Here is a 72,089-nt window from a genome sequence, read left to right as displayed (position 1 = left end):
TCAAATCCCTCCAAATCCATGCTTCCAAACATAGGGTTTGAGATCGGGCAACCTCAAGTGTCGATTTTTCTTTTCAGAAACCCGATTATGTTGAGGTGTGTAAACACATGAGCTTTGGTGTGCAATACACTGATTTTGCAAATAAACCCCATTATTGAATTGAAGTAATCACGTGCACTGTCAGTTCTTAAAACTTGAATCTTGCTGGAAAATTGTGTTTGGATCATGGTGTGGAATCGTTTAGATATCTGGAAAGTTTCGATTTTATGTTTCATTAGGAGAAACCATGACAATCGTGTATGATCATCGACAAATAGTAAAAACCAGCGGGTTCCACTTATATTTTTGACGTCAGAGAGTCCCAGGTATCACTATGCATGAGAGAAAAAAGGTGCAGATGGCTTGTAACGACGTGATGCGAAAGTGGTGCGAGTGTGCTTTGCCAATTGGCAAATATCACATTGTATAGAAGCCGAACTTTTATTGTTGAATAACGAATGAAATAGTCTTGCAAGATACAAGAAATTTCGGTGTCCTAATCAATAATGCCATAACAAAATTTCACTATCTGGATTAGAATTCAAAGGCGAGGCAGATCATAATAAAAGACTGAGGGGAACTACTGGTGGTTTGGCTTCTCTGGGGAGCATCCATTTTCAGGAGATATGGCCCCGCACACAACTCAACGCTGCCAATCGTCTTCCCCGATGCCAAATCCTGGAAAATACATGAACCCCAACCCGGAATTTAGCAAATATTTGAGGTCAATTGTTAGTTTACTCACTGAAAAAGGTTACAACTAAGGTCAGGTACGAATAAAATAGTTGAATGCAAATTTCTGGAGTTGCACATATCAATCCATCACCGGCTACCTTGGAGCAAGATCCATTGGCAATTCCGACGACATGAGAATCAATACATGGTGTGAACGATTGAAATAAAGTCAAGTTTTCAGTCATGTAGTCCGAGGCACCCGAGTCAACCATCCATGAGGTAGATAAAGCACGCTGTGAAAGCAAAGCATGAGGGATAGTACCTTGATGCGCCACATTACCATAATTATAAGTGAAGGATTGGGGGACGGGCTGGTTTATCCAAACAGCTTTTTAAGGATCTCAAGTTGCTCTTTATTGAAAGGTTGCTGGTCCTTAGAGTGATTTTCTGTTGATGCAGTGTTGGCTCTCCTTTCATGGGCTAATTTCTGGGTTTCCCATGGATTTTCCAACAGGTGTCAAGCGAGTGATTGGGTCTTTTGCACTTTTTGCTCGATGGACGACCATTTTTCATTTTTCCATGGAAGGCTGTCGGCTGAAAATTATTCAGCATCCTGGGATCAGTGTTCGTTGATAAATGAGTAGCGAGAGCCGATCCCTTAGTAGATGAAATAGCAGACGAACCCAACATCTCTCTTTTGCGGCTCTCCTCATGGTGAACTTATGAAAAATCTGTGCACAGACTCGTCAATCATTTTGTGCCCAATATACGATCCCGTTCTTCATCTAGTGTGTTGTTGAGGCTTGATAAAAATTTGAAGTTGCTATGTTTTTCAACAATTGCCCGATAGTGACGATCGTCGTCTAGGCATTTCCATTCGTGAACCTCGAAAGGTCCAATCATTGCCAGTGTCGTGTAAGTGTAGTGAAATACACAGTGACAGTGGACTTCCCCTGGTAAATGTCCTTAAGAATGCTTTCTGTCGAAAAAGAATAAGAAAACATGTAGAGGAAACTATTGTTTCGTTCAGTTATTGATAAAAGATGGGCAATAAAAACAAGAAGTAATTGATGGAATAATTTTCTCCCTAATAATTGTAATCGATTCTAATTAAATCTATTTTAAGATAAAGTACTATTTTACAAAGATAAAAGGATCATTAAAATATTGACATTCTCTCTCAAGTTGGTGCGAAGATATCAATCATGCTCAACTTGTTGACTTGATTCTCGAATGACTGTCTCATCAGGCTTTTGGAGACCGCTTGACTTTTTACAATTTTTTTGATCCTTTCAAATCAAGCTCTTGGAGACTGCATGAGGCCATAAAGTGATCGTTTTAATCGACATGCGTTAGATCCAATTTTCCCTAAAAGCCTGGTGATGCCTTCATATAAATTTCTTCGTCAAGTTCCCTATTAAGGAAAACATTCTTCACGTCCAACTGATTCAAGGGTCAATCAAGATTTTTTGCATTAAACAATCAAGATTTTTTGCAATAAACTAGAGAACATGGACATTATTTAATTTGGCTACTGGAGAAAAAGTCTTGGAGTAATCTACCCTATATGTCTGGGTATAGTTTTTTGCTACCAGACGAGCTTTGTATTTGTCCAAAGATCCATCAGAGTTGCATTTCACAGTAAACACCCATTTACAACCAACCATATTTTTTTCTTTGGGCAATTCAGTCACTTCCTAGGTAGCATCCTATCCAAGAGCCCTCATCTCCTCAGCAATAGCTTCTCTCCACTCAGGTACATTTAAAACTTCTTGTACATTTTTTGGAATAACCACACTCGAGATTTGTGAGATGAAAGCTTGAAAGGATGTTTAGTGCGGGACCTCATGCTTTCTGAGAGCAATGTTAAGATCATGTGGATTAGAGTCGGAATTACCTTAAGTAGGATTTTTTCTGCGACACCGATCTCATGATTTATCCTCTGGGTAGGCTCTTGGTCATGCTGGAAGATAGTGTTCTCTTTCCTCCTGTTTTTAAGGTGTTCCTTTGAATAGACAAATCCTTTATACCGTTCTCCACATGTGTAAGGTTTCAGCAATTCGATTTTTAGATGACATTGACATAGGTCCTAAATTAATGTTCTCATTTTCTTTAAATTCAATGATAAAGTCAGTCTTCTCTAAGATCTCTTCGCCCCCTGAAGACGAGAATTGTGATAGTATGATTGACCTTCAAAGAAAGTAACATCCTATACACAAATAATTTTTTAAGAACTGGAACAAAACATTTACAGCCATTTTGATTGATTTGTAGGATAACCAACAAAATACTTTCGTTTGCTCTTGGATCAAAATTTTTTTTCCAGGGTATTTTGCACTAAAATAGTGCTGCCAAAAATTTTCAAAGGAACATTAGCGATTAATCATGATGTTGGGAAATATTCTTTGAAAAGTTATAATGGTGCCTTAAATCCCAAATTCATGTGGGCAACCTATTGATTAAAAATGTTTTTTCAAAACTTATCCCCAAAGATATTTTTTAATTTTGGTTGTAAAGCTTAAAGCCCTAGCAACTTGAAGGAGATGCTTGTTTTTCGTTCAGCCATCCCATTTTGTTGGTGTGTATTAACACAAGAACTTTGATGGATTATGCCTTTAGCCTTTGTCACCAAAAATTTTCCTAGCACATGATCAAAGTATTATTTACCATTATCACTTCTAAAAACTTTAATATTGATTGTCCTTGTATCATACTATAATTTTTTATACCATACCTTCAACCTTATATATATTTTGAGTAAAAAGACCCAAGTGACCCTAGTATGATCATCAATAACTGTGTAATGATTCAGCGATTTCCAGAAAAAGTTTTTATTTTCGAGGGACCCCATATGTCATTGTGAATCATGGTAACTGTATCTTAGTATGGTTGAGCTGAGAACACACGAGTACAATTTTTAGCCATTTCACAAAATTCACAATGAAAATTAGAAACACTTTTATTCATTAATAAATTTTGCAACAACTCTTCAAATATTGAAATTCGGATGGCCTAACCGAAAATGCCATATCATTATTTCACTGTTGGTAGAAGTTGAGAGAGAGTAGAAACAGGTTTGCTGGTTTTGTACTTTCAAGGTATGACCCATCAAAGAGATGGAGACCTCCATCTTGCCTAGCAAGTCCAATCGTCTTCCCTGAGGTTAATCCTGAAATTTGCAGTGGGAAGACCAAAAATTAATTTGATAATGATGATCATGAGTTAATCTACCAACCCATAAAAGATTATATGATAAGTTAAGAACATGCAAACATCGTTTAGAGTGTGAATGGGTGATATAATGATTTTCCTTTTTCCAGCAGCCATTGCTAATGAATCGTCATGCAATTTTTACTTTTTGACTACCTGCGCAAGGTGTATAAGAGGAAATAACTGCGAGGATCCGGTCATATGGTTAGTTGCTTCGGAATCTATAACCCAGGTAGCGTTTGGTAGAACACCAGAGAGAGCTTCGGTAAAAAAATTACCTGACTGAACTAGGGAATAAGGACTAGATTTTTCAAAGAATTGGGAGTGAAACATTTTGTACAGTTGCTCCATCTGTTCCTTAGTGAATGGAGATGATTCCGAGGATGTTTGTTGCTCCGGATTAGTTGCTTTGGCATGGAAAGCACGAGAATCCCCTGCTGGTCGAGATTCATGCCTTTTCTTCCAATTCGTAGGCTTCCCATGGATATTCCAACATGTTTCTCGAGTGTGGTTTGGTTTCTTGCTCACATCACAGTCTGTTTTTTGTTTGCTCCCTCTTCGATCTCCTCGGTATCCATTCCCACGAGTTACAAGGGCTGAACTCTCAAAGTCAACTTTCTGATCTGTTGTTTCCTAGCATCACTGATCGGCGTGCCTCTTCTCTCCTAACTTCAGAAAAAAACTTCACGAATGGAGTGGAGCGGCTTGCGGCCCAAAATCCGGCCTCTAACCTTGTTGAGTTCTTTATTTAGGTCTACCAAGAAGGCAAACTCTATTTCTTTCAACCTTCTTGTACCGGATGCTGTCGTTAGGATTTTCCCATTTCTCTTTTTCAAACAAGTTCAATTCCTGCCACAAAATCATCATGTCATTATAATATGTGGTTACATTTCTATTACCTTGTTGCATCCTCCACATCTTTGTATTCAATTCAAACAAGTGGGAATGATTTTTGAGATCCGAATACGTCTCTTTTACGGCCTCCCATACATCGATTACAGACAGTGGGAAAAAATAAGAATGGATTTCCGGCAGTCGGTTCCATGAAATTAATAATCATACAGTCATCGTGGAATTTTCTGAGCGCCACTGGGAATATTTTGGATCATTAATGGCTGTAGACTTTGTTTCCCCCGTCAAGCAGCCCAAGTTTCCCTTGCCATCAATCACTAGCCTGACTGGTTGAGCATATTCTAGGTAGTTGCTGCCATTCAATTTGTGAATGGTAATCTGCAGAGATGTCTCGGAAACTAGCATTGTGTGATTAGTGTTGGAGGAGGTGGCATCGTTGTAGGACGTCCGCGAATTTGAACCCACCATCGCAGCTTTGTAATCCACTTTTTTGAATCCGGGCTTTGAGAAGTTGAGATGTTGGGTTTATTGCTTTTTGGGCTTATGATTTTAAACAGGAGGCAGCGCTCTTTGCAGGATATTAACACCACCGTCACTTCAACAATGAAATCGGTAGCGCAACAACACAGAAGAAGTAGGACAACAACAGGTCCAGGAAGGTTCTGCGGCTACTTTACAAGAAGCGCGAAGATCGATGAAAAATTCTGCTAGTATTCTGCAACTTAGCAATACCCTAATTTTTTTATTATGAATGATTTTGAGCCGTGGCTTGGATACCATGTCGAAAAAGAATAAGAAAACATGGAGAGGAAACTATTGTTTCTTTCATCATTCATTGGTAAAAGACAGGTACAATAAATAGTAGAAAACAAGGAGTAATCGATGGAATAATTCTAGTCCTAATTTCTAAACTCCTAATAGTTGTAATTGGTTCTAATTTATTCCATTTTAAGATAAACTACTTCTTTTCAAAGATAAGAGGATCCTTAAATATTGACACTTTCGAGTAGGTGTTGCGGGCCGCTTCCCAAATATCATTGAAATGAAGATTTCTCGCCAGTTTATGGAGTCAAGGAGTTGATGAGCCATGACATGACCATGTTATTTTCTGAATTCAAAGGTTTGAACTTTGAATAGGTAGTTTCTAGACGTGATGATGTGCCAGAGATGAGATCGTTCTTTCCTTTGTCATAGATAGACAGTTTACGGATTGCAACCATCGAAGGAAGCTTTTTTCCATTGAGTTTGTGGCAAGTGATTGGGATGGGTGAATGGTCTGTGACCATTAATGCGATGGACACAAACTGGTAATCTGATTTTGAGGGTTTGGATGGAGAAGTCATGCCGTATTTGGTCATGGATTAATAGCTCTCTTATACCATGTAGTTTTTTGGAAGGGAAAGACATGAGGAATTCGTTCCTATCTACCCTAACTACTGGATAATAATCCTGTTATTTCAATTTCATCACTATCTTAACATCATTCAGTAATATCGACCTCACCACTTTTTTCACATGCTTCAGCATTTCCTGACCACTGAGCGAATCAACTGCTTGAAGTTATGATGTAATAAAATTCAAGGCGACAAGTTTGTTTTTTTCTTTGTTTTTCGCCTTTCTTATTCTCCTTGGTGAAATTTTCTTCGAGGAGAAAGAATCTTGTCCCGGAACCAGCCTTCGTTTAATCAATTTTATATGAATACTTATTTTTGATATTAAAATGAGGTACTTGAATTTGGAAATGGTGTCTTCTCCTCATACAAAATTTTGTTCCGTTTTACACACTTGCAAATGGTGACTAATTTAGAGGACCAACATGTAGTTGGTTGAATGGCTTGCATTAAGTATTAAATTATCTACGGAGCATTCATCAACTTGTTCTAAGTCTAGAACAGAAACACTGTACTCATTTTCAGCATTGTCTCATTGTGTCACTTGCATTTTCTTGATTTATGTCAGTAGTGAGTACTCATTTACTTTTGCTTTCTGTAACTCACAAATAAATGACTGTTTGCAGGAGAGAAAAAACTGGTGTTGATAGATTCTCGCTTAGGCAAGCTGTCATATTCATATGTGCTACTAATAGACCTGATGAACTAGACCTAGAATTTGTTCGCCCTGGACGCATTGACAGGCGTGTATATATTGGATTACCTGATGCAAAGCAAAGAGTACAAATCTTTGGTGTTCATAGTACTGGGAAGGAACTTGCTGAGGATGTTGACTTTGAAAAGGTTCATTGGTTTCACGCAGTCTTTTATTTTTCACATTTTAAATATGTTGGTGAGTTTAGGTTTTGGATTGTGAGTGAAAACTTTTACCGAATTACTGGTTTCTTAGAAGGATTCTTACCAAGCCTACTTCTCTCTGGTAGGTTGGAGAAGCCCTTCTGGTGATGCTATAACTTAACACTTGGCATTTTGTTGTTCTTTCCCCCACCCCTATAGGTAGTCTTCCGTACTGTTGGATATTCTGGTGCAGATATTAGAAATCTTGTCAATGAAGCAGGAATAATGTCTGTAAGTTCTACTTAATATATAACTTTTTTATGACAATATCCACTGGCTCACAGCATGTTTGTCTGTTTTTTTTTTTTAATTTCCTGAGGCATAGGAGCTTGTAGAAGGAAATTCCAGTAATGAACTGCTGCACTTTATTATTATTAGTTTTTGTCTCTTGGGAGAACATCATCCATCTGATAAAAAGCATCATGGAGTCCCTGCCTTTGCGTTATAGTTGGCCATGATATCCCAAGTTTTAGAAAGACGACACACCTATTATTTTATTGGAAGAAATTTTCCCAAGAGTCATCCCTAAAACCAACTTACAGCTTCTGTTCTAATCCTTATCCCGTGGAAAAAGTTACCATCTTTAGTCCATAAAGTTTTTGTTCGACCTTCCCTGTATCCAAGTTTTTGCTTCGATTCACTTAGTGTTTCTGTTTGTTCATCCTAGCTCTGTTCAGGTCTCTCCTTCATGTTGGAATTTCTCTTGTTTTATATAGTAGCTCCCCTCTTTCTTTTTGATAATTTTCTTTCTATTCCTTCCAGCCAATAGATGGCGCGCATAGTGACTTTTACTGCCTATCGACTTCTATTTTGGTGAACTTGTTAAAATTTGCGATTTTGAAGAGTCCTAGATTCCCTCTTTAGTAAAAATTTCATCTCATACTCAAATCTTCAATGTTAGAAGGAAGCGAACTTTGATATGCCATACTGTTTAACAAAAGGTTTGTTAAAAACGCTTGGTCCCAAAATCTTGTGCTTGTGGGGGTCGGCCGAACACCCCTCACATGTAAGCTGGGTATCAAAGAATATTGGAGGAATTAATAGACAAGATGTATATGTGCAATTTTATCGGACATTAAGCAACGAAGATCTTAATCGACTCTTGAGCAAACTTAATGAAATATACGTCGTTTAGTGCATTTGCGGTTTTGAACATATACTTTTGACTTTGGTAACATGTTGAATCCAATTTATCACAAAAACTTGAGCTTGTGGTAGGTGGCACATCAATAGTTTTATAATTTCACAAGGATGTCATAACTTTTGACCCTTGCTGGAAGCTTCTGTTTTGGACTTCCACACCTGGTATGCTCTTCGTCGTTCTTGCCGGTCTACTCTTTGATAATAAATGGTGGCTGAACAGGTCAGAAAAGGGCATTCTAAAATCTACCAGCAAGATATTATAGATGTGTTGGACAAGCAACTTCTCGAGGGGATGGGTGTGCTTCTCACTGAGGAAGAGCAGCAGAAATGTGAACGAAGTGTATGGTTTCTTTTGTGGCACTTACTAAGGTTGTGGATAGCATGTAAGTTATCATACTCGTGATGTTTTTCTCAACATTTTCATAGGTTTCTTTAGAGAAGAAAAGGCTTTTGGCGGTGCATGAAGCTGGTCACATAGTCTTAGCGCACTTGTTCCCAAGTTTTGATTGGCACGCATTTTCTCAGCTTTTGCCTGGTGGCAAGGTATAGCATAGTGTCAATAAAGATTTTGTTCCGTTGAATGAATCCTGAATGGCCTTCATCTGTTGTCTAATTGAGCAGGAAACTGCTGTGTCTGTTTTTTATCCTCGAGAAGACGTGGTAGATCAAGGTTATACAACCTTTGGTTACTTGCAAATGCAAATGGTGGTTGCTCATGGAGGGCGTTGTGCCGAGCGCATTGCATTTGGTGATGACATTACTGATGGAGGAAGGGATGATCTGGAGAAAATTACGAAGGTAACATAAAGTCATAAACACATGTAGTCTCACATTTAATTTGGACATGGATGCCGGCTCCCTGAGAGTAAATCTGACCAAGTGTACAATTGTTGAGAATTCTTCTGACTTAATTCTGTGGCAGATTGCTAGAGAAATGGTAATAAGCCCCAGAAATCCTAGGTTGGGGCTCACTGCTTTGACGAAAAGAATTGGGATGGTTGATCTACCAGATAACCCAGATGGTGAGATAATAAGATACAAGGTAACTTTACATGATTATAGTTTAAAACATAAGATATGGTTTGCAACTGTTTTGTTTCAACTTCTGCACTCAAACAAATAATCTCTCTTTTGTTTGCTTTCGATGCCAGTGGGATGATCCTCATGTTATTCCTGCAAATATGACACTTGAAGTTTCTGAACTTTTTACACGGGAGTTGGCTAGGGTAAATTTAATTTACCATGCTATTGCCTTTTCTGCTAAATGTATAATCTTGTTGCTTGGCATGTATGTCATACTAATTTCCTTATGAAGCCATGCTTTCCAAGTTAATCACAAAATGATTCAAATAAGTATGGGCATGAAGTTAGGCGACTACTAAATGCCAGTTAGGCAATGGGAGACCGTGGCAAATATGAAATTCACCGAGGAAGAGGGAGACCGAAAGGATTTGGTTAACAACGATAAAATTCATTTACATATAAATGATGATAAAGTAGGAGATAGCACAATGGTGTAGGAGGCTCCGTATATCTGACCCCATCTGGTGGGATAAAAGTTTGATTTTGTACTGAATTTCACTTTCATCGCTAAAAAATCAATATTTACTACCAACCATAAGCTAGTGATATGAAAAGAACAATATGCTAATGAATTTAAAAGATGATTTGGTATGAAAAAATTATGTGAATTACCTAGAATCAATAATTAAGACTGATACCAGAAAAATCAGTATGGACAATAATGGTAAAATTGAAAGATTAATTATATGATCCAATGTTAAACATAAACCAAACAGAATGAGATTAAAGGCTTTTTTTTGTAGTTCTCTTGTTTCTTCTTGTTGATTTTTTTTCCTTATGTAGCTTTATTGACGTTATGAATTTTATTACTGAAAATAGTACATTGACGAGACTGAAGAACTTGCTATGAAGGGACTGAGAGATAACAAGCACATCTTAGACGTGATTTCAGAGGAACTATTAGAACATTCAAGGATAACTGGATTGGTACTGTACATTTTTCATATTCTCATTGTGCACGATACTCACAAAAATAAACAATCAAACACAATCAGTTCCATCTAGGCTGTTACCTAGCAAAATTATAAATTGTAAATATTTCTGACAAATGGGCAAAAATATTGACTCAAAATTCAAACATATACCATTGCTTAAACCATAATTCCCCTATGTTGTTGAGTTAGCTGTCATCTGGTAATTTTTTAATGGGAAATTGCTTTCCAGGAAGTAGAAGAACTAATGAGAGGTTTATCGCCAATTATGTTCGAAGATTTTGTTAAACCTTACCAGATTGACTTGGGAGAGGTATTGTGGTTCTGTTATTATTTCTTTATATTGTAAGGTTCTTAAAACGTTAATACTTCTATAAATGGTCTTCAATACAACCATTGCTTTGCATGTATGGAGAAAACAGGTTTCCTCGAATTTCTTTCTAGCTTCAAGATCTTGTTCTTGACTTGATGAGGTGTGGCTTATGAAATTACCTTATAATTAGTCTGTTTCTGTTGGGAAGTGAGTAATCTGTTAGTAATGTTAGTTTGCTGGGAGTAACACGGGTTTTTGTTGTTTTGAATGTGGCTATCTATATGACATATGGCCTATGGGCTGCTTATTGTTTGAGTTATTGGAGTTGGGCAATTACTATAACCTATATATACGACCTTTTAATCCTACAATCCGTTTCGAAGTGTCCTATGTTCGATTTTCATTAATTGCAAGTTAGTTTAGATGGTGATTGCTGAGGTAAGAATCGTCACCACTATCTTGTATATGTGACAAAAAGATAAAACGAATCATTCAAGCTACTCTGCAATTTAAAATATTTGATAGCTACTGTCACCAATACTTAAAAACTTTTGGTATAGAAACTAGCTTACCAAAATCTCTAGCTTTCACAGGACACATAAAACACAAAAGCTTCAACTAGGTTGTCTTGCTAGTTCCGTCAAATGCGTTTTTCTCTTGCATATGGTTTCTTGTGATAAATTATATTCCTTATTTCAGAAATCGTTATCCTTTACTCAACAGGATGGGCCAATTTCTCACAATGATCGCCTCCGTTATCAACCTCTTGATATCTATCCTGCACCAATGCACAGATGTTGAACTTTGTTGGGGAACGGAAAACAATTTTTGGGTGGAGTCAGATCTGCTTTTTTTTTGAATCCCAGATCTGCGTTTTGGTGAAAAGCTAATCAAGGACCAATTAGTCCCGGTAGCTGCAAGAAATTGACAATGGCACGGGCTGCGCGGCATGGCAGAAACTTAAGGTTACCTGGCAGACGGATCACAGAATTTAACCGCAGTTTGACATTTTCTTGTGCACTAATTGATTATTTTATTTGGATCTTCCCGTCTGACCATGGGTGAATAATCCAAGTCTCAGTAAAATTATTTCTTCATTATTTCAATAAAATTTCATTGAGATCCAGACGGTCTCACGAATCTTTATCTGTGAGACGGGTCAATCCTACCGATATTCACAATAAAAAATAATACTCTTAGTATAAAAAGTAATATTTTTTCATGGATGATCAAAATAAGATATCCGTATCACAAAATACGATCCGTCAGATCGTTTCACACAAGTATTTGTCAATACATAGTTACACGCATCTGAAAGCATGTCAAACAAGATCAATTTTCTTGATGACAAGATGAGTATTGTGACACATTTGCTTATTGGGGAAGTTATAATGTGATGCTTATTTCATTGAATACAGATGGGACTTGTGAGAATAATTTATGGAGTTTATTGATTAGCTCGTCTAAAGTTTGCTAGTAGGAAGCCCGGTGGGTGGGTAGCACGACTTCTTTTCTTCACAGCTCGAGAAAGCTGTTTAACAGCATCTTTTGAGAGATCGTGTGGTTTGCTCAACCAGTCTTCCATCAATGGGCACCGTCGTTCCATTGAAGTGCTTGCTTGTGCATTTGTTAAAAAGTCAGTAGATAAATACATGTGTACAATGCCATTTTGATATTTATGAGTAAAGTATCGATCCAACTAGAAGTGAAATATATAAAAATATTGTAATTAAAATAATCTTAATTTTATTTAAAAATTAAAAGATGAGAATTTATAATGTAAAGTAAAATTGCAACAATTGAATGAATGATTAACAAGATTATTAATGGGGGAAATCATTTATAGGAAAATTTTACAGGTTCGTTTTTATTTGAATATACATTATGTTTAATTTCTGTCAGTCTATGTCCCAAATTTTCTCAGCTTATTGGCCAAGAATTTTCAATATTTCCTGCTTAATTTTCGAAGTGACAATTGATTCCTTATTATTTAATATCGATTCTAATATTCCTATTAAAAATCAAATATCAAACAAAATAAACAACACAATAATTATGTCGATTTTAAACAAATATAACAATTCTATTTGTGACCAGTTAATTGAATGTAATCATTTAAGAAAAACACGAATAAACTGAACAAAAAACACAAATATGTTAATAAAATATCCAAAAAATATAGTTTCAAGTAAAGTTATGTAGTTTCTATCGACAACGAATTTAGTTCATAACAGGAAAAAAGAAAAAAAAAAGGCATGTTCTTGAACATCGTTCAAAGATCAGAATGATGTTCAAGAGAAAGATATAAATAAAAACGAAGGTAGATGATTCTTCTCTATCCACGGATATCTCTTGGTCTCTCTTCGTACCAAGTTGCTCGATCTTCAATCTTTGTCTCATGTCTCTCAACTGTCTTCTCTTCGTTGCTCTATAAATCTGCCAAAGTCTTCCAAAAACTGTTAGGTTTAGTCTTTTAAACTTTTAAAATTTGAAGTCTCCTTGTCATATACGTCTTTATGTGCTGTTGACGCCGCTACCAGATGCTTACGCGCCTAATTAAACTTTCCGGGAATAATTTATGCGAGGCTTAGGCACTGAGGTGCCTCATCTCTTGAAGCACGAGCGCTAAGGCGCTCAGGTACCTGTCTCTCACATTTTCATCTTCTAACTGCATCAGGCGCTGTGAGGCGCCTATCTCTCTATTTTTTATTCCCTCTCTGATGGCTCTCATTCCGCTCTTGTTCAATTCCACCTCTATTTGTACCTACAAATTTCATGTCACTTAGATTCCTTTATGTTACAATAACAAATATGAAACACACAATTATGCTATAAAAACTAGCGTAAATATAACTTAAAAGTATAAAAAATCTAAATGCAAAATTACACTTATTAAATCCTAAAAACATAAACTTTTGATAGTCTCGAGCAAAAAAAAAAAAAAAAAAACAAAATTAAAAACAAAAAATAATATAGAAAGAGGGAAGAAAAATATTGACTAAACAAACTTAAATCGTGGAATAGTTTAATCATTACCGATTTCGAAGATAAAATATCCAATTTTTTCAAATCAAGTTATGCCGCAACAAACTCAAAAGCTCATGTGTGTGATTTTCCATCTAACCGACCCAATACTAAGATTTCACACAACTTGCTCACTTCATAGATTCGTGAACCTCTCAACTCAAATTTCAAACCATAACCTTCCAAAATAAATATCTACTCACACATATTGATAAAAGTATTTTCGTGGTGAACATTTGGTTCAATAGATATGCAGGAAAAGTGTCTCGAAGTGCAATTCAAAGTCATGAGATGTGTGTGTCAATGTTTAAAATCCATACTTATGGACGGTGCTTCTCGAGTGTCCATAGGCTTAATTCTTGCAATCCTTATCTGCTAGTATATTGGATAAATGTGACTTGGTCAGTAGGTCTTTTAAGCTTGTAACATTAGATTTTGACTTTTGGATACAAATAACGGATATGAATGCAAAGCAATGAAATAAAATTATTTTTTTGCACTCTCTTTTTTTTAGATTTCTACTCCCTGGGAATTTGTACTTTATCAACCTTTTTTTTCAAACTCCTTGAAGGTTCTCGAATATTTCGTACATAAGTGCTTCCTCCCTAGCTTGAGGGTATGAAATAATATATAAGCTATTCATTTGATAGTCGACGTGAGATTTTGAAATGATTCAAATGGGGTCAACCACACGTGCTTGTGCTTCTGCACGTGCAATTCGTTTTCCATGAACTCAAATGAGGTGACTAAGGGTAAATTGAAGTTATTTGTGGCTTCAAAGGCTCAAACAATTAAAAAAAATTGCATAAATCATTCTTAAGTCACATAATATTCGTATTTTACCTAAAATGATGGTAAAGCAAGTCTTAGACCACTATCAATTCACAAATCAACTCATATAGACTGATCAAAGGTATCTCAACAAGTGAATGATTTTCTAGAAACATTAAGGGTGTTTTTGGTTGAGTGAATTAAATAAAGATAGATTAATGGTCAAATATTTATCGTTAAAATTTTAAGATGTTTTAATAATCATTTTGACCCGGTTTAAGATCCAATTTTGTGGATAACTATTTGATTAATAAAATTGGATCTTAAACCGGGTCAAATCATTATTAAAACATCTTAAAATTTTAACGATAAATATTTGACTATTAATCCATCCTTATTTAATCCATTCAACCAATCAATAATTTAAACGCATCCCATTCTTTTTTCCATATAGGTTAATGAGGGCTGCAAAAGATGTAATAAAAGAAATAAAATAGGCCTAAACAATTTCAATAATCGCCTAAATTATTTTTGTACTTGCAAACATACATCTCAGTGTCAAGTTAAAATCAAAAGAGTTTTAGCATTCAATCATCTATTCTATATCACAAAGTTTACGTAAATGTTCTCTCAGTATAATGAGTATCAATGACCATGGAAATAGTGTGTGAAGTCGGTTTAACCTCAAAAACTTTTGTAAACACACATAGACTCAAGTACTTGGTATAAACGATTTTCTCACGACACTTTCTATTTCTATTAACGACCAAACAATTAATTCTCTCACAACTTTGACACAACTAGAAAATTAAAAAATAATAATAATATTATTAATTTAACCAAACCCATTGAACGAAATAACGGATATTATTTTAACTAAACACTAGTTTGCCGCAACGCCAAGGATCAAGTGCTGTAGTGCTAAGACTTCAAGGGCCAGAACAAGTGCCTAGGCAGCGCTGTGGCGCCATACCCTCGAAACACAGGCGCCTATGCAGCGCCTGCAAAAGAAAATAAATTGGCTTTCATTTACGTCCCGGGTGGTATAATTCATGTGAGAGACGAGAGGACACACGAGAAGAAGATCTAGAGCGCAAAGATTGATCGCAACGACGAATCTGGGGACAGAGACGACACATCTGATTTGTTATCTAATAAATATTTCTCTGTTTTTTTATCTTTCGTGTTGATATGTCTAAACTTTCAAACATGCGTTTTTTTTAGATTTCATTATGCACTAACTTTTTCATTCTAGAGGATGATGTAGATTCGTTGATACGATAATTTTGACTCGATTGTTTATATGATTGAATTCCTTTGGGTTTAGTTGTGTCTCCTTGTTTTTAATCGCATCCAATTTACTGGCCATAAATTGTTTGTTATCTGATTAATTCTACAACTCGGGAGATGGACTAGAATTATAGATAATTAAAGACACATAATTAAATGTTTTTATCGTTCTGAAAGCATATAACTTAAGCGAGGCCTAGGTAAGATCATCATTTGTATTTATCATTGAAACTTAGATTCTTATTAGGGATGTTTGAATCAAAGTTTGAATGATACAATTTATTCGTCACTTGGAAAATGAGAAATAAAATAATTAAGCATTCTTGGCTGTTAAACGAGTGGAATTCATGAATATAAATTCAACCGGGAATATTTATCGTGGAAATTAAGTGAAATCATCGCTCTAGATATTTTCTCTCATTGATATTTTCTCAATTGGCGATTCGATTCATATTTATTTCCAATTAGTTCGTTTTAATTAGACCAACACTTTTATTGATTCTTCTAAACAAATTCGTGACTATTTTAATTACAAGCACCGATATACATTTATTTATACACTCCTCGTGGGAACAATAATTGTGGGGACCCGGAAGCTAATCACGTTCTAAATCATAATGATGGCAAATAAATCAATTAGTATAAACAGGGTCTAAATTTTTTTTTTAAAAATGCAAAGCGGAAACGTAATGTAATTAAATTCAAATTACATATTAAACATAACATACAATTATTGTATGATCTACAATAATCCAACTAGGTTCCACTATAAGTCAGTGCTGAATCCTAAGTTGCTTCAAAACCCGGATCTCCACGCTATCTAGTCTAGCCTCGTTCTCTTCTTGACCCTGATCCTAGCCCACCTGTTGCCATGCACACATACAAACAAGACAATAGCCGGATAACTCCGGTGAGATATAAATATCCCAGTATAAATCATGTATACATGCCATCATATAGACAATATAAAAGCATAAGACAGCAAATCATATCCTGTAAAATTAATTTCAGAACAATGGCTATACCACATCCGTATATACCAATCAACAACTCATAACAATCAATATCCCGATCAGAGATCTACTCAATCTTCGGTTTCAAATACCAACAGTCATCGTCCGACATTGCTTACTAATCTATGTATTTTGAGCTAACCTCATTTCTTCTGAATCAGTTTCATTTTTTTTCTTATCAGATTTCTGTTTCCATTATTTCCAATATCAGGCATTACTGCAATATCATCCTCATTCAAAGGAAATCCGCAGTTCTCATTGTACAATACCTTGACTAATGCTATTTCGATACTCATCTAATAGCTATTATTGTACAATAATTCAAAAGTGACAATGAATCATGTCAACTATTGCTATAATCTAGCACTACATTTACTGAATATCCTCCAGTATCAGGATAGTTCACTCCGACTATCCGTCAATCTATAAATCATAGATGAAAAATCATGTTATACACTCAGCCAAAAGTATAAAATCAAACGAAAATCACAGTCTGATAAAATCAACTTTGGCATTTAATACAATCTGATCCCCGTTTCTGACATACCTCTCAGTCGTCTGGTCCTATTTGTACGTCATCCTGTACAATATAACTTATACAGATTTGAATAATCATTCAATCATAACCACTATCTGGGCAAGATTGCAGTAGTGTCATCACACAATCCATAGAAATGTACTCTCATTTCTATTTAGAAATCAGTTATGTCAGAATTTGTATTGAAATGTCTAAATCGCTGACAGATGAAGACAGAAAGATAGAAATTGTAGATTAATGATCTCCTGTTGTGGGGACCCGGACGCTAATCACGTTCTAAATCATAATGATGGCAAATAAATCAATTAGTATAAACATGGTCTAAATTTTTATTTTTTTTAAATGCAAAGCGGAAACGTAATGTAATTAAATTCAAATTACATATTAAACATAACATACAATTATTGTATGATCTACAATAATCCAACTAGGTTCCACTACAAGTCCGTGCTGAATCCTAAGTTGCTTCAAAGCCCGGATCTCCACGCTATCTAGTTCAGCCTCGTTCTCTTCTTGACCCTGATCCTAGCCCACCTGTTGCCATGCACACATACAAACAAGACAACAGCCGGATAACTCCGGTGAGATATAAATATCCCAGTATAAATCATGTATACATGCCATCATATAGACAATATAAAAGCATAAGACAGCAAATCATATCCTGTATCAAAATCATGATATGAATCAATAACAAGAATAAGTCATATTCTACACATGTACCAATATCAGGAACATAATTCAACATCCATCAATATCAATCGATATAACTGTCACTCAAATTCGTGACTCTACGTTTTAGACTAGATTCAATCATAGCCTAGGGATCCCGGTTTCCAAATGTGGTGTTCCTATATCGAATTCCGTAATAGAAGGAACTCGGTTCCTATTACTCGATATAACCAAATATGGTGTTCCTATATCGAATTCCGATATAACCAATTATGGTGTTCCTATATCGATTTCCGTAATAGAGAGATTCCAATTCTATTTACTCGATATAACCAAACATCCGGAGTCCTGACCTATCCGTCATAGACTGTGACCTATCCGTCATAGACTGTAGCTTTATCGCTAATATCGTTATCTTGAGACATCGTGCAATGTTCCCGTGGCGATTCCACCACTATCAGGAACTTCTGTCACAAGATTAATCATCTGATACCTGCTATCTATAATCAAGAAAACAAGTACATCAATCAACTCAATGCAAATATCAATGCAATAAGTAAAGTATGTGATTTAGGGAAACTCGAGTCAAACCTCACTCGAGTTGTGCAATCCCAACTCAACATTAATTTATACCTTTATCTTCTTGCTCAGAAGAAGAAGAATTCCCGACTCTATCTCGGTCCATTCTCAATCTGGTAATAACAATACCGAACAGATATAATATCAATAACAACTCAATTCAGAACCTGTTCTGATCAATTCAAATCAAAACACATAATCTGATCAATGTCGAATCAAGACACAATCCAATTCATATCGACAATATCACGATATAATCGAAGTCCCTACTGAATCTGATTAATATCAATTAACTGATGTTTCGACGGTATAACAATACAGTCTCGATAACTCCGTCAGTCCGAACATCACAGATATAATACCAGAATTCCTAATCAATGTCAATACCAGTCATAATTTCAATAACCCTACATATCTAATATGAATTCTCAGTCAAATCGAATCCAAAAATCATAACAATTACATACTCAATCTGTTTCTCAATTTGACTTCGATTCTATGATGTCTAATATGTCAAGAACAACATATATGAGTTCCATTCAATTCTGACAATATCATAATTCCAAAACATGTCAAAACGTAGTAAAACTTACGTCCAGTTGTAGCCTATGTTGCTAGGAACTCAATACCGAAGTCGGATTCAAAATCAGACGGGCGGATTCCTCGTAAATCAAATTCTAAAATCAGATGGTGAAGTTGTCCTCGGTTTTTCTTCTTTTCCTTCTGATTTACCATTACCTTCGTGTATATATATATATATATATATATATATATATATATATATATATATACACACACACAATTCACGCATGCAACAAACAAGTGGCTCACCCTTTGTGATACACGTCTCGCGCATATGCGCGACATCTATCGGCGCATATGCGCGAGACACTAAGTCTCGGCGCGTGACTGGCACCTCGCCTCGTGCATATGCGCGCCCCTGATCGGCGCATATGCGCGAGTGATTCTTCACAACTCTCGGGTTGTGTCGCGCATGTGCGCGAATCCAAGTCGCGCATGTGCGCCAACCTTTCTGGATTGCTCGCGCATATGCGCGCATAAAGTCGCGCATGTGCGCCGATGCTACTGTCTTGCATCATGGGCTACTGGCTTACTCGCGCATATGCACGCCTACTCTCCGCGCATATGCGCGAGACCTTCGGCTCTCGCACATACATTATCACACGTATTCTTATTTCGTGTCCCGATTAATCCTCTCATAATCATATCAAATTATAATTCAATAATTACCGATTATTAGGATTAAATTTCCGGGCATTACAATAATTTACTCTCATATATTAAAACTTGACAACCGTGCTTTTGCCAGCAGAAAATATGCAACAGGTTTTTGGAGTTGTTGCCTGAGAGTGTCAAATTAAAATTTATACTAGTATTTTTACCAATTAATCTAGATTTTAATTTAGATTTGTTTTTTTAATTTTATTTTATAATTACGGATTTGTTCATTTTCTCTGTTTGATAATGCATGCGAAGATTGCAAAGTCCTGACTTGATTATCTTTGATCCGAAGATCAAAAGAACTGCATGGAGATTAAGAAAAGCGAGGAGCGAAGAGATCCAATCAATGATTGAAAACAGAGAGGACGACCGACGCAACCCACCAGAAGTTATACCGACCAGAGATCACTTCACACCAGTGATCAACGCACATTATTTTGGCATTGCTCGGGGGACTATAAACGCCAACAATTTCGAGCTGAAGCCTGAACTGATAAATATGGTTCAACGGAACCAATTTTTGGGAACCACCAATTCAGATCCTTACGTTCATTTGAGAACTTTCCTGGAGGTCACAGACACTGTAAAGATTAATAATGTACCTGATGAAATTATTAGACTGCGTTTGTTTCCATTTTCTATCATTGACCAAGCAAGATGATGACTCCAATCTCTTCCCTTGGGGAGCATCAAGACATGGCAGGATTTGGCAACAAAGTTCCTTGCTAAGTATTTTCCTCCTGTGAAGTCTGTACAGTTGAAGATCGAGATCATCACTTTTAGGCAGACTGACTTTGAGCAGTTGTATGAGGCATGGGAACTGTATAAGGAGTTGTTGAGGACGTGTCTGAATCATGGTTTTGAAAACTGTGTACAAATTGAATTATTCTACAATGTTCTAAATGGGCAAACACGAGGAACAGTGGATGCAGCGGCTGGAGGCATGATCTTTGCCAAATCGCCTGATCAAGCTTATGACTTGCTTGAACAGATGACTATTAGTGGTCGTCTGAGAGGTCAGGAGTAAAAAGGACAATGGGAGTTTATATTGTGGATCCCATTACACCACTCACTGATCAAGTTTCAGCATTGACTACGTAGATTGCAGCTATGAATAGGGTGAGCACAACAGAGGGTGAAGGTGCACCGATTGTTGTTGAAGAATCACATCTTCATGACAAATCTCAATACATCAACAACAAGAATTTTGGTGGCTATGGAAGATACCAAGGTAACCCTCCCTCTAATATTTATCATCCTGGTTTGAGAAACCATGAGAATTTTTCATATGCAAATAATAAAAAAGTGTTGAATCCTCCACCAGGGTTCAATGCATCAAATGGGGAAGGGAAGCCATCATTTGACGATTTAGTTGGGACATTTGTTGTTGAATCTGGTAAGAGAATGACTAGGACTGAGTTTAGGCTTGACAACCTAGAGACACACATGGCGAATATCTTTGAAAATCCTTGGGGAATAACGAGGCAACTCACATCTCAACCGTCATATGCAGTACCAAAGACTGCAGACCCAAAACCATCGTCTATCAAAAGCCGCCTATCAAAAACCATGTAACACCCGCTAGGTGGCATAATTCACAGCGGCAACATCATCCCAAAACCATCGTCTATCAAAACCATGTAACACCCGTTGGGATGATAGTGAACAGTGTTGCACACAAAATGCGATATCTTACTGATTGGGAAGCTCTCTAGGGATAAGAGAAGGGGACATATTACTAGAAGTCTGGGAGAGGCTTTAGGAAGTTGAGCACAACCACAGCCCGCCCCACAGGCACCACTCACACGACAGGCAGGTACCAGGAGGGGACAGACAGCGCATTAGCGTCTCGATGATCTAGAGCCTGTGATGAGGAGACAGTGGCAGATCACATGCGAGCACATGGATTACATGCATAATTTTACTCGTGTGCTTGCACAGCGCTTACCTGCGACCAGTGCCTTTGACGAGCCATTCCCGCCACCGCCAGCATTTTCACACCGATCCATCAAGGATGATGCCGAGTATGATAAGAATGAGGAGGTAGAGCTGTCAGGTGAGGATAACGTGTCCTGATGCTCGTGTATGAGTTACGTGATCCTATGTTTTTATTGGTTTATTACTGTACATTAGGAACGATGCACGTACTTAAGTTTGAGGGGGTTGTGAATTTTCTTTTCTTTTTTGAGTTAGTTAGTTGATTAATTTGTTTTGAGTACTGCATGATTAGTTATTTCCTAGACAGTAGTTAAATTATTTTAATTCCATAGGGAGTCTAGTCGATTGGTTTAAAAAAAATCATTTTATTCATTGCATGCTAGAGTCGTGGTTAAGTCATTGTGTGGCCGATGATGAAAATGAAGTTGTGGTTCTGAAGCATAGACGTGTTTATGATAACTTGGTAGTCACATCTTTTGCACAGTCATGTTTTTCGATACTATCGATGCTTAGAGACAATTTACACACATGTGATGTTAAATAGACAATGGAGATCTTGATTTTAGTGATTTTTGTATAATATTGACTGACACTTTTGCAAACACAGATATGATCTATGCAATTGTTTTTAATACCTTTGGGCCTGTTTTCATTGTTTATTATCGATTGTTAGCCCATTGAGCCTCGAGTTGATTGAGATGCTTGAATTTTTTGTGTGCCTACCTCAAATATCATTTTGGTTGGACAGTGTAGGTGATTAGTTTGTATGAGATAACTAATGGATTGAGGGTAATCTAAAACTTGTTTGAACACTTTTCAAGGCGAATTATGGATAATATGTGCATATGAATGATCTAGGCAATCTTTGGAACTGTTTGAGTCTTTCGAGCCTACAAAATGAAACTGAAATATCCCTATTGTTCTATTTTGAGCTTATTAAAAATCAATTGGAGTGTGTCAATGACATACAATTAGTCCCCGCTTGTATCTGTTCTATATCCACAACAACTACCAAATGAAGCTTATACACTTACTATCCAACCTAACTTTGAGAGAAATAAGTTCGTTAGTGTTAAAATGATTCAACCCCACTCATTGAGAAGAAAAAGGAAAACAAGTGTATAAAGGAGTTTAAAAAGAAACAAAAAGAAGAAAAACAATGAAAATAATGAATAAAAAATGGTGCAGAGATAAAAATTGGGAAAACGAGGATGTTAAAGATGAGAAAACAATAAGTGGATGGTGAATGAAAGAAGAATGAAAATGAGTGAAAATGATGAAATCCAAATATTTCTCTCAAATTTTGATTTTCATACCCTTTATTATAGCCATGAGCCGCAGCCTAATGTTATAAGCCTAGAGGACCTATTAACCTTGTCACATTTATCAAATCAAGCTTATAGACACCTGAGAAACATAGTTAACAAGTATGAACTTTAATCATTTTCATGTAAGCATCTCATTGTGTGAAATCATTTTTTGTATACTTGTGTTGAATATCTTATGAGCCAAATAATCACCAAAGTCCTTTGTGATCTGTCTAAGTGAATTTGTACTCTAATGAAGTGTGGGTTAAACTGAGCTGAGGAATATTTCTTGAGTTTATAAGGCAAATAGATGCTGTGAATTTATTTGAGCATTCGATTGGGTAAATGAACATTGACATACCACACACGCATGTGACTCTTGAGTAATTGTGAATTACATGAAAGTGGATAAGTCGGAGGCCAATGTCAATGTCTGCATATCTGTGCCTTATAGTTGTTAGCATTGTTTTTTTTTATTTAGTTCTTATTTTTATTTTGCTCAGGACTAGCAAAAATTCAATTTTGGGAGGTTTGATAAGTGCAAGATTTGCACTTAATTTATATGAGAATCCATTTGAATTATGTTAGTTTCAGGCATAATTACGCTTGGTATTTGTTGTTTTTGTGTCGTGCAGGAGATGAACAACTATCGGATTGTTTATGACAATTAGAGGTGTTTTTTATCGTAAAATGTTGATGAACAAGAGCCGTAGCGCCAAAGATCAAGCGTTGTAGAGCTAAGACTTCAAGGGCCAGAACAAGCGCCTAGGCGCTGACCATCAAGCGCCACAATGCTATAATGCTGAGATACAAGCGCCCAGGCAGCGCCGCGGCACCACACCATTGAAACACGGGCGGCTCTAGCGCCTACAAAGGAAAATAAATGGCTTTTGTTTACGGCCTGGACGAAGGATAAAAAGAGAGAAGAGGGTTACAGAAAAGGGGGCGGCCGTTTTTAGAGCAAAATTAACGTGAGAGACGAGAGGACACACGTGAAGAATATGCGAAGCACAAAGATTGATCGCAACAACGAAGAACGACGAATCTGGGGACAGAGACGTCATTTCTGATTTGTTATCTAAATCTTTCGTCTTTTTTATCTTTCGTGTTGAGATGTCTAAACTTTCAAAAATGCGTTGATTTTGTCTAGATTTCATCATGCACTAACTTTTCCATTCCAAAGATGATGTAGCTTCATTGATACGATAATTTTGACTCAGTTGTTTATATGATGGAATCCTTTTTGCTTTAATTGTGTTTCCTTGTTTCTAATCGTTTCCAATTTACTGGCCATAAATTGGTTGTTATCTGATTAATTCTACAACTCGAGAGAGGGACTAGATTTATAGATCATTAGAGACACATCGTTTAATGTTTATATTGTTCGGTAGACATATAACTTTAGCAAGGCCTATGTAAGATCATCATTTGCATTTATCATGGAAACTTAGATTCTTATTAGGGATGTTTGAATCAAAGTTTGAATGATATAGTTTATTTGTCACTTGAGAAAGGGAGAATAAAATAATTAAGTGTTCTTGGTTGTTAAAAGAGTGGAATTCATGAATATAAATTCAACCGGAATATTTATCATGGAAATTAAGTGAAATCATTCTTATAGATATTTTCTCTCATTGATATTTTCTCAATTCGGTGATTCGATTCATATTTATTTCCAATTAGTTCGTTTTAATTAGACCAACAATTTTATTGACTCTTCTAAATAAAGTCGTGGCTATTTTAATTACAAGAACTGTTATACATTTAATACGCACCTCGTGAGAACGATACTTTACTCTCATATATTAAAACTTGACAATTGTGCGCTTGCGAGGGAAAAATACGCAACAACTAGAAGAAATCAATGATGCTTTGATTTATTCCCCCAAACTTATAAATATGCATTTTCATTGATGTATAAACTAAAATAACAACACATACCTCACACAACGAGCGTCGGAACTCATTGCTTAGATCCTCTTAATCGGCATCTTTAGCATCCTCGTCCATGTGCTAGGGTGGTGGGACATCTTATTGTGGGTATTGGGGCGACCAAGATGGTGATGGTGCCATGAGGTTGCACGGACAATGAGCGGCTCCTGGCAGGCTTCTAGGTGGAGGGAACATGAATGAAATGATCCCACACCGGAATAAGAGGGATTCCGAGACCGTTCAATGTAATGGACCGTACAGTTGAAGAGGGCTTAAAAGATTTGATTGGTACTACTCATATCACGAAGGTGCATTTTTTTTTAGGTAGATCATCACATAAGAACTCCAAAGTTAAGCGTGCTTGACTTGGGGCAATTTTGGGATGGGTGACCTCCTGGGAAGTTTCCCAGGGTGCGTGTGGGTGAGGACATAAGCACGCTGGAAAGACCCGTATTGATACAGTGAGAACATTCGTCGAATCTGGGACGTTACAAGTGGTATCAGAGCCGAACTCTCTTAGTACGGTGTGGTTCGGGGACGAACCAAGCGGAAGCTGGTGGGCATGTGAGGCCCGGGGCCGAAGAGGGCGGGGGGTGATCGCCGGTGCTATGAGGTTGCACGGACAATGAGCGGCTCCTGGCAGGCTTCTAGGTGGAGGGAACAAGAATGAACTGATCCCACACCGGAATGAGAGGGATTCCGAGACTGTTCAATGTAATGGACTGTACAGTTGAAGAGGGCTTAAAAGATTTGATTGGTACTACTCATATCACGAAGCTGAATCTTCTTTTCGGTAGCTCATCACATAAGAACTCCAAAGTTAAGCGTGCAGGGTGCGTGTGAGTGAGGACATAAGCACGCTGGAAAGACCCGTCTTGATACAGTGAGGACAGTCGTCGAATCTGAGACGTTACATTATGTGAATCAGAAAGTGAGGAAAAAAATTAGATAGTGGATCCAGTTTTTGTTATTTTGTGAGATATCCAAATAATTATGTTGGATATTACTTCTACGATCCAAAAGAAACAAAAATATTTGTTTCTAGGAATAACATCTTCTCGGAGAATGAATTTCTATTAGATAAAAAATGCAGGATGATAGAACTTGATGAAGTTCGAGAAACACCCACATCAGATAGAGGAACCCACACTAAAACAGCCAATCGAAGAAGTACACAATTCTAGAGATCTGAAAGGGTCTCAAGGTCACATAAGAGCATGATCCTACTTCTCGAAGAGGGTAATGATTATAAGCTCATTTCTGGATGTGATCCAAAAAACTTCAAAGAAGCATTATTTGATGCCAAATCATCAAAGCAACTTGAAACCATATCGTCCAAGATGGACTTCATGTATTCCAATCAAGTATGTTTCTTGGTATATACACGTGATGGAATAGTTATCATATGATGCAAATGAATTTACAAAAAGCTTGGGTTGGATGAGAAAGTGGTGACCTTCAGGGATAGATTGATATCAAACAAAAATACTCAAAGACAAGGTTTGACTGTGGAGAAACATTTTCTCAAGTAGCAATGTTCAACACAAGAAGAATTCTGATAGTCATAGCAGCATGACATAAATATGAAATATGATAAATGAATATGAAGGCAACGTTCCTTAATGTGGTCTCAAACAGATACCTAGAAGTTGGAACATTAGATTTGATAACACTATCGAAGAGTTTGATTTTGTTTAAAATCATGAGAAACCTAGTGTGTACAAAAAGGTTAGTGAGAGAGCAGTGAAATTTCTAATACTTTATGTTGATGACATTCTACTCATTGGGAGTGATGTAGAAATGTTTGAATAAAGTGAAGTTTGGCCAGCAAGTAAATTATACATGAAGGATATGGATGAAGTATTATATGTATTAGGAACATAGATATATAGGGATAGATCAAAGAGGATGATAGGCTCACTCAATCCACTTATATCGACATCATATTAAAGAGATTTTTTATGGAAGATTCCAAAAAGGATATCTATCAATGCATTATAGTGTGATGATATCCATGTCTATGTGCCCTAAGACTAACGAGGAGAGAAAAACATTGACTTCCATTCCTTATGTATCTGCAATTGGTAGAATTATGTGTGGCATGATATCTACTTAGGGATGTAAATGAGCCGAGCTGAGCCGAACAGTAGCTGGCTCGGGCTCGGCTCGTTTAACTATTTTTTCGGCTCGGGCTCGTTACGAGCCTTAGGTTTGAAGCTCGGGCTCGGCTCGTTCGGAAATTATGACGCTCGGGGTCGGCTCGTTAATGGCGGTTCGCTAATAGCGACGGATTTTGAGTAAAAGCGTCGCTAATAGCGACAGGTATTGACAAAAACGTAACGTCGCCGATCTAGATCGGCGACGTTTCACCGTCGATATTTTAGCGACGGTATGTTAAACCCGTCGCCATTAGCGATGGGTTTTATAAAACGTCGCTAATATCGCGACGATTTGAACAAAAAACCGTCGCTAATTGTTTTTTTTAAATGTTATAATTATTTAAATCTGAAATAAAAATATATTGTACTGTATAATCGAAAAAAAATTAGCAAAATTTGAGAAATGTAATCATATTATTAATCTGCAAATAATAATACAAGTGTTTCATACAAAATGAATCAGCCATGTAGCGCTCCATCTCCTCCTGTGATGTTGATTTAAAATGAATCAAATTGAATTTTCTTAATGTAACGTTGATGAGAATAACAAAATTTACTAAACTTACGTGGAGCAGGCGGGATCGCGTGTCAACGAAAGATCCATCTGCATGTCGATGTGTGTGAACGTATAGCTCCCATGACGTTGGATCTCTGTCATGTCGTGCTCGCTAAAATAAATTCAATAATTGTAAAACATTAACATTTATAATTAATGAAATATATATTTTTTCCAAAGTACAATTCAATAAATGTCACGAACATCGTCGCTTGAATATTGAACCTCTTCTGTTTCACTTTCAATTCAAATCAATTTCGCTGTCGTACATAACATTAATATCGACTAGATTTTGAGACGATAAAAGAAATTGAGTTGAGATGTCATGAGGTCCACTTTCGTTGTTTTGAAATGCATCGTTCGCATCAATTTGATTATGCTTAGTATTTGGCTCAACATCAGTGACATAAGCTCGCCTACGTAGAGTACTCACATGCATCCAATCTGATTCTGCTCTCTTCGTTGTTGGATAAGTCAAATACACAACTTGCGAGGCTTGCGTAGGAAACACAAATGGTTCGTGGTATCCAAGACTCTTTTTTCGACTGACATCAACAATTTTGTACTTTTTATTAGGAAACACAAATGGTTTGTAATTTCGTCTAAATATGGTTTGTTCTGACATTTTTTTCGATTGTAAGGACAACGGATATATCTATTTAATTAACACTAAGGATGACTAGGTGCAAATGTGACAAACGACTCTAAACGCGACAATTTATAGACAGTTTGCTAAAACCCTGAACCCTAAACCCCAAAACTGTTGCCATCAGCGACGGTTTTAGAAAACCGTCGCTTATATTAATCGGCGACGGTTTATTCATAACAGTCGCTATTATAGCGACGGTTTGATGTAAACCGTCCCTATAATAGCGACGTGTTTTAATAAACCGTCGCTTAATTTAATATGCGACGGTTTTAATGCAGACCGTCGCTATATAGCGACGGTTTAGTAAAAACCGTCGCTGATATTTCCGTTTTTTTCGCCCATCAACCACTTAAACGAGCCGAGCTCGAGCTCGAGCTCACCAACCTATTATCGAACATGTTCACGAGCTAACGAGCCGAACATCATTAATCTCAAGCTCGGCTCAACAAAATTGTCGAGCCCAAAATAAGGCTCGGGCTCGGCTTGATGAGCTTAACGAACGAGCCCGAATGAGATTTTTAACGAGCCGAGATCCGAAAAGCTCGCGAACAGTTCGGTTCATTTACATCCCTATATCTACTCAACTTGATATTACTTTTGAAATGAGTTTTACAATTAAATATCAGCCGTACCCCGGTCCATTGCATTGAAGAATAGTTGAAAATATTTTCAAAAAATATTTGAGAAGAATGATAAACTTTTGTCGCAATACACCTGTCGCAAGCAAAGGAACCAAGCTCTCATCAGGTATCCAACCATATACTTAGGAAGTTCTGCATAATTTGAGAGATTGTGGGAAGATGAGACATATCAGTAAAGAGATTTGCCTATGCAGATAATGTTGTTGATCCATTTACGAATTAATCTTATGTCAGGACCATTGTTTGAGAAGCATCATGAAACAATTAGTTTGAGATCTATGAGTATTTGGTTATAGAACAAGTGAGAGATGTTTAGAGTAGGTGCCCAACAAGATAACTTGTGGCTTAGGTTTTATTAACTATAATGTAGAAATGATATTTATTTCAATAATATTTTATGAATTTTATCCAATAATGGCATTTGATTTATCTGCATACCCATGCAAGCTGTATAGATAAAGATCTTCGATATACTTTAGTACCATGAGGTCAATTTTGCAAGGTTTATCATGAAATTCATCATGCATGTACTGTATATTCTAATTGCGCTCCTAGTCTATTCAGCCGCCTGAAATATTGATAAAAGTCTCTTGATTTCTAGACTAGCATATGTGATATAAATGCCATGTTTTATTGATAAGGCAATGTAGATGTGCATTCATACCAATGAGCGATAATGAGATGGATCACTGAACAACCATTGCTTAAACATTTTAAGTAGTTATCATTTATCGAGTGGAATAGTCCATGGTTATGGTTATGCACCATTGATTCTTAGACCCAAGACAACACGGAGGCTCTAGGTACTAGCGCTGCACTTTGACTCATTTACCGACTTCAAGAGGGTCACAAGGTGGCGATTTGGGTGTAGTCCCAAAATGCGTAGGGTCCAATGCATTATAATCGAGAATTCACAGCTCACATGCGGGTTTAGATATCCTATTTAATCTTATGAGTTAATAGTGCAAGGAATCATCGGCCGAGATAAGATATTGCTTTAGAGAAGGTGGTTCTATAGTTTCGCATCCGATGCCACTGTTATTGTTCAAAGATATATCTATCGTTGTCTATTTCATTTGCAACTCTCGATATACCAATGATTTCAAATTCGATAAGGATCTATGAGTGGAGGGATCATACTATACGCTAACCATAATCTATTGGTTTTTGTAGGCCCTAGAGGATTATGGGGCAATGATATTAGATTGTCTTACCATGATTGATTGGTGCCACCAGACTTGAGTTATTACTTTATTGTGTTCAATTGTTTGATATACAGAATGGGGCAAACAAGGGTAAGTCCAATTAAAAAACAAATGTTGTTTTGAATCATCTGAGTTGAGTAAACCCACAGTTAGCTGTATTTCTGAACCATTGAGCTCAGAGAAGTATTGGATTATGTTTTCCAATTGAGCTAGTCAAATTTCAGAAGTTGAATTTGATGATTATAGTTTGATGAAGATGAAACGTTTGCTTATAAAGGATTTTATGAGTAAATTCGATTATTGAAAGTTGTGAAAGTGGGCTTGACCGTCAATTAAGTCAGAAGAACGAAACTGCCAAATTTGAAAGATATCACGAAATAGACAGCTGCCAAAATTGAATCAGTGAAAAATTGTCTTTAGAAATTTTCGTTTTCCATTATAAGAACGGGATTTATAGTCTCGATACATCAGCACTACCCGATCATCAGTCAGGGATATAATGAGTTTACAATTATTTAATTAGAACATTTGGAATATGCTTATTAAATAATAATGACTAGAGTGAGTCTCATGTGAGACCGTCTCACGGATCTTAATTTGTGAGACGGGCCAACCCTAACCATATTCACAATAAAAAGTAATACTCTTAGCATAAAAAGTAATACTTTTTCATGGATAACCCAAATAAGAGATCCGTCTCACAAATACGACCCGTGAAACCGTCTCACACAAATTTTTGATTAATGACTATTGTAGCAGATTCTCATGGAATATTTTAGAAGAATATAAAATAAATTAAGTAATCAAATAATGATTATCTAATTATTCTATATCATGTGTTAGCAAGATATGATAATTATTTAATTATACATGTTATTTTCAAGAATAGAAGATACAGCATGATAATTTTAAATAATTAAAATTATAATTCTGATTCAAGTAGAATCATAATTCAAGAAGAATCCAGATATGATTGAGATAGAGTTTTTTAATATTAAAAAACATGTTATCAAATAACACACAATGCGCCACAATACAATATAATATTGATTTTCTTGTCTCTCTTTTCTTCCAAAAACCGTCCAACCCCTGGGAGAACAACAACAATCGGCCGATCACCTTCCACCATCACGTCGTCGCGCTCGTCGCCCCAAGCCGTCGCACCACCACCGTTCTTCCAGTAATCATCTCAACGCAAATCTCGTTTAGTTTTCTAGTAAAAATTAAACGAGGAACATCATGATCTTCCAATCATGGACCTAATTCGGAGAATTGAAGAAGGCGTTTAATCCAGTTGATTGTTCGTAGGGATATACAAGAAGAGTTATTACTACCTATACGTCGAGATAGCTGGAGCCAACGTGTAAAACGCGAAGGTAAATTAAACTAATAAAACGAGAGAGTAATACTAAATATGATTATCGTTCATTTAATTAATATCTCAAAAGCAGGATCGGTTTCTTGCTTTACTAATATTATGCGAGACGTGTCATCCGCATTATAAGTCCAGTGCACATTTTTAGCTTTTGATCACTTTCATTTCTCGTAGTTATTACATTTACAATAAAAACCAATATAATCATTCTTTTTTAGTAAAAATACTTTTCCAAAAGAGAAGCACTGTTATTAAAAAAACATTATTTTTTCGAATGCGCTCCATGTCATGATATGGGGTTTTTAACTTTTTTTTCACAAAAAAAATAACAAAAGCAGGGATTTGGCTTACGAGGGAACTAATCATCTAAGTGGGAGTTGGGAGATGGGTATTCTAGATGATAACGTGTTGGGTTGCATGCATTTTCTGGGACATCTGTCGCAAAATTGCCCAAATGCCATTATAAATATGTAAAGGGAGAACCACTATATATATGATGCGATACATTAATGTCACTGCACCCGAATTATCATGGATGTTAAATGGTTTTCTTTCTTTACGGTTCTTGTGCTGTTACTCTTCGCATCTCGTAAGTCACACTGTATATATATATATATATATGTATATTCGATTCTTAATTGAGCCAATGGTGGAAGAAATGATACTCTGATACATTTAAATATAATAATCAGTACTTTTGTCTTAATTTCAGTGTATATATAATATTAAATTAGAATGACTGATGTGTGCAGAAGAGTCGGCAGTACTGGTGGGAGCGAGGACGTGTGAGTCTCAGAGCCATGGGTTCAGAGGGCGATGCTTAAGCGACCACAATTGCGGACTGGTGTGCAGAAACGAGGGCTTTTCTAATGGCTGGTGCCGAGGCTTCCGCCAGCGCTGCTTCTGCACAAGGCCCTGTTGAGCATGGAAAATCGATATTGATCACCTCCGATCCTCTCGACTTTGTTTGTTTGTACGCTTTATATATATATATATATGTCTGTGTTGAGGCCACATCTAGTGGTCTGACTTGTCAGTTATATGTGTCGAAGAATAAGCCTGGTGTACTTGAACCCTGCATGTCTTCTTTAATGATATACTTTTATCATATTTTGTGTTTACTATGGATTGATTTAGTTCATTATATCGTATAATATATTATAGAGTAGGTTTTTTGTGATGCGGTTTCACGAATTTTTATCTATGAGACGGGTCAACTTTACTGTTTTTTACATAAAAAGTATACTCTAAGTATAAAAAGTAATATTTTTTCATGAATGATCAAAATAAAATATTCGTCTAACAAAATACGATCTATGAGATTGTCACACACAAGTTTTAACCTGTATTATATTCTTAAGTTTCTTCCTAAGAGATAATATGTGGGGATCCGAACGTTAATCAAGTTCTTAATCATAATTGGGACTAATTAATCAATTAAAAACAGGGTCTAAATTTTTTTTTTTTAAAATGTGGAACGTAGTGAAATCAAACTAATATACATATCAGTATATAATACAATACAAGTCCTGTACTGCATGCATTCAAACTAAACTAAGGTTTAACAACTAATGTCAAGTGTTCAAACCCTATTATACATCATAATCAAAGTCCGTAGTCTTCACTCTAATCACGATCTCTCTCTTCATCTCCTGGACCCTGATCCTGCCCCACCTGTTGTCATGTACACATACAAACAAGACAACAGCCGGATAACTCCGGTGAGAATAAATCCCAGTATAAATCAACGAAACATGCAATCATATAAACAAATATAAAGCATGTAATCAGGTAATATATATATGTATCACAATCTGAAACATAATCAATCATAAAACTGTCTAACATATACGTGACTCCACGTCTCAGACTAGACTCAATCCTACTCTAGGGATCCCCGTTTGCAAATGTGTTGTTCCTATATCGAATTCCGTAATGGAAGGAACCCTGATCCTATTACTCGATATAACCAAATATGGTGTTCCTATATCGAATTCCGTAATAGAAGAATTCCAATTCTATTTACTCGATATAACCAACATCCGGTGTCCTGACCTAACCGTCATGGACTGTAGCTCTATCGCTAATATCCCATCTTGAGACATCGTGCAATGTGCCCGTGGCGATCCCGCCACTATCAGGCACTTCCGTCCCAAGATTTCTATACTATCTTGTGACATCGTGTAATGTTCCCGTGGCGATCCCACCACTATCAGGAACTTCTGTCACAAGATTACTCATCTATTACCTGTTATCTATAATTCAAGAGAACAAGTACATCAATCAAATCAATGCAAATATCAATGCAAATATCAATGCAATAAAGTAAAGTATGTGATTTAGGGAAACTCAAGTCTAAACCGACTCAAGTCGATCTCCCAATACCACATTGACTTATACCTTTCTTTCGTCGGTTTCTGGCTCAGTCGAAGTCCTGAATTCACAGTCTGTCTGGCAATGACAATATCAATAATCTCATGTCAATATACCTTTCAAGTCAATAACAATCTGATCAATCTGAATTTAATTCAAATCATCGGCATAACGGTACAAACTCAGTATCCCCGGCAATACAATATCCTCATATCCAATACAATTCGTGATCCAATCACAATTTAAATCTGTCTGGTATAAATCAATATACCCTAAAAATTCATAACAATTCCATAATCAATCTGTTTCTTAATCTGACTTCGATTATATGATGTCTAATATGTCAAGAACAACATATATGAGTTCCATTCAATTCTGACAATATCATAATTCCAAAACATGTCAAAACGTAGTAAAACTTACGTCCACTTGTAGCCTACGTCGATAGGAACTCAATACCGAAGTCGGATTCAAAATCAGACGGACGGATTTCTCACAAAAGGCGTAAGGATTTTTCACAACTTTCCTCTGAACCTTCTCTCGATTTCTGACTGAATTTTCGAAGGAATCCTACTATATATATATCCATGCATGCATACGTCGAGGTGGCCTCATCTTTGCAAAACACGTCGCACTGCGGGTGCGCTGCATTCCGGTCCGCGGGTGCGCTCAGCGTACTGATCTACATCCATTTTCCAGAAACTATGACCGCGGGTGCGGTCTTGTTTCTTACCGCGGGTGCGGTCTCAGTTTTTCAAAAATTGCTACCCTACTGGACATGCACCGCGGGTGCGGTGTCTTCCTGAGCGCGGGTGCGGTGTTGCTTCGGCAACACATTCTGAAATTCAAAATAAATGACCGCACATTCTCTTAAATCGTGTCTCCGTTGGCCCTTCAATAATCACATTAAATTATAAGTCAATAATCCTTGATTAACAGTGATTAATTCTCGGGCATTACATAATATATTTGGTGTTTTGTCTCTTTTTTTATTTTTAAAAAGAAATCATTATTTCAAATTTACGGTTTAATTTCTCACAAATTTTTCACAGCTTTGGTATGAAATTTGTTCAAAATTGTAGCTTAGTTTTTCATTAATTTGAATATTATTAATTATTATAATAAAATAATATTAATATGTTATTATTATAGTTATAATTTTTTTTGGAATAATAATAATTTTAGCTACAGATATAAATATTTATTATTTTCATAATTTTTTTTAATTATTATTAGTTTTATTACTTGCCTAGTATATTATCTATTTTTTAGATATGGTAAAATTAATAAAGATAATTTTTTATTTAAAGATGTTCAAATAAAATCTTAGAAAATAAATTGGGATAAGTTTATCTATTTTTCAAAAAAGCCTATGACAGCTTATCGAACAAATTTTTGGAGTTCGTAATCTTTCAAATTTGGTTTGAACAACTCATAATTTAAGTCAAAACATTTTATTAATCAGAAAATTTTCTTGATCAGAAAGTTCACATTAGTTAATTAGAATGGTCGATTAAAAATAATTAAAATTATTATAAATTGAAAGATACATCAATATAATTAATAAAATCGGAAAAAATATCAAAATTGTGAAAAAACAAAATATTACCAAAATTAAAAATACCACTTCTATTATGGTATTTGAGTGCAGTGTATTTTTAAAAGCATAAATATTATACATGCATCGATTTTCAAAATATATTCATGTCGAATTATAAAAGTACTAATATTATTATGCATCGAGTGTAGAAAACCATCGATGTATTTGCATTTCGATAGCACCGAAGGTTTAGATTTTTATTAAAGAAATTATGGAATGTCTCTGATAATAAATAATACATACATTAGAAAATGAAATATACGAATTTATGAATATGATGATGTTTATCAAAATATTTGTAATTAGAGATTAATTTTAAATACTTCTGGACAAAAAAATTATTAGATTACATGTGTTCTGATTTTGAAAATTTTAGGATTTTGTGAAACTATATTTATTTTTAATCTTTCGTAATAAAAAAAACACTAGATTTTGATGAAAATTAAAAAAATAAATTGATGTTTCGTTTCTGTAATGTTAGAAATTTGAAATTGTGGTGGTAATAGTGGAGTTTTGGGAAAATTTGTAATAGTAAATAGGCATATACTAAAGACTAGGAAAATGAACCTGGTCAATCATTTTTTTAAAAGCAATTGACATCTCTAAGGGTACGTTTGGTACGTGTGATGAGATAAGTAAATAATTATTTTTTAGAGTGATTAAAAAATGAGATATAAGGATTAATAGTATGTTGGGATTAATAACATTGTGTTTGGTACGAATTTAAAATGCTGGATTAATTTGTTAAATTTTATTCTCTTGACAAAAATACCCCTACTAACTGAGACAATTTTTCTTCTTGTTTGGTACAATTTTTTGGAGATGGATAAGTTTAATATTTTTCACGTGGAAATCTGATGTACAAATTTGACCCGCGACATTTGCTTCGTCAAACCAGCTTCTCACCTTCACGTCCGGTGTTGGTGGAACACTCTCTTCCCCATATCTGATTTCATCACCGTGGGTTCGCCTAAATCTATGGACTGAGAAGGTGACTTTCTTGCAGACGAAGTGCTAAACTTTTTTGTGCATACCTAACTTTCATTTTTATTCCCCCAATTACAGTTGTCAATTATTCCCGATTATTTTTTCTTCTTTCACGGATTCTTTGTTGTGCATCGTTTTGTTTAGGTTCGTTCAATGGGGATTCGAATGTTTTCCACGTCTTGACCGGTTTTCAAAATAACGTCCGTGAAGATTACCAACAACTTGTAAAACCTACTTAATCGAAGAGATGGTGATGTGTTGGAAATCTATAGTCTTCGAATTTTTCTATTTTAATTAAATCTTTAAGCTTTGCGGATTTGATGTTGATACATGCTTGTTGTTATTATTCTTTTTTTTGGTGTATTATCTTCGGTATGTTAATATGACCATATTGAGATGACCCACGGATAGGTCAGATTCCAGTAAAATACATTGCCCATGTTTATCCTGACAGTGAAGTAAAATGTACTAGTGTCCCTCTTTGGCTATTTATGTTTTTTGGTTAATATGTAAAGAATATCTTCAATGTGAATCCTTTTTTTTTACAGCTTGCTGGTTGAAGAGTGATTTTAATACTATATTAGCACTGTTTGGTTAATAATACTATGTATCCTTGTTTACGGGTTTTTTTAGCTAATTTATGTTTTCTTGTTGAACTCACTTAGTTGCACTTACATATACTATTAACTCTTCGCGGGTTTGTGATGAACCATCTTTGCATGCAGCCTAAAACCTATGTTGTTTTTATTGGAAGAAAAGCTGGTGTATACGACAAGTGGTGTGAAGCGAACTCCGAAGTTTACAGATTTCCTGGGGCTTGTTTCAAAGGCTATGAGACCAGGAAAGAGGCCGAGGAAGCATTTCAGAGTTATTTGAAAACAACGTCTGATGAAACTTCATCCTCACAGCCTAATGTTTCCACATCAACTCCGAAAGCTACTGCTCACAGGGAACGTAAGCCTTTTAACAAACGATGTGATGTATTGCAAGCTATATCCGATATATCTCGTGAAAATCGCACTCTAGCGAAGAAGATTGAGCAGAACTCCCAAAACATAGCTATGTTGTTGGAGCAAATTAAATTGAGCGACGATTAATAGATGACTTCTGATTTTGAAGTTCACTTGTTTGTTAGTAAGTCCACGTAAGTATGTGTGGTACAAGTTTTTGGATTTTGTTCACTGTGTGACGTACTTAAAATGTAGATGCACGTAATATTTAAGTGTGTAATGCATTTTGCTGCTGTCTACTGACGTTGGAACAAGATTTTATTTGAATGTGTACTTTGTTTATGGTTGTACAAACGTTTGACTCATCACGAGCTGTATTTTGTATAACCAGCATTCGTTAATAGTTGTATGTCCCTGAATTAGTTCCTATCGTATTGAGTAACTGAAATGTATCCTAACACTTTGTACTTCTATGTTCTCAATTGCCGAAAATGCATGACTTCAAATTATGGCTCGATTTCTATGCAGATTACTGGTGAAAGGCTATGTACTAAATCCCTTGTGCGCCAACATTTATAGCAGCATGTATAATTTGACCAACAACTACTACTTTGGTTGGTTTGTAAATCTTTTTAATAATGTAAATATTTGACCTACTTATTAATGACTAAGATCTACCATCGTGGGACCCTTCTGTCAAAATTATATGTGCATATCTTCTTTGGACATCACGTTCAACTCTGAAAAACTGCGGGAACTTGGAATTGATAGACTTGTAATCACTACAAGCAGTTGGGTAAGTTGCTATGCATTTAATTTCTACACTTAAATACCTCTCCTCACTCATTGTCGCACATAAAGGGCGTCCAGCTTTATGTGTATTACTGAGCATTTGTGAAAACATGTCTGTTACTTTCAAGTTTGGTTCTGAAGATACAGTCACAAGCCCCTACATTATATCGGTGATCGATCTATGTTCCGACGATGAAACCAACAAGGTTGACACAGGTGAGAAGTGTGAAGTGAAATGCAAGGGTGTTGAAATGCTTGAAGCTTCATCTGATTTCACCAACAGGAGGAAGAAGAAGAAGTTGTGTCACCCAACAATGGGGGTACACCACGGCTGCAAAGAAGAAGATGACACCAACAAGGTGAAAGCTGATCGTGGTACCGAAGGTGTACAAAACAAGTTCAAATTGGTTGTCCCTGGCGAAGCGGCCATTCTCGTAATTGATCTGACCACTGAGTCCAGTGGGGACCAGGTTTAAGAGCAGAAAAGCTTTTGTTCTTACCCCACACTTTTGAATCCATGGTGTAGTAGTATCCTTTTTGCCGCCATGTAAGTAGATGCACGTTGTTAATAGTCTCCAAACGGTGGGGAAGAACAGACTTTGTAGCAACATTTTGTATCTCAACGTTGCTTGGTAATGACAAAGTAATTTTATTAGCAGAAAAAATAAAATTTTTAATTATGTTTACTGTTTTTTTGTCTATTTAACCTCATAATTTCACAGACAACATGCAACACGTGCATTTTCCTGAATTGATTGTTGTGTACACGAATGCATTAACGATTTACATAATCTGAGGTACGACAATTTCATTAAATAACACGGTGATCTGCAAAAGTTTCCAGAAATGCCAAACATGTGTCAAATCCTAAACTGCTAAATCTTAAACAATTACAAGGTGGTCGTCCATTACATATACTCACAGACAACATGCAACACGTGCATTTTCCTGAATCAATTGTTGTGTACACGAATGCAGTAATGATTAGGATAATCTGAGATATGACAATTTCTTTAAATACCACGGTGATGTGCAAAATCACCTTCACAATAGATACAATGTACTCGTCCATTACCCATACTCAAAATCAACAAAACACGTAAACATAAAAAGTACTAGTTCAAATCCCTTCACAACGACTACAACCATACCGGTGAGACATTTATGACTTCAAAATGATGCATCTTCACAAAATGCACATCTTCTGCATCCATTACTGTTCAGCCAACAACCTATTCACCAAACAAATCTTTCCGCGATGACCTAAACGTTGAAACAGAGCCAAATCGTTGTGGTTGTTAAACAATAACTTAGCAGCAAGCACTTGCTCGTCCTCGGAGAGATGATTCATCTCGTCCAATGCATTCAGAACGTGATCTTGTGCATCGAAAAGCTTGTCCTCCGAAGCAAGCTTCTTGATCAAATCTTCCATAGTGTTTTTGTTACGTCGGCAAGGTTTTTGATGGCTGGAACAATTGTCTGGTCGTCGTCAGTGGCTTTCTTCCTTTTCTTAATCTTCGAAGTTTCACATTCCTTAGGTTTCGATGATGGCGTTTGAGTCTCATATTTAGAGTCTTCAGTCGCACCAAATGTGTCAAATGCAGGTGTCTTGGAAAGCCACGCAGCAGTACATATGTCATTATCTATGTTGAGGACTTCGTTAAGTGCATTCTCGAAATTGGTTGCGCGCTCACCTGTAGCACGATCATTTCCAAATATCTCACATCAGTCATGGTAATGTGTCCACTGCTTGTGTCTCATTGAACGTAACGTTGGGTCGGTCTACGACAAATCGAACAATTAAAGAAGAAATGCCAACAATTCAACGAACACTAAAAAAACAATGACAATAATACCTTGACAATTGCCTCCCATGTCTCGTCCGTGACATCGATTGTGTTATTACAGTCGTTCCAGCCCACACCACTTTTGCTTAGTAATGTAACTATAGTACTATATGTTTTCTTCCACACATGGATCTTGGAATTGATATGTGGATTTCCACGTAAGCTATTCCCGGGGATAGATTCTTGCATTGCATTCTCCAGAAGATTTAAATAACCAGCCTTGAATCCATTATCTGTTTTCCATCCTTTTGATACGACATCTTTAAGTGCTTGGATTAGAACTTCTTCTTCTCGAGCATTCCAACTACGTCGTGTCTTGTCTTGTTTTCGGCTCCTACCGACAACGCTGGCAGACGATGCTCCACTATCCATGTACAGTTGGTTTACTTGTTTCCTCTGCCTTCAAGTGACCAAATATTATATACTTATGTTCAGACGAACTGAGAATTTGGAAGTAATTGGCTAATCAGATTCAGACTACGCTGGCTGCATTGATTCACGAAAATCCACTCCAGGATATATTTTAATGCTAGCTGGTGGAGCTGTATCTTGGAGAAGTACAAAGCAGACATTGACTGCTACTTCCACTATGGAAGCTGAGTTCGTATCTTGTTTGAAGCAACCTCACATGTGTATGGTTGAAGAGTTTCATTTCGAGGCTTAGAATCATGGATTCTATATCTAGACCATTAAGAATATATTGTGACAATTCAACTGTTGTTTTTATGACTAAAAATAACAAAAGTGGTAGTCGAAGCAAGCACATCGACATTAAGTATTTAGCCATAGGAGAACGTGTTAAAGATAAGAAGTTACTTATCGAACACATTAGCACTGAATTGATGATTGCAGATAATTTGACTAAAGGCATGCCACCATTGAAATTCAAGGATCATACAGAAAAAATGGGACTTGGTTCCTTTATGTAATTTTGTTGTAAGAACAAATTAATGAAACTATGATGGATATTTTCTCATATATGTTGTGCACACATTCATTGATATGAGAAATATCAATAAAGTTGGACATCGAATAAACATAGGGTTTATTCATTAAGTTGTTTGAGAGATATAATACATTGTGATACATGGAAGATAATAATCACTTTTAGATGACCTATCGCAATGATTCATGTATTTTATTTTCTCCTATGGTAAATGAGATATATGTGTCAAGTGGGAGAATGTAAGAAATATGACATATATTAAAAGAGGCGTGGCGTGTAGGAATTGACGACGGCCCAGAAGACTACCATTTTTTACGAACAACACATGCAGCCTCAAATTTTTGACAATTGAGACGGCATGCGCCTCTTCTTTTGACATTCATGCTATCGACTTTTTTCGTTGATGATATGAGATATGCCTATAAATAGCAGCGATTGAGGTCACTAAGCACACACCTCATAAGAAAATTATACACCATCTATCGAGATGGTGGAGTGCTTAGAAGACTTCAACCGGAAGGAAAAGCAGAGAAATCAAAATTTTTCAATTGCCGGAGGTAACACTCGATTTATTTTCGCATATTGATTATCGTGTTTATATACGTGTAAAAACATGATTTTGAGAAAAATTTCTAACAAGATGATCATATGAATAATTTATGAACGAGATGGGTCAAATAGGGACTCAACCTAATAAACTAATGCACAAATAAAATTCCAAATAACACAATAAAATATGTAAAAATTACAACTATATATCAACCTCTCCATAGTAACTTTTTGCTTGCTCTCGAGCATAAATAGGTTACAAAACAAAACAATACAAGAAGAAAAACAAAAAAATTAGTTCAATAGTGATCTCATGGCTCACGTTTATACCTCAGTGACTCTTTGACATACTTTCTACCAATCAAAGTACAACACAAGTCTTCACACACCCCTTGAAGTTTACACACTATATTTTTGCATTGAATGTGAACACTTGTGTGTGTTGTATTGTTTCTAGTTGCATTCACTTTAATTAGATTCATTATCAACAATCGCAAGTAACTCAATCGACGTGTTGGTGCGAGTCTTCCTCTTATACACCCTTTCTCCACTAGTATTAACCAGCCAACACAGATCACTAGTGCTTTCATGTACATATCATGGCTCAAATGAGTGGTACGTACCAAAGAAAGTATAGGATAATCAAAGTGAAGGGAATACATTGCTCATTTTAAATTGTGTAAAATCAGATTTTGCATCTTATATTATTCTACTCCATACATCCCTCATTTTTATCATAGGAATAAGATTTCATTTCTTGCTTCCCCTCACCTTACGTCTCATTTTTTTAAAAGTCCTTTTTTGCAAGAAACTTTTCAGTCGTCACAAGTGCAATTTTTGATTCACATACGTACTTGTGAATATTTGGCTTTTGGTTTATTTTTTTTCCAAGGTTACAACTATGAGACTCAATAAACACCTTGTGTTTCTCAAATTCTCCTCGGAAAAAAATTTAATTTCATTATTATTCACACAATTTACTAGTTCCAATATGTGTGCTTAAAAAAAGTATTCAGCATTTACCCAAAAATTTCATGCTTCAACAACATATAGTGTCCTAAGCTAATGAAGTGACCAAAATCAGTGAGCATGTATGTCATCAATTCATATTCCTCATTGGTCAACGATTACCAATCTCATCACCACAAACTATCTTGAATCATATGACCTCATGCATAACAATTACGAATACAAATAAACAAAATAAAATATACTACTCCCTCACCATACTAAAGCCATATAATGTCTTCATTGCACTAGACGATGACTAAAACAAACAAACAGCTCTAACGAACACCATGAAACTTAAATGGAAAGTAAAAAACCTAAATAAAAAATAAAAAAATAAAGGAAAAAATAAGAATTTTCACATAATCACTCCTTCTCCTTGTACGGGGGTGGCAGTCTTGTTGTGGGATCTTGTGGATGTCGGAAGGAATATTGAAATTGGACGGGTAGGGGGATACGCTAGCGGCGGTGGGTATGCCAATAGATCGATCCCCATATGTGTAGTTATGCCCCTCATCAAAGAGTACACGAACTTCAGGTATGCATTGTTGGACTGGCATTGGTTCTAGTAACAAGCCCATGCACGAAGTTCATCAATCTTCTCATTAGCTGGGCGACTAAATGGTTGTGGTGGTCACGGCTATTGAATGGGTATGCTTGGCCCTGTTGGGTCGATAAATCAGAGGATATAATTATTGATTTCGTGCTTCAGTAATATCAATTAATTTGAGAATGCAATCTTATTCTTTTAGTTGAGTAGAATAATATTAATAAATTATTTTGATTAATCATGAGTTGATTGGATCAAATTAATTTATTGGAGCTTAATTTAATTGAATCCGACCAGGTCCTTTGGTGGCTCTAATATAAACTCGGATAAATTATATGAGTTATAATTTATGGTATATGTGGGATAAATTTATCTGGACTATTATATTACATGGAAGTTTATTATCGAATCTTCTAGATATGGTATAATATATTCTGTCCATTTAAATTTATATTCTAAAAGATATTGTCATTGTCTTTTTGTTACAAGATATCACAAAATATATTTTATATATATGTGATATTGTAACTTGTGACCACACACAAATCCTACGTTTAGAGTTTGAGAGAACACCAGAGAAGGCTTGGAAGTTTGAAGCGTAGATCCAGTGCAGAAGAAGATCGTAAACACGCTTCAAGGGTAATCTCTAATTTTCTGTGTGTTGTAATTAATTGATTCGTGTTAAATACGTAGAACAATCGATCCTGTGAAGAAGAGTTGATTGAAATCACAAGAAATAAATTTTTTTAATCCGATCTTCTCGATCTTGGCTAACATATGGTATCAGAGCCACGGGTTTTGATATTGTTTCGCGTATTTCGAATTAATTAATTATTTATGCATATTTTAGTTTAAAGCGGTGTTAGATTTATGTGATTATGGTTTGAATGGATTGATTTAAACTTTTGAATAGTTTATGGCCTTAGTTTTTTGGTGAAATTGTATTTCGTATTTTCGAGTCTGTAACCAAGGGGGTGGATTATGACTCCATGTTTCCCCTTGTTATTTTCGTGCAATTTTGTTGTATTTTTTTTTTCGGATTTGGGTTTTTCTCTTACTGTTTAAAGAACTGGAGGGCCGGATGCAATTCAATTAAAACTACAAGTACTAGACTGAAATTTCGGCCAAAAGATTCCAGGGACCAGAGTGCATCTTCTTCATATCGACAGGGACCTTTCTGAAATTTCGAAAAACCTCCATGGAAATTCCAATCTGGATCACACGATCAGAAGAACGCGGCCGCGAGGATGAGGGATGAACGCGAAGGTGATTTCCGGTCCTATTTACGCGTTGTTCTTCACGGTGGAGCGGTGCGGAGGAGATGCGAAATTCTTCAGTTTTTCGGCGCTAGATCTGGAAATCGGGCATCTGTTTTTCCAATTTTGAATTGGATATGGTGTCTCGGTGGTTTCCCGATGACTAGCGCGGTGGAGATTATCACGAACGCATATTTCCGGCGACTCCGGCGGCAGCGGCTTTGTAGGGTTGAAGAAGATGAAATCGCGGTTCTGGGTGATTTCGGGTCATGGGCTTTCGGGTCGGATCCGGAAAACTGATCATGGGCCAAGGTAGATTTCTAGGTTTACTACTTGGGCTGGAATTTTTCATGAAGAATTGGGCCAAATTGGGTTCAATTAGATCTTTATTTTTGTGTCTAGGATGGGCCATAAACTTGTTCTTGTTTAATTATTGCTTATATTTGTCATTCATGTATCATGCCATGTAGATTGCATAAACACCGCTTTAGGTAACCATATTGTCATGCATTAAATTTTATTTATTCTATTTTTAGAGAATAAATATTTTGATTAATAATTAAACTATTTTACGAGTTAAAATAGTCATGATTTTATTAATCGGCTAAAACTCAAAATTAAATTTAAATATTAAGTGTGAGAGGGTATATTTTAAATAAGCCCACGATCTCCCTTATTAGTCCATTAGTAAGAATATATGTATGCCTCGTGCCAATTTTATTGGTCTCCCTATAGGAGGGCTGCATTGTTTCAGTTACTTGATTGGACCCATTATTATAATTATTTTATAATAGAATTAATTGTGACCACCCTATAGGTGACATAATTAATTTGGTACTTGATAAATAATTAATTTAAGGGTATACACTTAAGTCAATGATATTGTGAGGATTTCCTATAGAATATTTTTACAATATCTTTTGATGGCCAAAATCAAGCAATACTAAATTAATATTGCATGAGTTGCTAGATATATTGAATTTAGTGGGAGGGTCCCAACCTAACTATAAATAACATGTTTTTTCCTAAAGAAAAAATTATGTATTTTTGAGTTTTAGGTAAATTGCTGTGTTGTAGTAGTTTTTGGGATCTACAAATGCATTCATGCATAACACATAATTTTATTCATTGCATTGCTCATTTAAATTTATTTTAATTTCAGAAAAATGACTGAAAATTCACTGTCTATGATATTAACCAACAACCAACTAGTCGGAGAAAATTATATTGATTGGAAACGTAATTTATTGATTGTCTTAACTGCGGAGAAACACAAGTTTGTGCTCAATGAACCCTGTCCATCGGTGCCTACGGCGGAGTCCACAGTAGCTCAAAAGCAGGCTTATGATAAGTGGATCAGTTCTGATGAGATGGCCCGTTGCTACATTTTGGGATCCATCTCAAATGTGCTGCAACAGAAACATCAGAACATGGACACTGCTATAAAAATCATGGAAAGCCTCCAAGAAATGTTTGAGCATAAAGGACGTCAGGCACGACAAGCAGCCATTAGAACCATTATGAACATGCGCATGAAACCTGGGACGCCCGTGAGAGATCATATGCTTGCATTGATCGCTCAGTTTAACGTGGCTGAGGTGTTAGGGGCTGAAATCAAATCAGAGACTCAGGTTGACATGGCACTTGAGACTCTCCCTGAGATGTTCTCACAGTTTAAGGTTAGCTATAACATGAATAAGCTAAACATGTCCCTGACTGAGTTGATGAAGGAACTCCAAAATGCTGAAAGTGTTCTTAAGACTAAAACTTGTGATGCATTTGTTGTTGCTTCTGTTGGGCCGTCTTATTCAAAGCCGAAAGGTAAAAATGGGAATAAAAGGAAGAAGCCCAACAAGAAGGGTCCACAACAAAATGAGAAGAAGCTCAAGGTAGATGGCAAGCCTAAGGGAAAATGTTTCCATTGTGGAGAGAAGGGTCATTGGAAAAGAAACTGCCAAGGATACCTAGCTTCCAAGAAGCAAGATAATGGTGAGTTATCTTTTATTGAGTCTTGTTTAGTGGTTGATTCTACTGATACTTGGATTGTAGATTCTGGAGCCACTAATCATATATGCAATACTTTGCAGGGGTTCCAAGTAACCAGAAACCTCAATGAAGGGGAACATACTCTAAGAGTTGGCACAGGGGCTGTGGTGTCTGCAAAAGCTGTTGGAATTGTTTATCTTTATTTTTCGAATAATAAACATTTGGTTTTAAGACATTGTTATTATGTTCCAGAGATTACTAGAAATTTGATTTCTGTTGCTTTATTATTTAGACAAGGATATTATGTCCATTTTTCACAAATGGTGGTTGATATTACCTTGAATAAAGCCCTTATTTGCAAGGGACATTTGAATAACGATTTATATGTCTTCAAACATGATGACAGCTCTTTGCATCACATTGAATCCAACAAACGAATTAAATTGTCTCCCACTAATGAAACTTATTTGTGGCACTTGAGACTTGGTCATATCAACCTTAATAGAATTCAACGGTTGGTAAAGGATGGTCTTTTAAGTAATTTAAAGGTGGAATCCTTACTTGTATGTGAATTCTTTTTGGAAGGTAAGATGACTAAGAGGTCTTTTAAATCTAAAGGACATAGAGCCAATGAAGTTTTGGAATTAGTGCACACTGATGTATGTGGACCAATTAGTGTACAAGCTAGAGGAGGATTTGAGTATTTCATCACCTTCACTGATGATTACTCTAGATACGGTTATGTTTACCTAATGTCCCACAAATATGAATCTTTTGAAAAGTTCAAGGAATTCAGAAATTAAGTGTAAAAACAATTAGGTAAGAGCATAAAAACACTTCGATCAGACAGAGGTGGCGAGTATCTATCCAATGACTTTAGAACATACTTATCAGATAATGGGATCATATCCCAATTTAGCGCACCAGCTACACCTCAGCAGAATGGTGTCTCTGAAAGGAGAAATAGGACTTTGTTGGACATGGTTAGGTCTATGCTAAGTTTCTCTAAGCTCAGTACATTCTTTTGGGGATATGTTATCCAAACTGCAATATACTTATTGAACATGGTTCCTTCTAAGTCTGTCTCTAAGACACCTCTTGAATTTTGGAATGGGCGCGTGCCTAATCTAAGACATATTCGGATATGGGGATGTCATGCTTATGTGCTAAAGAGAAAGATGGATAAAATAGAACCTAGATCAGAATTATGCATGTTTGTTGGATATCCTAAGGGAACAAGAGGATCTTACTTCTATAGTCTTCAAGACAAGAAGGTATTTGTAAGTACAAATGCAACCTTCTTAGAGGACAAGCACATAGAAGAGAGTGAATCAAAGAGTAAGGTTCTTTTGGAAGAGATTGCTGAATCATCTACTCCAGAGATCCGCACTGAACCTACTCAGTTTGAATTCACATTTCTACCACCATTAACCACTGGTTTCCAAACAAATGAAGTGGTAGAAGACATTGGTTCCAATGATCGGTCACCCCATCATATCCAAATGGAGAATGAAGGAAATGATCAAGAAGAGAACTTAAGACAACGACAATCAATTCCAATCAACCAAGAACCTCCACAACTTAGACGTAGTGGGAGGGTCATTCGACAACCCTCTAGATACTTGCTCTATGGAGAATCGTTTGATGCGGTTTTCATTGAACAAGAGGAGGATCCCATCACGTACAAAGAAGCTATGGAAGATGTTGACGCTGACCAATGGAGGAGTGCCATGGAATCAGAAATGAGATCCATGTACACTAACTCCGTCTGGGTTCTTGTAGACATTCCTGAAGGTGTGAAACCTATAGGGTGTAAGTGGGTCTACAAGAGGAAGAGAGGAATAGACGGAAAAATGGAAACATTTAAGGCTAGATTGGTAGCCAAAGGTTTTAGCCAAAGAGAAGGAATCGATTACGATGAAACCTTCTCACCTGTGGCTATGATAAAGTTTATTCGGATCCTCTTATCCATTGCAGCTCATTTTGATTATGAAGTGTGGCAAATGGATGTCGAGACAACATTTCTTAATGGAAATCTTGACGAAAACATTTACATGGTACAACCAGACGGTTTTATTCATAACGGTCAAGAGCATAAAGTATGCAAACTGAAAAAGTCGATTTATGGACTTAAGCAGGCGTCTAGGTCTTGGAACATCAAATTTGATCAATCTGTGAAAGATTATGGTTTCGATCAAAATCTTGATGAGCCTTGTGTCTATAAGAAAATTTTGGATGACAAGGTGATTTTTCTTGTGCTATATGTGGATGACATCCTACTTATTGGGAATAATGTAGGGGTGATGACATCTGCTAAAAATTGGTTGTCTCAACAGTTTGACATGAAAGACTTGGGAGAAGAAAGTTATGTTCTAGGTATCCAAATCCTTCGGGATAGGAAGAACAAACGGAATGCTTTATCTCAATCTTCATATATTGATAAAATATTGATGAGGTATGCAATTCAAAATTCCAAGAAAGGTCAAACACCTTTTAGACATGGAATTCACTTGTCAAAGGACCATAATCCCAAGAATCCAAGTGAAGTGGAATACATGAAAGAGTTCCATATGCTTCGGCTGTAGGAAGTCTTATGTATGCTATGCTATGCACTCGACCAGATATTTGTTATGCTGTTGGGATTGTTAGTAGATATCAGTCAAACCCAGGACCAGAGCACTGGATTGCTGTAAAACATATTCTCAAGTATCTTCGCAGAACTAGAGGGTATATGTTGGTTTATTCGGCTTCAGAGTTGGCACATGTGGGTTATACTGATTCTGATTTTCAATCTGATAGAGATTCTCGTAAATCCACATCAGAATATGTGTTCACATTGGGTGGTGGTGCCGTTGTTTGGAGGAGTATCAAGCAATCATGTATTGCTGATTCCACAATGGAAGCGGAGTATGTAGCGGCTTGTGAAGCATCAAAAGAAGCTGTTTGGCTGAAAAAGTTTTTGCTAAGCCTTGAGGTTATTCCTGCTGCATCAAATGCCATTACTTTATATTGTGATAACAGTGGTGCAGTGGCAAATGCAAAAGAACCAAGAAACCATCAGCGTGGAAAACACATTGAACGAAAATATCATTTAGTGAGGGATATTGTTCAACGAGGAGACGTGACAGTGTGCAAGATAACATCTGCTGAAAATCTTGCTGATCCTTTCACCAAAAGCTTACATGCTAGAGCTTTTGAGGAACATATTCAAAATATGGGTGTACTAGACATGACTCATTTACTTTAGGGCAAGTGGGAGGAAAATGTTCGATAGTATGATGCCCATTGAGTACTTTTATTATATGTTGATGACATTTTGAAATTAAAATAATTTTCATTTATTTGTTTAAATAAATTTATTTTGAGCAATGCATATGTCCGTTGATTTGTTGTATTATTATAAATTGAGTGTTTAAGTCGTTAAACACAGAAAGATTCAATTTGTAATTCAATCCAAAGTTTTATTGTCCACGTTCGGTAAATAAATAAGGACAAATTATTTTGATAAGATCGTCTCAATTTTATTGAAGCCTATATTTGGTTTGGTAATAAAATTAAGGATACATTTTGTTGTATTGGACTGGACCACGTGAGATTTGAATTTGATTTGACCATACTAATTCAAAATCACTTGATTGTCGTACATAACACCTTAATCCTGAGCGGATAATGAACTCTGATTACTAACATGAAGTTCTTTGATACATCAATGAGTGAGACCAAACTATTGGTCAATATCTCGATGTTTTGGGAATCAAAGTGAAATAACAAAGAACATATCTTCGTAATATGGAATCTGTCACCTAGTCAATAGGTATGATCATAAACTCACAAGTTCTTCTAGAAGACAGTAAAATCTGAGCTCAGTAATTCAATATTCTTGTTGAATTAATTATGTGATGTGATCACATGGGACTGTCAAAGAGGAGATGAGGGTTGAGAAGCTATGAATATCTAATATGGGTTATATGGTCATGGTACCCTGTTTTAGATGTTCTAATTGATCGACATAGGTGATATGTTGGGTCGATAAATCAGAGGGTATAATTATTGATTTCGTGCTTCAGTAATATCAATTAATTTGATAGTGCAATCTTATTCTTTTAGTGGAGTAGAATAAGATTAATAAATTATTTTGATTAATCATGAGTTGATTGAATCAAATTAATTTATTGGAGCTTAATTTAATTGAATCCGACCAGGTCTCTTTGGTGGCTCTAATATAAACTCGGATAAATTATATGAGTTATAATTTATGGTATATGTAGGATAAATTTACCTGGACTATTATATTACATGGAAGTTTATTATCGAATCTTCTAGATATGGTATAATATATTCTGTCCATTTAAATTTATATTCTAAAAGATATTGTCATTATCTTTTTGTTACAAGATATCACAAAATATATTTTATATATATGTGATATTGTAACTTGTGACTACACACAAATCCTACGTTTAGAGTTTGAGAGAACATCAGAGAAGGCTTGGAGGTTTGAAGCGTAGATCCAGTGCAGAAGAAGATCGTAAACACGCTTCAAGGGTAATCTCTAATTTTCTGTGTGTTGTAATTAATTGATTCGTGTTAAATACGTAGAACAATCGATCTTGTGAAGAAGAGTTGATTGAAATCACAAGAAATAAATTTTTGTGATCCGATCTTCTCGATCTTGGCTAACAGGCCCCTCATCATCATCATCATCGGACGAAAATTCAATGTCCCTTTTGACTTTCTGAAAGCGGATCGGTTACGGTGACCGGAAGCGCAACAGAAGTTAAAAAAATCTAATTTTTAAGAAAAAATTTCGGCCACCATCCTTTTTGTGTAGAAAATACATTTAAACACCAAAATGTCATACATAGGGTGTTTTAGAAATTTACCTATCAATCTCAAAGATTGATTGTGGCTCCAACTAAGGTGTAAACACCTTAGCTCTTGAAGGTAGACAATCTACAAGCTTCACCTTTCTTTTGGACTCCTTTCTTCCAATCAAGCCCACCACTAACTAGCTAGAACCCTTCTTATTTTGCACTAGAAAAATAAGAAGATTTTTCAAAGAGAAGTGATTTCTTTCCTCAACAATTGAAGAAGAAAATTGAGAGAAAAACTTGGAGAAAAATGTGAATAGTAACTCGCCACTATTCATGCTAGGAGAGAAGGAGAGACATTTTTTTGGTTGTGGGAAAAGTTGTTCCAAAGAGTTGCATGCCATGCCTTGAAAACACAAAAAGTAGTCTCTCAACCTATCACCTCCCATGCATGCATATTATATGGTTTTTAATCAAATTAAAACCTTGGACTAAATTTTAATTATCTCAAACATATTTGAGACTAATTAAACATTACTTGAATTTACCCAAGTCCCACTAGTTAAATAATTATTTTAATTGAACTCTTCAAGACTCAATATAATTTAATTAATTCAACACTTGAATTAATTTAATTATTTGGACTCTACTAGGCCCACTAGTGTTTAATTAATTCAACACTTGAATTAATTTAATTTAGTCCATAATAATGTTTATGAAAATCACAATTTTCAATTACATTATTCACTTGGCCAATTTTAATTTAGGAACACTTCCTTAAATTAAAATTTACATTTCTCTCATAGAAGTCATACTTCTATTTTTCTTTACACTTATAAACTCATTTATAAGTCGTTCAACACATTGAACTATTTTTCTCCTTTATAGAAGTCATACTTCTAATTTTCCTTACGCTTATAAACTCCTTTATAAGCCGTTCAACACATTGAACTATTTTTACTTCTCAACGGGATCTAGAAAGCTAGTACTTGTGTGGCCCTCAATGGTTCATTGATACAACTAGCCGTGGGTTCACATCTCTATGTGATTCGGACTAAACATGTCCTTATATGAGCATACCCCAATTGCTCCATTCTTATTTATCAACACCTTGATAATAAGAACGTCAGAACTCAAGTCTGATAGTACCCAACCAATCATGTTAAACGCCTAGCAGCATCGCTTACATGATTCCCTAGGTATCAAATGATAGTGCCTGCAAGAACCATTCTATTATGGTTAGCGTACAGTACGGTCCCTTCAACTCATATATCCCGATCGATTCGACAACCATTGGTTTATCGAGAGTTGTCAATGAATCGATACTATGTGTCATGTCGTAGTTGCATCGATGGTGTAATCTATGAAACCCTTTCATAGTTACCACCATACTCTGGCCAGAGATTTCAACCTACATACACATGATAACACATAGGATATCCATACCCGAAGGTAAGCGGTGAATCCCCGACTACAATGCATCGACTCCTATGTGTTTCGACAGAACACCCAACCTTGAAACCTGATGACCCCATAAGAGTCGGTAAACAAGTCAAAGTGTAATTCTAGCACATAGAGTCTCAATGTTGTCCCGGGTCATAAGGAATAATTCTGTACAACCATAAACTAGGACATTTCCACTAGATAAGTGAGAACCACTTGGAAAGTCCTTTTATGGAGGGTTGTTCAGTGCACTCTACAAGGAGCACCTATCTGCATGTTCGGACATCACAATGTCCCCTACCAAATGGTACTCACATCGCAGATACTAGTCTCGAACTCGAGCGGCCTATATCCTTCTTAGTGGCGGCTGAATCGACTAGGAACCGTTTAGAATATACAGTATTACAAATATGAGTTTCATGATACTCATCATATGAGCATCTCATATTCTTTCTACTATTTGTATATTCAAGGGCTTTATCTATGCAACTAGCATGGGTATACAGATAAAGATGTGCCATAATAATAATTTCAAATATTATTAAAATAAAGATTGCTTATACATAGAGTTTCATTGTGAACACTCGGCCAACACTTGGCTCGACGGGCACCTACTCTAACACTTTCTTCATTCTTAGATACAAATCGCCAAGTGGATTCATAGTTTGCAACCATTCCTTATCATCCGAAAGACTACTCCCGCTTTGGCACATAATTTAGAGATGATCTTCAGAAAGAACAAGCCAATGTGGCTATGGGTGATGCGTAGTTGAATTTTCAAGAAAATGAGTTTTCCCACATTAATAGGAATATCTTAATTAAAGCATAAAGTACAGTTTCCCGCTCTTTCTGCAGGTCGCTCGTGTGCAAAACATGCATCATTCTCTTGGACAAAAACGCATACCACAAGGATGTTTCTACTTTCAAAAGCTTCTCAAGAAAACAAATATAGAAACTAGGTGTTTTCCAAGTTGCACTCTGAAAGCACAACGTTTCCAATATCAAATCATAGTTAGTATTTGCCATCAGTGCACCAAAATTTGAATCATCCACGGTTTGTGTGCCTAATAACTCATTAATAGTAATTAAATAAAATGTCACAAAACGCCCTACAAACACTTTACTATCTGTTCTTTTGGTGGCATTGGTGTAAAATTGTCTCATAATAAAAATCATTGCCGCCTTTGGTTGCTCACAAAGCTTAACCCACCCTTTGTTTGAATACTCGCCTGATCATCTGTCTTTCTAGGATAGATATTAAATCCACGCTCAAGGATAGAGCATCTATGTATTCTTGCATGTTCAAAATAATTTCTAACCTCCTCAAAAACAAAACATCTTAAATTACTTGAAGAGAAAGAAGAATTATGGGTTACCTTGCTCTTTTTCTGTGCCATTGAAGAACTTTTAAATGATATGTTGAATGCTCGGATGATTTTTTCCTGCAAAAAATTGAAGAGAAGAGTGATGGTAGTTTAGAAATCAAGAGAGAGCCCCGGAAATTTTAGAGAAAAAGTGTAGGGTTTGTGTGGAGGAGAAATAAGAAATAAGAAATAAAAATAACTACACGGTGCGCAAGGGCTGTATGAAATTAACGCTCTAGCATGACTTAAGTAAAAAAAAAAAACCCGAAACAGGGCTTGTTATGATGGGTGGGTCAAAATAGATCTTCCTAGCACGAGGCTTTGAAAAAAAATGTGCTTGACTGAGCTCTCTGCGCTATGACAAATTTCTTCCTGCTCTAGCATGTTTTGTTCCTTTACAAAAAAAATTGAAACAAACAAAATTAAAAATAACATGTCTAATGAGAAGCGCAAATAAAAATTTAAAAAAAGAAGTTATTTAGTTCTCTATTTGTGGTCTAGAGCTTGACCGTGTGTCCATCTCATTCTTGATTTTCATGTAACCATGTGAGCCCAATATTTGGTTCCACTTCACCACCCAAGTACTTTTTTCAACCTCTGGGCGTTTACAGTGAAGATCACATCTTTAGAATCTGTCAGAGTTATAGAACTTGATGGGTATACCTTGCTGACGCGAATGGTCCCGGCCATCGTGACTTGAGCTTCCCAGTGAGTGATCTCAATCTGGAGTTATACAGAAAAAAATTCATTACCTTCCTTGAATTTCATATGCCTGATGCGCTTGTCTTGAGTTCTTTTGTTTATTCTTTATATGGCAACTCGAGGTTATAAGTTTGCTCTCTAAATTCCTCCTTCTGGTCCAATTGTAGCTGTCTCTTTCATCTACAGAAGCAAAGTCCAAGTTTGGTTGTCCAATATGCTTTATGTTCTAATTCAACAGGTAAACAACATGTCTTACCAAAATGAAACTATATGTTGTAGTGTATATATTGTTTTAAAGACAGTCTCATATGCCCACAGAGCATCGTCCAGTCTCACTAACGAATCCTTCCAACTTACACTTACATTCTTTTCCAAAATTCTTTTATTTCACAGTCACACACCTCAACTTTCCCACTAGTTTTGGGGGTTTTATGATGTACAACCTTAGTTTGTGACACCATATTTGCTCAATAATTATTCAAAAAATTTGTTGCTAATGTTAATGTGATTTCTTGCGGTGTACCAAATTTGTTAAAAGATTTTTTCTTGAAACATTTCACCACCACATGACCATCATTAGTGACACATGCCTCTGCCTCTACCCATTTAGACATATAATCAACCGCAATCGAAATGTATTTTTCATAAAAGACGTGGGAAATGGTCCCATAAAGTCCACATCTCATATATCAAATACCTCACACTCAATAATATTATTCAATGGTATTTCATGACAGTTAGAGATGTTACACGTGCGCTGGCATTTATCACAAACAAGAACATTTTTCCAATATCTTCATATGCCACACATTTCTTTATCATCGAGTTTGCAAAGATCTTAAACAAAAAGGCTTCCTCCCAAAAATAGTAATGCACATTTGAAAAGAATTTTTTTCGTTAGTGAAACAATAATTTTGGTGGAAGAGTGCATGTAGCAAGAAAGTTTGTGAATTTCGCATATCAAGGAAAATTTTTCAACTCAAATAACTGACTGTTAGGAACCCAATCATAAATTTCATTATTCATGCATTCATTACTAGCTAAAGTGTTCAAGCCTAGGCAAATTAAAATTATCTATCATTACATTCTCGAAACCTTTTTTATCTTTAATTTTAAGTTCAAACTCTTGCAACATTAAAATCATCCTAATTAATCTTGGCTTTTCCTCTTTCTTAACAAGAAAATATTTCAATTCAGCGTGACCATCACACAAAGTGACTTTAGATAAAACAAGATATGAGTGAAAGTTATCAAATTCAAATATTATATCAAGTAGTTTTTTTAAATAGAAGCATAATTTAATTGAGCATCATTCAACGTCTTATTTGCATAGTATATAGTATGAAATATCTTGTTTTTCTTTACCCTAAAACGACAGCAACTGTATTGTCACTTGCATCACACATTACATCAAAAGGTAGATCTCAATAAAGAGCAACCAAAAAGGGTTTAGTCATCAATATCTCCTTCAATGTTTCAAATGCATGCATACAATCAAAATTAAAATGATGAAAAAGCACATATATATTTTATCAATAAAGATTATATAGGTTTAACAATTTTTTTAAAATCTCTTACTATTTATTAAGGCTGAGTAGGTTAGAGTAACTTCCTTGGTCTGTTTTTTAAAATACCTAAAATACCCTTCACCCCCACTCTCTACATTACTAATTATATATATTAATAAAGTGTTAAAAAATAAAAGCAAGTCACATGTAGTTTAGTGGATAAAGCCTATGTTTCTTAATCATGAGGTTGTAGGTTCAATTTTTGCTTGGGTCTTTTTTATTCTTTTTTAATTTATTTTTTAGTTCATATATCAAAATTATAATGTAGCCACTCATTATTTCTTATAAATATATTTTGATCCTCATTTAAATATAATTCAAATAAATTATAAAAACATATCGTACAAGCACGCAACGCGTGCGTCGTTGTACTAGTATTTAATGAAGTACGGGTAAAAATCGGTGTGCCATAAAAAAAATTCAAATCCCTTTATTGACGTTGGAGGAGGATTAATGTTCTTTGGTCTTATCCATCTCAATTCCTTAATAAGAGATCTAATGCCCAACACTATCTCAATTCAACACCAAGTTCATCTCCTCCCATCTCAGCAATACCGTGTTCAAATTTTTCAAAAACTCGTCCAGAGAAGATACGATAATAGAGAAATCATCCATTAACACTTCTAAGAAATTTTCAATCATATAGTGGAAAATAACAGTCATGTATTTTTGAAAAATAGTAAGTGCATTACACAACATAAAGCATCATTTGTTTAAATGCAAAAGTACCATAGGAACAAGTTAAAGTAGTTTTCTCTTGATCTTCATGTGCAATTATGATTTGATTATATCCTGAATATCCATATAAAAAATAACAAAACTCACCACCAACCATCTCTCAAGCATTTGATCACAAAGGGAAGATGAAAGTGATCTTTATGGGTTGCTTCGTCATTCAGTTCCATATAATTAATGCACACAAGCCAATCCGCAATAGTCCTCGTGGTATTTAGCTTAGAATTTAGAGTTTGTGATTGATATATATATTACAACATATACTAATTATATGATTGAGTATCGTTTTATTATAATAATCAGGACAAAATTCCTTTAATAAATTACTAACAACAAATTAATTACAATATATTATTTCTGGTGTATCTATGTCTATACATGTATATATTGCATGCATTTGTATATTATTAAGAGATATATTTAAATACGGAGAGAAAAACATTTTGGTCATTTCACTTTTAAACATGTTATCTCAAATTTTTCATTTTTCATGCTCTAACTTGTAATCTTTTCCGATTTCTGTCTTTTTTTGGTTGGGCATCGGAAAATATTTAATTCTCAACCGGATTTATTGACATGAAATTTAAAATTCTGTATCTTGTTTTTTTCTTTCAAAATAGCATATGTTGCTTAATCTTTATTCCACACATAAAGTTTTAAAAATTAAAATCTAAATATATTGTTTGGTATTCGAACGAAAGACCTCTCAATCGAGTGAGTAGCAATTAACCACTAAACCGATCACTTCAAAAAAAAAATAAAGTGTGCATATTACATGGCAAAAAAGTAATTACCACTTTAAAATGCGTGTGTGGCAGTGAAGGACGAGTTTAGTATGAGTGCTCTGCAAGATGTCAGGCCCTCCCGACTCATTCACAGTACGTTGCCACAGCCACACCAATACTTTTCTATATATCTGTCCTCCTCTTGATACAGTGTCTGTGTGTTTGGTTGAGTGAATTAAATAAAGATAGATTAATAATCCAATATTTATCATTAAAATTTTAAGTTGTTTTAATAATCATTTTGACTCGGTTTAAGATCCAATTTTATTAATCAAATAGTTATCCATAAAATTGGATCTTAAACCGGGTCAAAATGATTATTAAAACAACTTAAAATTTTAACGATAAATATTGGACTATTAATCTATCCTTATTTAATCCACTCAACCAAACACACCCACATGTGTGTATATAAAATTAAAGATTGGCATGCAGCAGTGCTTTCGGAGCAAGAAAGAATATGGGTACTGAAAAGATTTCCTTCAGTTTTCTCTTACTGTTCTTCGTGCTCCTCACTTCTGGTAAGTATATAGAATCTACAACAGTAATAAACAATATGGGTACTTAATTCTTTACTCGGGGTGGAGCAAGGGCTTGTATAATTTTGTTCTCCTTTTTGCATGAAACTTGCATTTCGATTAATTAAAATCTTGCAGAAGACAAATATTCGGGGTTGGTGATCAATGTGAAAAGGGTAGCGGCAACAGTTTGCGTTTCACAGAGCCGCAGGTTTGCTGGTCCGTGCGGGAGCAGCCGTAACTGTCGGCAGGCCTGCATCAACGAAGGCTTCCGAAGCGGCCGCTGCCGAAGATTAAGCAGGCGTTGCTATTGCGTCGGGCCTTGTACCTAGTTATCCACTGATGATTAATACATAGAAATAAATTAATAAAATATTATCTATGTGCGAGTGGATGTTCGTGTATGTGTGATATATACAACCTCTCCTTGTGCATGTACTGCACGTTGTGGAAAGAATAAAACCTACGAGGGAGGATCGAGTACGTACAAGGTTGTATTATAATTACTTGTAATTAAGAAAAACAGGTTTATTTTACCTTGGGTACAACAAAAAAAAATTGCAATTAAAATTAACAGGTTAATTTATGTGTAAGAACTACGTACGTACTAATCTTGAACATAATTTCAACGTAAATTATAAACCATGTTAAATTTTGTTCCATTTCTGCATGGCTATTTTTCCCATTATAAAAGCAACTGCAAAGTTTCAATTCATGCAATCTGAAATTGACAAACAAGTCACAGTGAATATGGTCCCAAAGCAACCGGATCAGCTTCTTCTACAATGATTTATATTAAATACGCCGTATTTAATTACTAAAATTTATTAAAGTATGCTGCATGCATGTTCATATTTATATTTATCTAAATCATCAAATTAGTACTAAAAAATTTTAGTCAACTAATTATAAGGTCCATTTAGAAAAGATGATTAAAAACTTAATTAACGTAACGTCGTTCCGGATTGAGGTAAGAGCGTAGAATTTATAAATAAAATTGTAATATGAGAAAATGTACATTTTATAAAGCTCTAATAATCAATTTACTGCAAAGTTAAACGTCCATTCTGTGTAATTTAGCGATTAAAATTTAATGGCATTTTCAGTATTCACAAAATTCATATGCAAAAGTAACGCATGCATAATTCTATTAAATAAATACAAAAAAAACATGTAATAAGAATTCAACAATTATATCTAGGTCAGGTGTAATTATTGATATTTAAGGATTTTGCATTGTTTACAAATAGACTGCAATAATTCCATAACGCTTTTAAATAATAATCACAAAAGGATTTGAAGTGGCATGTGACATTAATGTGAGTCTATTTAAGCAGACCCATATTTTGACTTCTGAAAAAGAAAAAATTTGAAAGAGATATATATATGAATACAAGATCCAGTTTGGACTCCTGTTTCTCGCCTTTCTTTCTTGTAAGTTTAGCGATTAAAGAACATGACCTAACTCAACAACGTACAAAAGAACAAGGGTGATTTTTTTCCTCTGATCTGTAAATTTATAAAGCTTGCATGTATATGTTTAATTTATCTACACGAAAAAAGTATATATAATATTCATATAATATATATATATATATATATATATATATATATATATATATATATATATATATATATATATATAAAGGCTTTTGATTGGCTCATCGTGTACATGTTACATAATTAAAAAATGAGGTATTTTTTTAACCCTAGTCAACATTTTTTTAAGCAAATGACATCCTCATTTCCTTAAAAAAATAGTTGATCAAGGTTATTTTACAAATTTCTCTTAAAAAAATACCTATACATTATACGATAGTAGAAGATTCTGCAAACAATGCAAGGTCTTCCTGTGACGAACTATGTTTTAAAATACTACTATTTTAATATTTGCGAAAATTTTAAAATTTTCTTATTTAATAATTTACTATAAACATAACTTTTAAAATAAAATGACGGTCACCCTCATGCACCTAATGACTCAACATGCATAAACCGTGAGTAGCAAGTAATAAGTAATAAAATTTCATACAATTTTAACATATATCGTATGTAGCATAAATACGTATAACGCGACTTTCTTGCATAAACATTTTCTTAAAATCATATTTTCATGCTCATCGTAGTAATCGTAATTGTAAATCATTTTGCTTAGAGTTTTGTTGAACGCAAGTGGCCCATGACATAAATCGTTTGATTAAACTAAACCGCAGTACTGGGCCGACAGGGATCACCACAGCCCTTGGACTGGATGTTCGCTCTCTAACATAACATAATTCCTCCGAAAAGGTTGGAGAGGTCCCCGGATACGTTCTCAGAGTTCTAAACTCGTAACATAATTTGGCCATAAGAAAAATCGCATATCTAAAAAAGAATTATTTTGCACGTCATACATACTTGCGAACATCGTGAGGCTCGTTGGATCGCCCCCGGACATGCTGCCATGACATCCTAAACTTTATACCCAAAGCAGCCCTTAAGGTGCATTGAGACACATACGACTCCTGAATTAAATAGAACAAATTAGGGCGTACCAATTGACTTGGGACTCGACCCATACATAAAACACATCCTAACCTACTGCCCAAGGCCCTAAACCAGCTTCGATTCATAACCAAACGTTGTACCATCCGTAACAATCAATATACACAAGATGTCCGAAGAGTGACGCAATGGCACTCATGCGTTCCTTACGACTTCCTGTCGATTCTAACTCGAACCAAGCCCTACGCGCACAAGCTGATGTTCAAGAATCCATCAGGTATTTCCACCCAACGGAACCCTAACCAACTCATACCAAGCCTACCCCGGGACCTTAAGACCCCGTCTAGACCCCAGCTACACACCTTGGTCCAGCCTTCAAGCAACCCGACGTGAAACCTACGAGCCTACCCATATGCACACGCAGCTGCGTTGTTTCGTTTCCTTCTGTCTAGCAGCTTCTTGACCCCTCTCGGATCACTTAACGACATCTAAAAATCATAACATACCCATAGGTAGCAGCAAGCCATAGGTACAGCCCAACAAAGGCGACGATCAAAACTCGAAGAAAACGTAGAAGTTCATGTGTATTTCTTATCGAAATGAGTTTAATAAATTTCTAGCGTACATATAATCAAACTGTTAGGATCGGTTTTAAGGGTCAAAGTGTTTAGAAGGGGGGTAGAATAAACATTTTAGAATTTTTGAATCTTTTTCGATAATGGTGAATCAGTTTAGTGATAAACTGAATTCAGGAATCTTGTTGTTGATATTAGCCAGTTAACTAGTTTAAGTGCGGAAATAAATTAACTGATAGATTGAATACTCAACGGATAACTGAAACAAAGAACACAAAGATTTTATGGATTTCGGAGACTTCAAATGCTCATATGTCACCTCTTCTATCACAAATATAGGTTTCTCACTAAAAGACTTTGATTAATTACAAAAGCTGTAATGACTTACTTAAGTTTGGACTTAAACACTGTCAAACTTAAACTCTTAGTTCCTTTATAATTTATCAGTATAAGACTGATTTTCTTTCTTAGCATAACTGATCTTAAAAGATCGAATACAACTGTGTAATGTGCTAGTACTTTAGCTCAAATGATAGCCTTAAAGCTATGAATATTTCTGTGAAGTGTGAGCTTTTCTATATGAATATCTTAACTGAACGTATATAACTCAATTCGAAGATTAATCAGAGTGACGATGATTCAAAATTTTTTCTCTCAGCTGAACTCATCTGCTACTTATAAGCTTTGTTTCCTGATATAACATTTAATACATAAATTAATACTGTTGGAACATTTCATGTTCGCAATCTTAACTTTGATGTGAACAAAACTTTTTTATTTTATTTTTAATAATCTACTTTAGTGCGCAGATAGCTGAAACTGAAACATTCAGTTACGAGCCAAAACTGAAGCTGTCGAAGACGCCAACTTAAAGCATCAACTGATCAACCAAACTGAACCAGTTCAACTGATGTATCGTAAAATAGCTCCACTGATTGTTCAGTTGATATGTGGTTCAGCAGGAGAACCTCAGAAGCCCGGCCAGCTGAAAGAGTGTTCAACTAATGAAGAACCCAACTGAAGATCAGTTCAACTGAACAAAAGTGAAATCAGTTCAACTGACGAGTCAACTGATTTCACCAGCACAACTGAAGAACAGTTCAGAACATCAGTTAGGAGCAATCACTTGCATATCAAGACAAGCTGATTTAAATGGAATCCAGCTGTGCGCAAAGGTAAAAAGGCTATTGTCCAGTCAAAGGACAATAATGGACGTTGCATCAGAGCTTAAAGACAAAAATGTTCCAGAAAGATTATCGGGGAGTACAACGCAGTTCTCAAGGAACAAATTCAAATGCAACGAATACAATTATTGAGTCTCACTGTACGATCAATCTTCCCGCTTATAAATAGAAGACCAGTGAAGACTCAAACAAGAAGAGCATAACACAGCTACAAAAGGGCACGCTTCAGAGTCATATCAGCTTAAGAGAGAAGCATTCAGCCCAGTTGTGAGGGAACACTTCAACGTGTTATCAGCTTAGATTAGAAGCCTATTTCCCTCAATGTGTGATAACACATTTCGGGTAGTTTTCAGAGATCAATTCTCTCACACACACACACACACCATCACTCAAATTTTGTCTTGCACAAAGACAATCAACTTTTGTATGTAGCCTTTCTCATATAGACCTTAAAGAAGTGTTTACTAGAAGGTGCTGCCTTCAGTCTAGTCTAGGAGTTCAGTTAGGCAGTAGGTAAGTCCTAAGCTGGTGGGTTTATACAAGTATTTGTATCGATCAAAGTCTTCTAGTGAAACTTATCCAAGGTGGTAGAAGGGATGACGTAGGAGCAGTTGAAGTCTCCGAACATCCATAAAAACATATCTTGTGTTCTTAACTGTTTAGCTATTGTTTTCAAACTTATTTAACTAATTAGAGCATTTGTTGGTTCAGTTTCCATCATAACTGAACTGATGAATGTAAAAACTAATCAAGTCCTTTTGTGATTGAGTTACACAAGATATACAAATATATCAGTGTTTCTTGACAAAGGATTATTTCGAGTGTTTTCCGTTTGGTTCTATACCAAACTCGATCTAATTCATTGGTGTGTACATTCTTAGAACATGAGCTATTGCTGCTCTTGGAGAATATTTTGTTTGAAGCACCTCAAGGTGCTCTGCAAACGATCCTTCAAATACTTATCCGTTGATTTGTCCTTTTGAATATGTCACGTTCTTCTGACAATAGTACACTGTGACAGTCTACTATGCGACGCTCCTTCTGTTAGTCGCAGTCTGCTGCATACGTTTGTCGGTTGGTATCTGCGTTTTAACTGATGACGTGTCAAACTGATTATCAGTTGACTATATAGCCGATCAGTTGAACTGATTGCATGACTGATCAGTTCCAACTGATAGGTCAGCTATCTTTACAGATTCAGTTATCTTAGATCAGTTCGATTACCTCCAATTATTTAATTCATTAATTATCAGTTCGGGAAACTTTAGTTTAGGTGGTTCCAGTTCGAATTAATGCAGTAGAGCCGATCAGTTATGCAACATTCAAAAACTTTTGTCAAACTCCGAAACTTTGATTCTAACACAAAACCAATGTATTTTTATGCATATGTTATATCAGAATACAGTATATAACATGATCAATGCATAAAAGAAAGGTTCAGACATACTTTTGTGTTTAAAACGCACGAAATATCGAAAAACGAACGCGGGGTAGAACAGAAGCCAAACGCAGACAGTTTTCTGCGTACAGTGGCTCGAAAAATGGCTAAATTTATCAAGGAATGTTGTGACGATCACCCTAAGTTGTTGTTGGAAGAAAAATCGAAAAAAACCAAGCCATAGCCTTGAAGAAATCGGCCGAGCTTAGTGTGTGTGTTCTTGGTGTCCAATGTGTGTGTGCATGAGTGGTGAATGTTTTAGGGTAGGACTCTACCTCGTATTTAAATAAAATAATATCTAGGTAATTAGGTTAATTAATTAAGTTTTAAATTACTAATTAAGCGCTCCAACTTTTAAAATTAAGAGTTCTAAAATTCCTAAATTTTTCTCATAATTAAATACTACCTAAGTTAATTAAATAAATTATAAAAATAATTATTAAAATATTATATTTCGAGTGGACGTATTTAAATTTCTTATAAATTTTGAAATTTGTTAATTAAAATGTATAACATACTTTATTTCACTCGATAAATTAAATTTAGCCTTTAAATGTTAAAATTCGCAATTCCTTTAAAATACTTAATTTTTTTGACTTAAAATAAAAATATAGCTTAAAATTTTAACACCTCAATCGTATTCGATCTCCTTTCTCGATTTGGCATCGAATATTCACCTGAAAACTAAAATTCGAGAAAATATTTAAAATTACATAATATATATATAAATAAATAAATAAATAAATAAATAAATAATTTCAATAATGTATGGTTTTACATGTACCGGCTATTGGGCATTACACTTCCGGTGTAACTCCATCCCTAGGATCCCGAAACAAGGCGGGGATCGTCTTTGCGACAGTTATGAAAAACTTCACTTTGTAGCAGATCCCGAAACCCATTTAAGGGTGGACTGAGGAGTTGCCATTTTCGCTCGTATCTCATCTTCGATCTATTTGCCACTCATTTTTTTCTTTAGATATTAATTGTTTGCTTATTTACTAAGCTCTCTCTTTTATATGTGTTGAATTGGGCTCCTTTAATTTTTAAAATAGATAACCGAGCTATAAACAAGTAGGACTAAATTACATTTTTCCACTTTTGTTTCGTGTTTTTGTTGCTAAATTACAGTTGTAAAATGTTATCGATTTTTTCACTTTTTCTATATTGTTTCTTGTTTTTGTAAATAATATTTGCTTCACAAATTGTAAATTTCCATTTTTATGTTTTCAGCGCATATGATGACCCATCGGGGACTCTTCTGGTGGCCCGCAGGACAACCCTTCTGAACGACCCACCGAGCACTTTCAACGTGGGGAACTGATGATGTAGGAACTATTTCTCTAGTTTGCATTTTCATAGAAATATGTCGCGAAGGAAATGATTCTGAAAGTAATGTAATAACAGTTGTCTGGTATTAAATGGAATAGACATATTTAATATATATAATTAACTTACAAAGGATGAGATCATGGGTTGTCATTATATTTCCTTTTTCATAAAAAAATTTGGCTTTAACATGAATTAAAGCATTTCTAAATTGTGTTTTAATCGATCTTGAGATGTCACCGAGAAACCAATGTGCTATTGTCATTATAATCAATCCAAATTTAATAAAAATTGAAAGCACCACTGAACAAAAAAAAAATTTCACATAAAACCACTTTTTTACTTGATGAATACATAAATTACCAGTATTATTTTTAGAGAGATCCCTAATTATAACCAACAATTGGTTACTTTATGTTTCCAATCAACTATCCCCGAATACCATCAATGTGTGAAACTTCTGCATCTCACTAAAAGCGTAATAATTGAAATAATTCAGAGTTTTAGCATTCAAGGTAATAAATAACCTTGTATGTGGATTCTCCCCTTCGTTCTCTTGTTATCGCACAAAGGAATTGCTAAAATAAAGTCAGAGAACCAATAATTTCAAATGGTCTCATATGCGACACTTAAAATAATAAATATGACAATAAAGAATAAATTGGATATCGAGATTTACATATAAAACTCCTAAAAATTATTAGGATAAAAACCCCAGGAAAGATGAAAAAAAATTCACCATAATATTTTATTGTGCACAAACCACTCACTGTGTTTCAAAATAGAACACTCTCTTAATACAGTATAACAAACACATCACAAATATTATAGAACTAATCACTCAAATGATTTAACATGAGAGAAAGAACTCGATGAAAAGATCATTTCTGGATGAAAGGAGGGAGCTCTTCGTCCATGTGAAAACGCGTATTTCCGTCTGAACATTTCTTCTATCTTTGGTTTTATTCAACAAAACCACCTACCACCTAATATCTTATCTGCCACCAAATATTCTTCTGCCGATGCATACACCATCATCCGCCTGTTTTCCATCTCCAAAAGACAGTTTCTAATGATTCTTGGTTGAGGCGAACAATTTCTTGTTCTCCAGTTTATGTTTATGCATATACTTCTATGTTCAACTATTATAGAGCAATTAGGTTAAATGGATGACCCGTGATATTAAACTCTTTAGGGCATGAGAGTTGCATAAAAACTGATAGACATTAGCAATTGAGCCAGAGCTCGAGTATTGATTTTCCAAATAGGCTCGATTGTGTTCCAATGCTTCATTGGTTTACCTAGGCTTCCTGATTCCTGAGCTTAATCCGCCAACTCGTTGTCCTAATCCCCCAAGAGTGCCTTCTTTCACACCTACCCCAGTTGATCTCCTGGTCCAGTATCCTCTATTTTTGCAATCCTTTTAAAATCTTGTCGGTTTGGTATGTACTTAATCCAGAAAACTCTCTTTATGTAACACATGATTTAATGCGTCAAAATAAATTTGGAACATATACACAATGCTATGAGAAAATATATACAGTGGTTTAGACGCAAAATAAACTAGATCTTTCTTGTGCTGGTAAATGACTGAATGAGTATCATCAAAGCCTACTGTATCGTGGCCCGGGTACTCTTCTTTAGGTATTTAGCAAGCGACTAGTAGTCTTCTAATCAGCAACAAACGAAATTATTGATTCAGAATAGAAAAGGCCAGTATTTTCTTCTAATGGTGGATTCATACGAATTGTCAATCAGAGGAGAGCCAAATATATTCAATCCAAATTAGCCTTGATTCACGTACTTTCTTTTTATCCATAATTTTTTTAGGTCACATCAAACTGCAGGTTCAAATCATCAATCTCAACTAAAGGATGGAATAAATCCGAAGCACACCTCATATGGCTATGTGAAAGTTACAAGCTCCAATCGCATAACTTACCCTTCTGCATTATGCCATTTTCCGCCAAGTAGTCAACAAATTCGTCGATCAGGTACGGCCAAGCACCTTCAGGGTCATAGTTTGATAATGCAGGATCCACGATCTGCATTATGTAAATTTGTTTAGTGATAGATTTCATGATCTATTCTAGGAGAGCATAGATAAAACTAGATACAATAAGGAAATAATCTCCACTTGAGCGTTCCGGTAGGGTAGGGATATAGAAGGTGAAACAGATGGTAAGAAATTAAAGAAGTGAAAAGACAATATAACCAAGTAACTGCATATTCATTCCATTCGGTTTTACCCTTGCAAATTCCAGCAGCTGGGACCAGGTGTCACGAGAAATTGCTTTGTTATGCCGTGCCTGGATTATTAAAAAAAACAGAAATGCTTGAGAAAAAAATTAAACAGGAATCACACCAACTAATTACTTGAGATCTGCATATAATATCGCAAAAAAATATTAAAAATGATCAACGGAGTGGGTTGAACTGAAACCACATCATTAAGCCCACTTCAGAACTGGAACCAGATGGACCAATTTGGATTCGATTCAATCCATTAACAAATTGAATTGGGCTCCATCAACAGAAATCTAATCTGGAGAGTAGGGGGGTATTCAGCTCAACTGCTAGGCTGCTCTAACTGCCTGGCCGAAGCCAAATTGCACCACATTCAACGTGTCAATTATTTGATGGCCTGGTGATTTTAAAAAAAACCCGAATATGCAATGGGTCTTGGGCTCTTAATTTTCAAACTACAGTTAACAGTACCCGATCACAAGTGTATTTATAGGATGTACTTGATTGGTATGATTGGAAAATGACGTAATCAATCATGGAGTAATTATAAACTTTTTATAATAGAAGAAATAATATGAGATGATTATTAAATTGTTTTGTAGAATAGAAATGAGGGATGATTTTAAATTTTTACACAAACACCCAAGTTTACCTTTCCTAATTTTTTTTTTCATTTTTACATAACAATTAATAATTATCTATCACCATCCTAACCGCAATATTCACTATCATACCTAATACTTTTTTTACTCGTTAACTTCTTCCTCTACCACCATCTCCCACCCACAGCCAGAGTAATATCGTTATCTTTCCGATTCTTCTCCATTCTTCATCTTTCTTTTCCTCCCCATTTTTTTTATCACTTCTAGTCTTCATTTTTCCCTCTCCATTTCTTATAGGGATTTATTATTCACCTCAAAATCAGTATCACCGTGTCTATGTTGTGTCATGCTCATATCATTGAATGCACATGTATTAATCACTAGTATGTTAGTAATTATACACAATAGTACCTGCAGTTACTGAATCTTGCTGAATAAGTGAACAATCACTAATAAGCCAGAAACAATCCAATCTGGTAACTATCCGGATCAGATCGGATCGACCACATTCGATCCCAAACTCAAATTGAAACTCCGATAAAAAATAAAAGAAAAGAAAAAGACTCGAATTGAAAATGGTTCAACCAATTTGTAATACTCAAATAAAAAACCACTAGGAAACATGTCATTTGGATTGAAAGTCAACATAAAAGAAAAAGACCATTGGTTAAAGTTTTACATATCCCTACAGAAACTGAGTTCTAATCAAGAGTAACAAGCGCAGCAAGATATTCAAAGTATAGGTAGCCAACATTAGAAATTCTGAAAAGAAGCTAAATATTTAACCAACACCAAATCTCTCTTATTGAAGGAGCATTTTGCTAGAAAAAGGGTTGCTTTAATGATTATATAACGTGAGGAACTACATAATAGTTAATCTTTTTTTATGAAGGAAACTATATATATTCATTAATTAGAAGCAATAATTACAAAGAGTGCACAAGTGAGCCGCACGGCAAGAGAAAAAAAAAGAAGACAAAAACCGTGCTAAAATCAACGTCATATATAACTTTAATTCTTCACTAAATCTGAAATCTAGAAATTCTTAAACTTTACATACTTCTCATTCCAGCTAGAAGTCATCTTAATCATGTCCAAAATTTTTTTTAACCAACTCTTCTAAACTGCCAAAAATATGTCTATCCATACTGACAAGCAAATACAATGAACTATTACTGTCCAAAAAAATATACCCCTCCGACCAAGATCGCATCTAAGACGTGCCGCAAATAGCTCGTGCAAAAATCTTGGAACTAACCAAACCAAACTCATCTCTTCCAAAGCTCTGAACCAAAGACAACTCGTGAAAAAACACCGAATAAGTAGATGATCCTGATTATCCACCTCATTCCAGCACAGCACACACCAATTTAGGTACAGAGTACAAGAATACTACTATTTTTTGCATCATCTCACAAGTAGGCAGCTTACCCAGCGCCGCTGGTCCACGAGAAGACTTGAAAGTTCAACCAATGGAGGGACTTGAATTTTCCAAATGACATGAAATAGATGAAATAAAGAAAAACCACATATATGAAAGAAAGACTCGGAAAAATTTGACCGACAAAACTCTAGAAAGATCCTCGTCCCAAACCCTCATATCATCAACACCTCAACCAATTTGACATCTCTAAAGATCCCAACAAAGAGCTCAATTCGTTCACTTTCTCATCCCTCATATCACACCGCAGATATAAGTCACAAGGTAAAAATAAGAAAAAGGCTTACTGTGAACCGATGATAGCTGAACTAAAATAGGATAAAGATCCTTAAAAGAAGAATCACCCCACCAACTATCCTCCCAAAACCTGATATTATTACCCCTTCTAGCCATTGTCCTCACAAACTGGTAAAAGTTGGATAAATTCTCGAAATAAACTTCCATGGACTCCAAAATGTACCATATCTTGCAAAACCTCTGCCCCAACAATTATCATGTAACCCGTATTTGCTTACAATAACCATCTTCCATAAATGTTCCTCCTCAACAGAGCACCTCCACCACCATTTCCCAAGAAGGGCCCTATTCCACTGACAAATATTTCCAATACACAAACCCCCTATTTCTTTCGGATTACAAACTTGATCACACGCAAACATATGACAATGTGATTCTCCATACCTCCATCCCATAAAAAAATCTCTCATAACCATTTCCATAATCTCCGTTATACCCCTTGGGACCCTAAAAAGTTATATGAAGTACATTGGTAAAGTATTCAACACCGCATAAATCAAGGTTTATCTTCCACCGTAAGCAAAAATGTTTTCTTCCAACTTGCAAACTTCTTAGACATCTTAGATAAAACAGGTTCTCAAAACATTTTCATCGGGTTTCTGCGCAATGAAACCCAAGGTATGTAACGGGTCAACTTTCCCTCCCACAACCAATCTCTCAAGCTAACACTTCATCTTCTTCTTCTCCACAATTAAGGCCTAACATGACACTTATTTCCATATTGAATTTTAATCTTACATTTGACAAAATGAGTTTAAAATTTCTACCAAGAACCGCAAATGGCTCTCATTGTTGACAAAGAACAGAGTGTCATCCACAAACTGCATTTGTGACACCTCTACTCACTCCCTTCCTACTTTCAGAGCCCAAATGAGATTCCTTGCCTATAGCCTTATCAATCAATCTGCTCAGCACGTCCACTATCAAATTAAACAAGAAAGGTAAAAGCGGATCACTTTGCATAATTCATTTCTCACCCTTAAATTTACCTCTAGGCCTGCCATTAATAAGATTTGAAAATGAAACAATAACGACAACCCCAAATCCACTTTCGCCTTCTCTCTCCAAAACCCTTTTTCAGTCAAATGTAATCCAAAAAACCCCAGTCCACATTACATTAAGCCTTCCAAAGTCGACATTAAACATTCACCCCTTCTTCTCTTTTTACAATTCAACTCCTCCACCACTAGCAATCAAGAATTTCTCATTTCTATAGAACGCTTCAAATCTATGCTATTGTGAGGGGTAAAACTTTATCCAATCTATTCATTGAGACCTTAGCAATAATCTTATACAAACTGGTTGTTAGGCTAATAGGCCTCAAATCTTTAACCTTAACTGAATTTTTTTCCAAGGTATCAGGCAGAGGCTTTTTTAAAAAAATTATATAAAAAAATAAAAAATTATAAAAATATTACAAATTCAAAAGTTTCACAAAACTATAAAAATCTGGATAACACTGTCATTGATTCTAAGAATTCGCGACATCATTTTCCGAATTTTATTAATTTATATATAAATTATATTGTATTATAAAATTTAAAAAATTGAATATGTTATCGTCTCCCACAAATTCAACTTTCGATTACATTCAAGGATGTGTGCAAACACATTTGTGCACACACATGTGCTACATATAATTAATTGAAAATCATTATAATATTTTTAAATACTAAAAATAATATTCTTATAATAAATATATTATTTAATATTTTTAATACATTTATTATTTAAGTTACTATATATCATCGTATTTAAAAGTTAAGTTTTAATAATTAATTTTTGTTAGAATCTTAGGTAATATTTTTATAAATATATAACAATATTAATATATTTGTAAAACTAGTAGTATAACGAAACAAATTCATTATATTTTTATTTATAGTAATTAAATTTAAATAATAATGACAATATAATAATTGTGTACTAATATTTTTATCAATGTTAAACAATTTCAGAATTCAATGATGATTATTGATGTATTATGATAATGATGATTTCACTAAATGTTATTATTTAGATTAATAATGTTTTAGTTCATAATTGTTTTAAATATTGATAATTATAGTAAGAATAATAAATATAATTATTCTATTAGTGATTGTAGTATTATAACATTAATTCTTTTATTAATGATTCTTATGATCGAAAATAACAGCTTAGATGGGGTTAATAAATAACATTTATTATTATCGAAAAATCTTTGTTAGGATTAAAAATAATTAATTTTTATTATCAACGTATAATAGCTTTTACATCTCACATTCTTCTGTTTCTAGAAAGATTCCACTAGAAG

At 35.4% G+C, this 72,089-nt stretch overlaps 4 protein-coding genes and 1 long non-coding RNA gene across 7 annotated transcripts in view; 4 read left to right on the top strand and 1 right to left on the bottom strand.

The window, feature by feature from the left end:
* The window catches only part of LOC140838870 (ATP-dependent zinc metalloprotease FTSH 12, chloroplastic), a 24,502-nt gene extending 12,843 nt beyond the window's left edge, over positions 1 to 11,659 (top strand). The window contains exons 10-19 of the mRNA XM_073205480.1: positions 6,794 to 7,010; positions 7,224 to 7,295; positions 8,428 to 8,547; positions 8,634 to 8,750; positions 8,829 to 9,005; positions 9,130 to 9,249; positions 9,359 to 9,433; positions 10,110 to 10,217; positions 10,455 to 10,535; positions 11,259 to 11,659. Coding sequence (XP_073061581.1) covers positions 6,794 to 7,010; positions 7,224 to 7,295; positions 8,428 to 8,547; positions 8,634 to 8,750; positions 8,829 to 9,005; positions 9,130 to 9,249; positions 9,359 to 9,433; positions 10,110 to 10,217; positions 10,455 to 10,535; positions 11,259 to 11,336 — 1,165 coding nt within the window. The 3' untranslated portion in view covers positions 11,337 to 11,659. The remainder of the gene's footprint in view (positions 1 to 6,793; positions 7,011 to 7,223; positions 7,296 to 8,427; positions 8,548 to 8,633; positions 8,751 to 8,828; positions 9,006 to 9,129; positions 9,250 to 9,358; positions 9,434 to 10,109; positions 10,218 to 10,454; positions 10,536 to 11,258) is intronic.
* A 20,151-nt stretch (positions 11,660 to 31,810) lies between these two features.
* On the top strand, positions 31,811 to 32,547 carry LOC140837789 (uncharacterized). Its single transcript, XR_012119460.1, has 2 exons — positions 31,811 to 32,015; positions 32,179 to 32,547. It is a non-coding gene; the product is annotated as an uncharacterized lncRNA (long non-coding RNA).
* Positions 32,548 to 45,408: 12,861 nt separating this feature from the next.
* LOC140837788 (uncharacterized) lies at positions 45,409 to 46,793 on the top strand. The gene is made up of 2 exons (XM_073203897.1): positions 45,409 to 46,273; positions 46,372 to 46,793. The coding sequence occupies exons 1-2, from the start codon at positions 45,451 to 45,453 to the stop codon at positions 46,398 to 46,400; spliced, it is 852 nt and encodes a 283-aa protein (XP_073059998.1). The 5' UTR covers positions 45,409 to 45,450; the 3' UTR covers positions 46,401 to 46,793.
* A 2,070-nt stretch (positions 46,794 to 48,863) lies between these two features.
* On the top strand, positions 48,864 to 49,517 carry LOC140839003 (secreted RxLR effector protein 161-like). The gene has a single exon (XM_073205630.1). It carries the CDS (start codon positions 48,864 to 48,866, stop codon positions 49,515 to 49,517), a length of 654 nt encoding a protein of 217 aa, XP_073061731.1.
* A 16,408-nt stretch (positions 49,518 to 65,925) lies between these two features.
* The window catches only part of LOC140838868 (uncharacterized), a 22,303-nt gene continuing 16,139 nt past the window's right edge, over positions 65,926 to 72,089 (bottom strand). For all 3 annotated transcript variants that reach the window (XM_073205477.1, XM_073205478.1, XM_073205479.1), the window contains 2 exons: positions 67,456 to 67,515; positions 65,926 to 67,251 (listed from right to left, as the gene is read on the bottom strand). In XM_073205477.1, coding sequence (XP_073061578.1) covers positions 67,123 to 67,251; positions 67,456 to 67,515 — 189 coding nt within the window. In that variant the 3' untranslated portion in view covers positions 65,926 to 67,122. The remainder of the gene's footprint in view (positions 67,252 to 67,455; positions 67,516 to 72,089) is intronic.

Source organism: Primulina eburnea, chromosome 8 (genome assembly GCF_022965805.1).
Source record: "Primulina eburnea isolate SZY01 chromosome 8, ASM2296580v1, whole genome shotgun sequence".
NCBI lineage: Eukaryota > Viridiplantae > Streptophyta > Magnoliopsida > Lamiales > Gesneriaceae > Primulina > Primulina eburnea.
The sequence above is the reverse complement of the archived record's forward strand: the minus strand, read 5'-3'. Positions and strand labels throughout refer to the sequence as shown.

Bases quoted from the DNA above. Each gene is read 5' to 3' on its own strand.
- LOC140837788 (XM_073203897.1), top strand. From the start codon at position 45,451: ATGACTGAAAATTCACTGTCTATGATATTAACCAACAACCAACTAGTC. The intron at 46,274-46,371 runs GTGAGTTATCTT...AATACTTTGCAG, and splicing joins TTCCAAGAAGCAAGATAATG to GGGTTCCAAGTAACCAGAAA.
- LOC140839003 (XM_073205630.1), top strand. From the start codon at position 48,864: ATGTATGCTATGCTATGCACTCGACCAGATATTTGTTATGCTGTTGGG.